Source organism: Rhinatrema bivittatum, chromosome 7 (assembly GCF_901001135.1).
Source record: "Rhinatrema bivittatum chromosome 7, aRhiBiv1.1, whole genome shotgun sequence".
NCBI classification, from domain to species: Eukaryota; Metazoa; Chordata; class Amphibia; order Gymnophiona; family Rhinatrematidae; genus Rhinatrema; species Rhinatrema bivittatum.
In genome coordinates, this window is record NC_042621.1 from 151,845,512 (window position 1) to 151,917,600 (window position 72,089).

Genomic DNA, 72,089 nt, shown 5'->3' on the forward strand with positions numbered 1-72,089 from the left:
TTGCCAAACTGTTTTAAGAAATATATTTTTATTTTTCTTAGTGAAATAAAACTGTTAAACTGTTACTACAAAAACTGCTGATTGCAGGGTGTTTGTTGATCAATCCCCTCCCCACTTCACAGAATGTTTTCTTAATTTTTATCCTAGCTTTCCTTCCCCACCTGTAGGAGACAGACTGGGTAGGTCACATTGGCCACAAAAGCCCTGCAAGGAAGAGGGTTTTTCCAAGATGCCCCTTCAAGGGAACATCGTGAGCCCCACCTTCACCCCCACCCTCAGCTTAGGTCATCCAAGTTCATGGGGCTCCACCCTGAAGTGGTTTACATTAAAAATGCCATGAATATGAAAATAACTAAAAACTTTAGGCATTTTTTTAGGAGGCTATTTTCAGTTTGCTCCATTCAGAATGAACTGAAAATAGCCTCTTATTTGTTACATTTTTGGTATTCATTACAAACAACAAATGCATATTCCTGCTGATTACATGAGGAGGAGAATCCGTAATGTGTGGTATGGGAGATATCCTTCTGTTCCACGTGGCATACGGATTTTGTGGAGAGAGATTGGAATGCCCTTTCTGTGCTAAAGAGGGATATTAAATATTGTGGAATATCCCCTGAAGACTTCTTTTTGAAACACGCTTTCAAGATATTGTTACAAAATGGTCATTTGGCAGGAAGTTGAGACTTCACTATAAAGAGTACCAACACTCAGCTAGAGGAAGGAAATGTTATGGTTCCATCATAGCAGCTTAGCAACAGCAGGAGCTCTGGGCCAGATTTTAGTAGGACATCACCGCAATCCGGGCTGAACAAAATCTCCAATATAAGGTATAGGGGAGGAGTGGAAGTGAAGGAATTGGGGTGGATGGTAGGAGGGTGCCTGGAGAGAACCATATGAAATGGGAACAAGGAGTGGGGGAAGGAAGAGACTGATACCGATTCCAGGCCCCAAGACATTTTTTTACATTGAGATGGCGTGCTTTGGGGAGAGACTGAGCCTTTGGAATAAGGTGGGAGACTGGTTTGGGTCTAAAGTTATCCTGCTAACCTAGGGGGTTATTTTCTAACTCGTCTTATGGTCTTTTCAGGTGCGAAAAACACCTTAATGAATGGCATGATGCTAATTTGGAAAAGGAGTTAGGGGCAGAATGTCTGTCAAAGTGGGCTGGCTTCACAGTTTGCAAAGCCATATCACACACTTTTAACACATTTTTTGTTGGTACTAAGCTGTGTGTTATAGCTAGATCACACTTTGCAAAGGGGGAGAGAAAGAGAAAGAGAGAGAGAGAGAAACTAGCTATAAAGCCTTTCTAGTAGTTAGGTATTTATATCTCTATAGGAGGCCCACCTAGTAACTCGAGGTGAGGTTTAGGTAGTAGTGTAGGGGTTAGAGGCCTCTTTGACATGCAGAGTGAGATGTACGAACAGAACAGTACACTCTTGTGAAGATTTGATGTCCTTCGGAATGAGGAAACTCACACAAAGATTTATTTTATTTATTTAACATATTTCTATACCGGTCTTCATGAAGGGATTCATATCAGGCCGTTTACATGGAACTTAGGGGATTAACTAATTAACCAAACAAGAGAGCCGAAACAAAGTTACATATAACAAGGAAATTGAACTTGAGGGCTAGAGTAGCCAGGAAGTACAAAATTAACTAGAGGTAAAATACATATGAATAGTACTGAGACTCGTGCGAACATCCCATCAGTTGGGCTGAGTCTGGATTGAACACTTTATAAATTAGGGGAAGGCTTGGAGGAAAAGCCAAGTCTTAAACTTTCGTCGGAAGGTAAGAAGGCAGGGTTCCAGTCTTAGGTCAGTCGGCAATTTGTTCCAAAGGACTGGGCCCGCTGTGGAGAATGCACGCTCTTTGGTGGAAGTTAGGCGGGCGGATTTATTTGGTGGGACTAGTAGAGTTCCTTTATATGCTTCTCTGATGGGTCTTGCGGATGAGTAGAGTTTGAAAGGGATTTGAAGGTCTAGTGTCAGCTGATTGTGGATGGTTTTGTGGATTATAGTGAGTGCTTTATGTAGGATTCTGTACTTTATTGGCAGCCAGTGCAGGTTTCGGAGAATAGGGGAGATATGAGCTCGCCGGTTGGTGTTGGTTAAAATTCTGGCTGCTGCATTCTGGAGCATCTGTAATGATTTGGTGGCGGAGATGGGGAGCCCCAGGAGTAAAGCATTACAGTAGTCCGTTTTGGAGAATAATGTTGACTGAAGGACGGTTCTGTAGTCCTGGAAGTGAAGAAGGGGTTTGAGTCTTTTCAGAACTTGAAGCTTATAGAAACAGTCCTTTGTGATATTGTTGATCGATTTCTTTAAGTTCAGATGGTTATCTAGGATAACTCCTAAATCTCTTGCTTGAGATATCTGTGTGACAGGGACCGTTTGATCGGTGTTGGCAGAGTGGTCAGGGGAGATAAGAAGGATTTCTGTCTTGGCTGCATTGAGAACCAGGTTCATACTGGTGAGGAGGCTGTTGATGGACTTAAGGCAATTTTCCCAGTAGGTAAGTGTTTTTGGAAGAGATTCTTTTATGGGGATCAAGATCTGCACGTCATCTGCATAGAGGTAGTGTATTAAATTTAGGTTTGTGAGTAGTTGACAGAGGGGCAGTAAGTAGATATTGAAGAGGGTGGGAGATAAAGAAGAGCCTTGGGGGATGCCTAGCGTTGACTTGAAACTTGGGGATTCTTTGTTATTAATTCTGACCTTGCAGCTTCTGTTGTTGAGGAAGGAGTCAAACCATCTGAGGGCAAGTCCAGATAATCCGATGTCTGAAAGGCGGTTTAGAAGGATGGCATGATTCACGGTATCGAAAGCCACTGAAATATCTAGGAGGACAAGTAAGTAAGAAAGCCCTTTGTCTAGGCCCATAAGGAGGTGGTCTGATAGGGAGATGAGAAGGGTTTCTGTATTGGACGATTTACGGAAGCCATACTGGGAAGGGTATAGTATTTTATGTTCCTCCAGACAGTCTGAGAGTTGTGTGTTCAATACTTTCTCTGTGAGCTTCACTAGAAAAGGGAGGTTGGATATAGGTCTGAAGTTGACGAGTTCTTTTGTGTCGAGGTTGAAGATGAAATTTGTGTCGAGGTTGAAGATGAAATTTGTACAATGTTCTCTCAACCTAGCTTGATGTTACCCAGGTTGAGACTCTAGCCCTTAGCCTGTTTTAGTTGAAAATCGGCTAGGTTAGCTGGTTAACTTTGTCACACCCTGAAATGCCCCCTTTTTATCCTGACAAATTATTGCCAGAGAATAATGTATCTGGCTATAACTTAGCCGGATAACTGTCTGAAGAAACCAAAACCTGCCATTTAAACAGATAACTTTAAGTTAAACAACTAAATGGCTTTTGAATATTGACCTCAATACCTCTTGATCTTAGTTTCAGCATGCATCATTCCTTGATCATACTTCAAGTGGTTCCCACCCTGTTCAAGATGTTACTGGCCTCAGCAGAATAACTACATATATCTGAAAAGGTAAAATGTGATTAATACATACTGTACTGAAGATGTTAACGTATTATCCACTTAAGAATGGGGAGTAGCCTAAAAGCTTATGAAATAGATATTATTCAGCATCTCCAATACACCCAGAGGCTCTGTGCTCTCATTTTCAGAAATAGGTTACACATATTTTCATTCACTTGACCCAGCAAATAATTTTTTACAAGATTTTTTTTCAAAGTCTTGACTGGTCAAATAAGCCTTTAGAGATTGTTTAAACTAGCAGAGGATCTTTTTCTAGAAAACACCTGCTGTTGGAAATTTATTAGCACAGTTGACACATGCTGCCACCAGGTCTTACTCTCAAAAAATAAGTGTCTTAATAAGAGATCTGTAATTTCCAAGCATGAAAAAAACCTTACACTAAATTCAGACAAAATAGATCACAGAAAATGTGCAAAGCATCATCAGGACAACACAGATTATTATTATATATAATTATGTTGTGAAATGTACATATGAACTGCAGAGGCTCTGAGGTAGATGCCATAAATGGTTAGCTTCTGTTACATTATTTATAAAGTAGGTACTTTTTGTTATTTTCTTGTGGTTTCCAATATATGCCAAAAAAAACTTTATTGGAATAATACGAGCAATAAACCTTATTAAAGAGACTGAAGATGCTAACATCGAGGGCAATTTTTCAAAGCAATTTAATTGCATTATAACAAATGAATATACCTACATTTTCTGGTTTCCTTAAGTATTTGCACTATTTTACCTTGCTTGGTTCCCATCATTTGTTAGTTGTACAAATTAGTGACATTAGTGTATTCAGCGCTGCACTAGTTATTGCACATGGTTAAAATGAACTTGCCCAATAAAAGATTGAATGAAAGGATGTTAAGTGACCTGCTCAAAGTCACACAATGAAAGCATTGGTACAAAAGGATTTGCAGCCTTTTGTACCAATGCTTAAGAAAAAATATACAGTAATAAACTGCAACTATGTTGCATTTAAAGTTATATCTTCCCACTGTTTCTACATACACATTACTATGTTTATTCTCATGCCATAGTTTCATTGTGTATCTTCTAATTATATACTCCCAAGGTAGTAAACTAGGATATCACAACAACAACAGGGTACAGGACTTTGCACGAGTCAGATTTACACTAAAATGTGTCTGATCACTCTATATGATGAGCCAGTGAAAGAAAGGAATAAAGTTTGCAGCTGTAACCCTGGCCTTAGAGTTCTAGTTCTGTCTTACCCTCCATGCTCTGATTTTGCCTGCTTTTAGAAAAGAAAATACTAATCCACAATCTGGAAAATGATTAATTCCAAAAAAAGTTACAAGGTACAATTTATATATTTAATATGATACCTTGTCATTTTAAATCATCAGAACAAGAAATTCCACTGGGTGATAACCTCCTTACCTTCGGGACAGAAAATTATTAGAGAATGACCTCTAATTATATGGGTGATGCTAAATTCCTATGTCTTTGTCAAGAGCTCCACCGAGGCACACGTGATGCCCATTTGACACAGGGAGGAACAATTCTTGAATATATAAATGACATCTTCATGCAGCAAGACTAAAGCCTCACAGAATCACCCTTCTTATTCTGTACTGCTCAACACAAACAGAAACAATCATGTCTGCCAAAGGTGGAGGAAACTGGAATCAGAAGAAAAAAAGCCAACAGGACCAAGGCAATGACCCACAGCAAGTGAAAGTCTTTGATCGTAAGTTCTATTTCATTATAATGCAAGAAATGTTGATGCCAGTTTTGATGCTGTGATTTTAATTATTTTTCCTTATAATAAGGAGATTGTGTTTTATATCTAAGGATATCCTTTCTGTCCTGGGGTTGGCCCAATTACCCAGTAGTAGGCTGGGAGACTCTGATTCAGTTTGCAAATCCATCTTCAGCTCCTTGGGCATTCTGAATAGGGAATACTGCAGAGGAAGAATTTACTGTCCCTGGAAGGGAGTCCCAACCATATGGGTTATCGCAAGAGTGGTCAACTCTGGTCCTCAAGAGCCACAAACAGGCCAGGTTTCCAGGATATTCACAATGAATATGCATGTGATAGATTTAAATGCACTGTCTCCACTGTATGTAAATCTATCTTATGCATATGCTTTGTGGATAGCCTAGCCTGTTTGTGGCTGTCAAGGACTAGAGTAGCCACTCCTAGGCTATCAAATCTTCTGAACCACACCAACTACTCAGCTCTACAATCCCTACAACTCCCTCAGAGATCCCTAGTGCTTGTCCCTTGTTATCTTGAATTCACATACAGTTCTTGTCTCCACCAGGTCTACTGGAAGATTGTTCCATGAATCCACCACCCTCTATGCAAAGAAACATTTTCTTAGATTTTTTCCGAGTCCATTTCCTTTCACCCAAATCCCAAAATCCCTCATTACAGAGTTTTCTTTCCATTTAAAGATATCCGCCTCCTGAACATTAAGAGCATAAAATATGCCATGCTGGGTCAGACCAAGAGTCCATCAAGCCCAGTATCCTGTGTCCAACTAAGTCACAAGTACCTGGCAAGTACCCAAACATTAAATGAATAGATTCCAGGCTATTAATCCTTATTGTTATTGATCAATTGCAGTTTATGGACTTCTGCTCTAGGAACTTATCCAAACCTTTTTTAACCCCAGCTATACTAACTGCCATAATCACATCCTCTGTCAATGAATTCCAGAGCTTACTTATGCATTGAGTGAAAAATAATTTTCTCTGATTTGTTTTAAATGAGCTACTTGCTAACTTCATGGACTGCTCCCTAGTCCTTGTATTATCCGAAAGAGTAAATAAACAATTCATATTAACCCATTCAAGTCCATTCATGATTTTGTAGATATCGTGTATGTATTTAAATGCCTTTATCGTATCTCCCCTATCATGCCTTTCCTTTAGGGTATACAGTATATGTTTAGATCTTCGTATGCTTTAGAATGAAGACCATTCACTCTTTTCATAGCCATCCTCTGGACCAACTCCAGCTGGTACTAGAGAATTATAAACAGTATTTGAAAAGAGATTTCATTATGGAATTATTGAGGTGCTCTCCTGTGCACCAAAGCATCTTTAAGCTTTTGCCATTGCCTTATCCACCTATTTGACCACCTTAAGATCATTAGATACAATCACATCCAGATCCTGCTATTTTCATGCTTAGAAGAATTTCACGCCCTAGATTCTTCCATTATCTTGTATCTTTGCAACCCAAATGCACTACTCTTCATAGCATTAAATTGTAGTAGCCATTGTAGACTATTCCTCAAGCTTTGCTAGTTCCCTCCTCATGTTTTACACACATCTGTGTGTAAACAGATTTTTATATATATCGTAAAAAGACAAACCATTCCTGATAGTCCTTTCACAATATTGCTTGTAAAAATGTTTATAAGAATTGATCCAAGCACCGACTCCTGCGGCATACCACTAATGTTTCTCACCTCAGTGTGAATTGCATTTAGTAGTATCCTTTTTCTCCTCCCTTCAATCAGTTTCTAACCCAGTCATTCACTTTAGGACCCATACCAAGGGTGCTCAGTTTCTTTATGAGTCATTTGTGTGGAACTATGTCAAAGGACTTACTGAAATCTAAGAACATTACATAAGAACATAAGAACATAAGAAAATGCCATACTGGGTCAGACCAAGGGTCCATCAAGCCCAGCATCCTGTTTCCAAAAGTGGCCAATCCAGGCCATAAGAACCTGGCAAGTACCCAAAAACTAAGTCTATTCCATTTACCATTGCTAATGGCAGTGGCTATTCTCTAAGTGAACTTAATAGCAGGTAATGGACTTCTCCTCCAAGAACTTATCCAATCCTTTTTTAAACACAGCTATACTAACTGCACTAACCACATCCTCTGGCAACAAATTCCAGAGTTTAATTGTGCGTTGAGTAAAAAAGAACTTTCTCCGATTAGTTTTAAATGTGCCCCATGCTAACTTCATGGAGTGCCCCCTAGTCTTTCTACTATCCGAAAGAGTAAATAACTGACTCACATCTACTCGTTCTAGACCTCTCATGATTTTAAACACCTCTATCATATCCCCCCTCAGTCGTCTCTTCTCCAAGCTGAAAAGTCCTAACCTCTTTAGTCTTTCCTCATAGGGGAGTTGTTCCATTCCCCTTATCATTTTGGTAGCCCTTCTCTGTACCTTCTCCATCGCAATTATATCTTTTTTGAGATGCGGCGACCAGAATTGTATACAGTATTCAAGGTGCGGTCTCACCATGGAGCGATACACAGGCATTATGACATTTTCTGTTTATTCACCATTCCCTTTCTAATAATTCCCAACATTCTGTTTGCTTTTTTGACTGCCGCAGCACACTGAACCAATGATTTCAATGTGTTATCCACTATGACACCTAGATCTCTTTCTTGGGTTGAAGCACCTAATATGGAACCCAACATTGTGTAATTATAGCATGGGTTATTTTTCCCTATATGCATCACCTTGCACTTATCCACATTAAATTTCATCTGCCATTTGGATGCCCAATTTTCCAGTCTCAAAAGGTCTTCCTGCAATTTATCACAATCTGCTTGTGATTTAACTACTCGGAACAATTTTGTGTCATCTGCAAATTTGATTATCTCACTCATCGTATTTCTTTCCAGATCATTTATAAATATATTGAAAAGTAAAGGTCCCAATACAGATCCCTGAGGCACTCCACTGTCCACTCCCTTCCACTGAGAAAATTGTCCATTTAATCCTACTCTCTGTTTCCTGTCTTTTAGCCAGTTTGCAATCCACGAAAGGACATCGCCACCTATCCCATGACTTTTTACTTTTCCTAGAAGCCTCTCATGAGGAACTTTGTCAAACACCTTCTGAAAATCCAAGTATACTAAATCTACCGGTTCACCTTTATCCACATGTTTATTAACTCCTTCAAAAAAGTGAAGCAGATTTGTGAGGCAAGACTTGCCCTGAGTAAAGCCATGCTGACTTCGTTCCATTAAACCATGTCTCTCTATATGTTCTGTGATTTTGATGCTTAGAACACTTTCCACTATTTTTCCTGGCACTGAAGTCAGGCTAACCGATCTGCAGTTTCCCGGATCACCCCTGAAGCCTTTTTAAATATTGGGGTTACATTTGCTATCCTCCAGTCTTCAGGTACAATGGATGATTTTAATGATAAGTTACAAATTTTTACTAATAGGTCTGAAATATCATTTTTTAGTTCCTTCAGAACTCTGGGGTGTATACCATCCGGTCCGGGTGATTTACTACTCTTCAGTTTGTCAATCAGGCCTACCACATCTTCTAGGTTCACCGTGATTTGATTCAGTCCATCTGAATCATTACCCATGAAAACCTTCTCCGGTATGGGTACCTCCCTAACATCCTCTTCAGTAAACACCGAAGCAAAGAAATCATTTAATCTTTCCACGATGGCCTTATCTTCTCTAAGTGCCCCTTTAACCTCTTGATCATCCAATGGTCGAACTGACTCCCTCACAGGCTTTCTGCTTCGGATATATTTTAAAAAGTTTTTACTGTGAGTTTTTGCCTCTACAGCCAACTTCTTTTCAAATTCTCTCTTAGCCTGTCTTATCAATGTCTTACATTTAACTTGCCAATGTTTATGCTTTATCCTATTTTGTTCTGTTGGATCCTTCTTCCAATTTTTGAATGAAGATCTTTTGGCTAAAATAGCTTCTTTCACCTCCCCTTTTAACCATGCCGGTAATCGTTTTGCCTTCTTTCCACCTTTCTTAATGTGTGGAATACATCTGGACTGTGCTTCTAGAATGGTATTTTTTAACAATGACAACGCCTCTTGGACATTTTTTACTTTTGTAGCTGCTCCTTTCAGTTTTTTTTCTAACAATTTTTCTCATTTTATCAAAGTTTCCCTTTTGAAAGTTTAGCACGAGAGCCTTGGATTTGCACACTGTTCCTCTTCCAGTCATTAAATCCAATTTGATCATATTATGATCACTATTGCCAAGCGGCCCCACCACCGTTACCTCTCTCACCAAGTCCTGTGCTCCACTGAGAATTACATCTAAAATTGCTTCCTCTCTTGTCGGTTCCTGAACCAACTGCTCCATAAAGCTATCATTTATTCCATCCAGGAACGTTATCTCTCTAGCGTGACCCGTTGATACATTTACCCAGTCAATATTGGGTTAATTGAAGTCTCCCATTACTACCGCACTACCAATTTGGTTAGCTTCCCTAATTTCTCTTAGCATTTCACTGTCCATCTCACCATCTTGACCAGGTGGACGGTAGTATACCGCTATCACTATAGTTTTCCCCGACACACAAAGGATTTCTACCCATAACGATTCAATTTTGTATTTAGTCTCATGCAGGATGTTTATCCTGTTGGACTCTATGCCATCCCGGACATAAAGTGCCACATTACATCTAGTGCTCTCCTCTGATCCAACCCTCTGGTCACCCAGTCAGAGAAAGACCTATCTGTGGTAAAATCATGCTTTCTTTGATCTTGTAATCCACTGGATTCCAGAAACTTTACTATCCTCTGTTTTAGCTGTGATTTCATTAATTGCCTCACCACAGACTAACCAGACCTTGCTTCCCAGCCTCCTTCTTACGTCCACATTTGTGACGAGAAATCACATCTCCCTGCTTCCAGTCCTCCTGAACTACTCCTGACTCTAAAGAAGCAAGGTAAATGTCAGCCAGCAGACCTCTAGTACTTCTCCAAATTCCCTTAATACTTTTAAATGTATCTTATTTGGTCTCATCATTTTATATACTTTTAATTTAGCTAACTTTTCTCAGTTTTCAGAAAATCATTTGAAGTATACCTTGCTTCCAATTCTATTTGTGTCCATTTTCTGTGGTCCTAGTCCAGACCCTTACTCAGTGAACACCAAACAGAAATATTTGTTAAGGAATTTCACTTTCTCCTTATCAGTCTCTACATCTTTTCTTTATTACAATTTATGAATAGCCTGGTGCACGAGGCTCTAAGTGATTTACAAGCATACATACATAATAAAATCAAAACATACACTAAAACAATTACAAATTCAACATAGCACAAACATTGTAAAAACTCATTATGCAAACCTGTAAAAGTTAAACTGAACTTATGCATCATTGCAGAACATAAAAACATCATCTAAATCAATCATAAGCAAGCCTGAACAGATATATTTTCAGCATTGATTTGAAGGATTTTGGACATAAAGTAAGCCATAACTTAAGGGATAATGAATTCCAGAGTTCAAGTACTGCTACAGAGTATGCCCTTTGCCTTGTTTCAACCAAACATGCCATTTTAAGTGAAGAAACATCTAACAAACCCCTCTCAACTGACTGCAGTGCACAAGTCCACTTACGAATTCACAGCAGAGCAGAAGTCCAAGGAAAAGAATTGAGTTGTAAAAAGTTGAATACCACCATAGCTATTTTATACTGGACTCACGAGTAAATAGATAATCAATGTAGATTATATAATATAGGAGTAATGTATCCATGCATACTTTTTCCAGTATAATCAGGCATGCTGCACAGTTCTGTAGCAGCCAAAGCACTCTTACGGAAGAGGTTGGAAGGCCTAAAAAAACAGTATTGCAGAAGTCCAAGAGAGGAAGAATGAGTGCTTGCATAACTGATCGGAAATATGAGTCTCACAATAACACTTTTACACTTTTTCCTATCACTAACATTTCTAAAAAAAAATGTCTTGTCATTCAATTTGACCGTATTTGCTATTTTTAATTCCCTTTGCATCATTGTTCTCCTAACTACTTTCCTAGCTTCTCTTAGCTTTTCTAGATATAATTGCTTATTTTATTTCTGAGATTTCTTATAGTTTATGTCTACTAATCATTTTAGCCTTAGCTTTCTAGGTACTTTAGAAAACCATAGCATCTCTTATTCCTCTTACAAAAAGGTTAATTGCCCTTACAAGATCTAATTTTAGTTTTTCCTACTGCCCTTCTACTTCCCCTAGATTTTCCCATCCTTGAGGTATCTCCCATTTTAATACAATTTTCATGAAGTCTTAGACCTTCACCTTTGAATGAACCTTCTCCACCTGCATGCTAATAATGAACCACAGCATCCAGTGATTACTTGATCAACGAGATCAGGAACATCAAGTGTTATCTGACTTTTAGAATGCATGTCAAAGCTTTCTTTTTTAAGCAAACTTTTAGGGGGTAATTTTCAAAGGAGTTACGCATGTAAATGTGACATACTATCGTAGCAATTTTCAAAAGCTATTTACTCGAGTAAAGTGCACTTACTTGAGTAAATCCTATGGACAATTCAATGGCATATATTGTAGCAATTTTGAAAAGCCCACTTACTCGAGTAAAGTGTATTTATTCGAGCAAAAACCAGTTTTGCTCGAGTAAATGCTTTTGAAAATCTGGCCCTTAATGTGGATATGTATTTTTTTATTTTAGTTTTTTAGATCAGTTTTCTTATTTTTTTTAAAGTTCATTGTTTTATTAATTGCTGCTTAATATGTTTATTTATTGTTTAAAATGTTTATTTTTTCCTTTTATTTTCCTTTTATGATTTATATGTTATCTGTATTAATTATGTATGTATTTATGTTATCTACCTAGAACTATGGATAGAACAGAATATAAATTATGAAAATCAATAAGTAAAATAAATAGGAACATAAGACTTGTCTTACTGGGTCAGACCAAAAGGTCCATCAAGCCCAGTATCCTGTTTCCAACAGTGAGCAATCCAAATACCTAGTAGGATCCCAGGGAATAGATAGATTCCATGCTACTATTCCAAAGAATAAGCAGTGGGATTTCTGCAACTCTATCTTAATAATGGTTAATGGACTTTTCCTGCAGGATCTGGTCCAAATTCAGATGATCATTCACTATGACCACAAAAACAGTCTTTCCATTCTTAAGCATCAAGTCTAGTATCACTCTCTCCCTTGTGGATACTGTTACCAGTTGATGAAACAGTTTTACATGAAGAGAATCTGGGATCTCCCTGCTTCTAGATGATAACTGAGATAGTCCTATAAACATCTGGCAGATCAAAGTCACCGCTAGCACCTTTCATAGTAATTTTGAGAATACCCGCTATTCAATCTCTATACATTCCTTCTGTGATAAGTCTATAAATCAAATGCCTCAGATGCCATTTATTTATTTTCCGTATTCATTGGGTTCCCGGTTGTGTTGGTCTATAAATCAGACCAGTATCAATAGACGTTCCATTCCTCTCTTTCCAGATTAATCTACAGTGCTTCCTTCTTACCTTATAAGTCCTGCACTTATGTTGCTCTTATATTATTTTTATATATAGTGCCATTTATCATGCCTTTCTTCCTCTGTCCGTTCTGAAAATATGGTATCCTGGTATAACTATATCTCAGTCATGGTTTTCTTTGTATAAAATTTCCATGACAGCTACTACATTCAAGTAGGCCTCTCCTATGGCTGCATTTAAATCTGTGTCTTAATATTCATATATTACCCTTGAGAGAAACATGGGGGTATCCTGTATAGAGTGGCAGATATTAGCATAAGAAGCTTGCTAGGCAGCCTGGATAGGTATTCTCATACTTTTCAACCATAATTGAAAAAGTTTCAATTTTTTTTTTAATGAGCATTAGTGTACATACTTTTCCAGATATTACCCTTTTTAACCCAGTTCTCAAGTGTTCAAAGAACCACTAATCTGGGTACTTGTACTTATTTTATGGCTTTATTCACCCAACCCTGATAATCCTAGTTTAAAACTCCTTAGTAGGTTTCTCAATTTATTCTGGCACTTGCCCTTTGTTAGACTGGTGAACCTATTTTCTGCTCAGAAGTCCTGGAAACATCATCCTATGGCCCAGGAAGGTAACACTCATGTTGAAACAATCTATGCAGTCATTGATTCACCTCAAGAATAGAAACTTCCCTTCCTGTGACTCTATTCTTCACTGGGAGGATACTAGGGTTACCTAATGTCCAGATTCACAGTGTATGTGACCAGATTCCTGAAGGACTTGACATCTGAAGCTTCAAGCAAAGGGTTAAAGCTATAATAGCTGAACAACATGAGATTAAATTCAAATGGAGCAAAAATCTCTCTGTAGGTGTGAACAAAGGTTCTTGGCATATTTCAGTAAATCATAGCAAAGTTACATAGAATCACATTTCCAATTCTGTTCTATTCTATGACATCAGAAACATCCACAAGTGGCAAAGGCACTTGTGGATGTTTCTATTCTATGACATCAGAAACATTCACAAGTGGCAAAGGCACTTCAAATGCTCCAGAATGCAGTAGCGAGGGTCATCACAAACGCCCGGAAATCAGCCCACATCACCCCCATCCCTAAAGACCTCCATTGGCTCCCCATCCCCTCACGTATCCTCTATAAAACACTCTCCATCATTCATAAATCCATCTACTGTCACAACTCCAACTGGCTAGACAATCCCTTCCGCCTCACACGCTCTATCCGACCCACCAGGGCAAACTATAAAGGAACCCTTCAGGTACCCTCTCTTAAAAAGGCACATCTCTCCTCCACAAGGGATTGCGCCATCTCCATTGCGGTCCCATGCGATGGAACTTTCTTCCCACCTTTCTTCGACTTGAGCCCAGTACCACTAAATTAAAAAAGAAATTAAAGACATGGCTCTTTAAACAGGCTTACCCTGACTAGACACTGACCTCCCTTGTGCCTACGCTAATACCCACTTTGACCTGATCCTTGTATATAGGTTTTGCTACTATGCCATGTTACTTGCAGTATATTACCTGTTATTTGCATTAAATTTCTTTTGCTCTGCTTCCAGCTTCTCCTCTGCCTCGTTCGGTCCTTTGCCCTCCCTGTCCCTGTTTTATGTACTTTTCTCAAGTCAGTTCGGATGTAAACCGGTATGATGTTACACACTAATGTCAGTATATAAACGTGTTAAATAAAAATAAAATAAGGCAGTGATTGTGGAGGACAATGGAATCAGAACACAGGGGGCTCACAGGTTGGAGTTGATTCATGCCAACAGAAAGGTCAAAGCTACGGTCATAAGTTTGAATTAATTATGATAATTTTCCCTTAGAAACTTTTTAAAAAGTTATGTGATCACTGGAGATGTTTGCTTTCATAAGCACTAACAATGTATTTATGCAATGATAGCAGGATCTGTTATTGAAAGTGGGATTTTATTAAATTTCATTCAATAAAAAAAATGAAATAATTTATGAACCTGGGTTGGCTCAGCGAGCCAGGGACAGGGTGCCCCATGGCTATGCTGGAGACAGGGGCCCTATGGCCAGTCTCAGCTCCTCAGGACAATTTGAACTAGGAAAGCTCAGAGGCAGCATTTTCAGTACCTGGAAGAAAGGGAATCTCAACCATTACTCAAACGGTAAGAGCTATTGTCCAGATTCACAGTGATTGCATATCAGTTTAGAAAGATAACTATGGTTTATGGCTTCTAGCCAAGGATCTGATAGCTTGGCTACACAGGAACAAGTTAAAGAGAGAGGAAAAATTCCAGGTAGTTTTCAATGAAATTTCAAGGCATGTTTAAGCAAACTTCACAGACTCACACTTCCTATTCTGTTCTTTTCTATAACATTAGAAACATCCACAAGTGGCAAGAGCAGTGGTTGTGGAGGACAATTGAGTCAGAGCACTGGGGGCTCACAAAGTAGTGGAGATTCATACCAACAGAAAGATCAAAGCTATGGCCGTAAGTTTAAATTAATTTCAATAAATTTTCCTTAGAAGTTTTTTAAAAACTGATGTTTGATTTTTTTTCGAGAGGTTACAGACAGAAAAGATGAAAATATTTTAATTAGATGAAAGTTGATTTTGATTTTGTCACTTTGCTTTTATTACATTTTTCCTCAAGCTGTATGATTCTTATTTTATAGTGAAGAAAATCCTTAATTACTCAGAATTGGCCTGATGAAAAGGTTTGGAAGAAAACTCAATCTAAACAATTAACAATTGTTTTCTGTAACACACACACTGTATATGCAGAAATTGATTTAAAAATGGATGCAGAGCAGAGCTAGCATCTTTCCCCTTACAACTCACCATAGAATAATATTCATCTAGGTCTTTGTGGCACCAGACTGAATTTAACAAATACATGGATCCTGATGCCTTCAGGCAATGGAGCTTCCAGGCATAGAGAAGATGTTCTGTTTACTCCCAGCCCAGCACCACCATTCAGCATCAACATTGGAGTTTTGGGTAGCAAGATGGTTATAATTTGGAGGGGTGTTGCTACTCTTTGTTCCCCAAAAGCATCACAATTGCCCACGGCTGGCCTCATGAACCAGTTACACCCAGCTGTGTGGGACACAACTTCAAGTCCCAAACTTAGCTTCAACTCTTCAAAGCAATCAGGGCTGGATTAACATGAAAGCCTCATTTTCAGCAAGGGAGTCTCAGCCACTACTGAAACAGTGACATCTACTGGCCAGATTCAGAGTGAGTGTATACTGGGATATGGAAGGAATCATGCTCTATGTGCTGTGGCCAAAGATGTTTGCTATGATGTCTGTACAACATGGAAACAGGCTAAAATGCAGGGAAAACTCCAGGTAGTTGCAAATGAAAGTCAATGATAAGTTGAAGCAGACAAGACTAAACTATCACAAAATCACTCTTCCTCTTCAGTTTTGCTCTGAATTACAAAAGGCAAACATACCTTCCAAGTGATAGTTTTGAATGACGTTTCATGATATGTTGAAGAAAAGAGTACCAAAGCTTCCCAGACTCGCACTTCCTATTCTGTTCTTTCTATCGTATCAGAAACATCCACAAGTGGCAAAGGCAGTAATTGTGAAGTACATTGGAAACAGAGCACAGGGGGCTCACAATGTGGTGTTGATTCAAACCAACAGAAAGTTCAAAGCTATGGTCATAGGTTTCAATTAATTATGATAATTTTCCTTTAGCAACTTTTTAAAAATGTGTTCTTTGGAGATGTTTGCTTTTATAATCACTGACAATGTTTTTCTGCAATGAAAGTTGGATCTGTTATTGAAAGTGGGTTTTATTAAATTTCATTCAATATGAAAATGAAATACTTTCTGAACCTGGTTTGGTTCAGTGAGCCAGGGACAGGGTGCCACATGGCTACGCTGGAGACCTGAGTCACAAGCCCTATGGCCAGTCTCAGCTCTTCAGGACAGTTTGAAACAGGAAAGCTCAGAGGCAGAAAGGGAATCTCAACCATTACTCAAACAGAAAGAGCTATTGCCAGATTCACAGTGATTGTATATCAGTTTGCAAAGAGAACTGTAGTTTAATGCTTCTAGCCAAGGATCTGATAGCTTGGCTACACAGGAACAAGTTAAAAAGAGAGGAAAAAATATCCAGGTAGTCTTCAATGAAGTTTAAAGGCATGTTCTAGCAAACCTCGCAGACTCACACTTCCTATTCTGTTCTATTCTACAACATCAGAAACATCCACAAGTGGCAAGAGCAGTGGTTGTGGAGGACAATTGAGTCAGAGCACTGGGAGCTCACAAGGTGGTGGTGATTCATACCAACAGAAAGATCAAAGCTATGGCCGTAAGTTTAAATTAATTTCAATACATTTTCTTTAGAAGCTTTTTAAAAACTGATGTTTGATTTTTTTTAGAGGTTACATTCAGAAAAGTTGAAAATAATTTAATTAGATGAAAATTGATTTTGTTTTTGTCACTTTGATTTTATTACATTTTTCCTCAAGCTGTATGATTCTTATTTTATATTGAAGAAAATTCTTAAATACTCAGGATTGGCCTGATGAACCAGTGGCAGTATTTTGCAAAAGGGGATTATAAAGGTTTGGAAGAAAACTCCATCTAAAAAATTAGCAAATGTGTTCTGTAAAACACGCTCTGCATATTCAGAAATTGTCTTCAAAATGGATGCAGAGCAGAACTAGTATCTTACAACTCGCCATAGAATAATATTCTACTTGGTCTTTGCGGCACCAGCCTCAATTTAACAAATACTTGGATCCTGATGCCTTCAGGCAATGGAGCCTCCTGTAACTTTGGGCATAGAGCATATTTTCTGTTTACTCCCTGCCCAGCATTACCATGCAATATCAAGACTGGAGGTTCGAGTAGCAAGCAAGGATTAAGTCATAATTTGGAGGGGTATTGCTACCCCTTGATCGCCAAAAGCATCACAATTGCCCAAGGTTGTTCTCATAAACCAGTAGTTTCAACTCTTCAAAGCAATCAGGGGTGGATTAACATGGAAGCCTCATTTTCAGCAAGGGAGTCTCAGCTATTACTAAAACAGTGACATCTGTTGACCAGATTCATAGTGAGCGTATACTGGGAAATGGAGGGAATCATGCTCTATGTGCTGTTGCCAAAGATGTTTGCTGTGATGTCTGTACAACATGGAAGCAGGCTAAAATGCAGGGAAAACTCCAGGTAGTTGCAAATGAAGGTCAATGATATGTTGAAGCAATAAAGACTAAACTATCACAAAATCACTCTTCTTCAGTTTTGCTCTGAATTGCGAAAGACAAACATATCTTTCAAGGGATAGTTTTGAATGAAGTTTCAGTATATTCTGAATGAAAGAATATCAAAGCTTCACAGACTCGCACTTCCTATTCTGTTGTCCTCTATGACATCAGAAACATCCACAAGTGGCAAAGGCAATGATTGTCAAGGAGAATGGAAACAGGGCATGGGGCCTTGCAAGTTGGTGTTGATTCATACCAACAGAAAGTTAAAAGTTATGGTCCTGAATTTAATTTCATTATGATAATTTTCCTTTAGAAACATTTTAGAAATGCTATGTGTTCTTTGGAGATGTTTGCTTTTATAAACACTGACAATATTTTTATGCAATGAAAGCTAGATCTGTTATTGAAAGTGGGTTTTATTAAATTTCATTCAATATGGAAATGAAATATTTTCTGAAGCTGGATTTTCTCAGTGAGCCAGGGACAGGGTGTCACATGGCTATGCTGGAGACCTGCGTTCAGCTGAAATGCCACCACTGCTCCTCAGGACAATTTGAACCGGGAAAGCTCAGAGGCAGAAAGAGAATCTCAACCAATACTCAAGCAGTAAGAGCTAATGTCCAGATTCACAGTGATTGGAAATCAGTTTGCAAAGAGACCTGTGGTTTGTGGCTTATAGCCAAGGATTTGTTAGTTTGGCTACACAGGAACAAGTTAAAAAGTGAGGAAAAAAATCCATGTAGTTTTTATGAAGTTTCAGGATATGTTCAAGCATAGATTACCGAAACTTCACAGACTCACACTTCTTATTCTGTTCTTTTCTATGACATCAGAAACATCCACTAGTGGCAAGAACAGTGGTTGTGGAGGACAAGTGAGTCAGAGCACTGGGGGCTCACAAGGTGGTCGTGATTCATACCAACAGAAAGATCAAAGCTATGGCCGTAAGTTTAAATTAATTTTAATACATTTTCATTAGAAACTGATATTTGATTATTTGGAGTGGGTATGTTCAGAAAAGTTGAAAATATTTTACTTAGATGAAAGTTGATTGTGTTTTTGTCACTTTGATTTTACTACATTTTCCTCAAGCTGTATGATTCTTATTTTATATTGAAAAATAACATTCCAGACTCAGGACTAACAGCCTGATGACCCAGTGACAGTATCTTGCCCAGGGGTTTATATGGGTTTCAATAGAAATCTAAACAATAAACAACTGTGTTCTGTAATACACTCTCTGCATATACAGATATTCTCTTATAAATGGATGCAGAGCAGAGCGAGAATCTTTCCTCTTACAACTCAGCATAGAATAATATTCAATTAGGCATTTGTGGCTCCAGCCAGAATTTAACAAATACTTGGATCCCAATGCCTTCAGGCAATGGAGCCTCCTGTAACTTCGGGCATAGAGCAGATGTTCTGTTTTTTTCCCAGCCCAGCACCACCATGCAATATCAACACTGGAGGTTCGGATGGCAAGAGAAGATCAAGACATAATTTAGAGGGACATTTGCTAACCCTTGTTCCCCAAAAGTATCACAGTTGCCCAAAGCTGGCCTCATGAACCAGTAGCTGGGTTACACATGGCTGTTTGGCACACAACTTCAAAATCCAAACTTGGCTTCAACTCTTCAAAGCAATCAGGGCTGGATTAACATGGAAGCCTCATTTTCAGCAAGGGAGTCTCAGCTATTACTAAAACAGTGACATCTGTTGACAGGATTCATAGTGAGCGTATACTGGGAAATGGAGGGAATCATGCTCCATGTTCTGTGGACAAAGATGTTTGCTGTGATGTCTGTACAACATGGAAGCAGGCTAAAATGTAGGGAAAACTCCAGGTAGTTTCAAATGAAGGTCAATGATATGTTGAAGCAGTAAAGACTAAACTATCACAAAATCACTCTTCCTCTTCAGTTTTGCTCTGAATTGCAAAAGACAAACATATCTTCCAAGGGACAGTTTTGATTGAAGCTTCAGTATATGCTGAAGAAAAGAATACCAAAGCTTCACAGACTCACACTTCCTATTCTGTTCTACTCTATGACATCAGAATCAGCAACAAGTGGCAAAGGCAGTGATTGTGAAGGAGAATGGAAACAGGGCATAGGGTCTCACAAGTTAGTGTTGATTCATACCAACAAAAGTTCAAAGCTAGGGTCAATTCATTATGATAATTTTCCATTAAAGAAACATTTTAGAAATGCTATGTGTTCTTTGGAGATGTTTGCTTTTACAATCAATCACTGACTATGTTTTTATACAATGAAAGCTGGATCTATTATTGACAGTGGGATTTTATTAAATTTCATTCAATATGGAAGTGAAATACTTTCTGAAGCTGGATTTTCTCAGTGAGCCAGGGACAGTGTGCCACATGGCTATGCTGGAGACCTGCGTTTAGCTGAAATGCCAGTCTCTGCTCCTCAGGACAGTTTAAACCAGGAAAGCTCAGAGGCAGAAAGAGAATCTCAACCATTACTCAAGCAGTAAGAGCTAATGTCCAGATTCACAGTGATTGCATATCAGTTTGCAAAGAGAACTATGGTTTGTGGCTTCTAGCCAAGGAACTGTTAGCTTGTCTACACAAGAACAAGTTAAAAATGGAGGAAAAAATCTATGTAGTTTTCATGAAGATTCAGGATATGTTCAAGCATAGATTACCGAAACTTCACAGACTCACACTTCTTATTCTGTTCTTTTCTATGACATCAGAAACATCCACTAGTGGCAAGAGCAGTGGTTGTGGAGGACAAGTGAGTCAGAGCACTGGGGGCTCACAAGGTGGTCGTGATTCATACCAACAGAAAGATCAAAGCTATAGCGCGATCCGAGGCGCCTTTTCGTCGGCAGTAATCGCAGCTGAAACAGACGTAGGAGCTGGGAGAGGGGCCCGCGCGATCGGCGCTTGAGCCCACCGGGGTAAGGCCTTCCTCTCGCCCTACCAACGCTGAGCCCCCGCGCCGACCACGTGGGAGCCCCAGCTCACTCGGCGACCCGCCCACCGCCTACCGGAGTCCAATCGCAGTCGCCCAGCAGCAGAAGTTTAAACCCCAGGCGCGATCCGAGGCGCCTTTTCGTCGGCAGTAATCGCAGCTGAAACAGACGTAGGAGCTGGGAGAGGGGCCCGCGCGATCGGCGCTTGAGCCCACCGGGGTAAGGCCTTCCTCTCGCCCTACCAACGCTGAGCCCCCGCGCCGACCACGTGGGAGCCCCAGCTCACTCGGCGACCCGCCCACCGCCTACCGGAGTCCAATCGCAGTCGCCCAGCAGCAGAAGTTTAAACCCCAGGCGCGATCCGAGGCGCCTTTTCGTCGGCAGTAATCGCAGCTGAAACAGACGTAGGAGCTGGGAGAGGGGCCCGCGCGATCGGCGCTTGAGCCCACCGGGGTAAGGCCTTCCTCTCGCCCTACCAACGCTGACCCCCCGCGCCGACCACGTGGGAGCCCCAGCTCACTCGGCGACCCGCCCACCGCCTACCGGAGTCCAATCGCAGTCGCCCAGCAGCAGAAGTTTAAACCCCAGGCGCGATCCGAGGCGCCTTTTCGTCGGCAGTAATCGCAGCTGAAACAGACGTAGGAGCTGGGAGAGGGGCCCGCGCGATCGGCGCTTGAGCCCACCGGGGTAAGGCCTTCCTCTCGCCCTACCAACGCTGAGCCCCCGCGCCGACCACGTGGGAGCCCCAGCTCACTCTGCGACCCGCCCACCGCCTACCGGAGTCCAATCGCAGTCGCCCAGCAGCAGAAGTTTAAACCCCAGGCGCGATCCGAGGCGCCTTTTCGTCGGCAGTAATCGCAGCTGAAACAGACGTAGGAGCTGGGAGAGGGGGCCCGCGCGATCGGCGCTTGAGCCCACCGGGGTAAGGCCTTCCTCTCGCCCTACCAACGCTGAGCCCCCGCGCCGACCACGTGGGAGCCCCAGCTCACTCGGCGACCCGCCCACCGCCTACCGGAGTCCAATCGCAGTCGCCCAGCAGCAGAAGTTTAAACCCCAGGCGCGATCCGAGGCGCCTTTTTCGTCGGCAGTAATCGCAGCTGAAACAGACGTAGGAGCTGGGAGAGGGGCCCGCGCGATCGGCGCTTGAGCCCACCGGGGTAAGGCCTTCCTCTCGCCCTACCAACGCTGAGCCCCCGCGCCGACCACGTGGGAGCCCCAGCTCACTCGGCGACCCGCCCACCGCCTACCGGAGTCCAATCGCAGTCGCCCAGCAGCAGAAGTTTAAACCCCAGGCGCGATCCGAGGCGCCTTTTCGTCGGCAGTAATCGCAGCTGAAACAGACGTAGGAGCTGGGAGAGGGGCCCGCGCGATCGGCGCTTGAGCCCACCGGGGTAAGGCCTTCCTCTCGCCCTACCAACGCTGAGCCCCCGCGCCGACCACGTGGGAGCCCCAGCTCACTCGGCGACCCGCCCACCGCCTACCGGAGTCCAATCGCAGTCGCCCAGCAGCAGAAGTTTAAACCCCAGGCGCGATCCGAGGCGCCTTTTCGTCGGCAGTAATCGCAGCTGAAACAGACGTAGGAGCTGGGAGAGGGGCCCGCGCGATCGGCGCTTGAGCCCACCGGGGTAAGGCCTTCCTCTCGCCCTACCAACGCTGAGCCCCCGCGCCGACCACGTGGGAGCCCCAGCTCACTCGGCGACCCGCCCACCGCCTACCGGAGTCCAATCGCAGTCGCCCAGCAGCAGAAGTTTAAAACCCCAGGCGCGATCCGAGGCGCCTTTTCGTCGGCAGTAATCGCAGCTGAAACAGACGTAGGAGCTGGGAGAGGGGCCCGCGCGATCGGCGCTTGAGCCCACCGGGGTAAGGCCTTCCTCTCGCCCTACCAACGCTGAGCCCCCGCGCCGACCACGTGGGAGCCCCAGCTCACTCGGCGACCCGCCCACCGCCTACCGGAGTCCAATCGCAGTCGCCCAGCAGCAGAAGTTTAAACCCCAGGCGCGATCCGAGGCGCCTTTTCGTCGGCAGTAATCGCAGCTGAAACAGACGTAGGAGCTGGGAGAGGGGCCCGCGCGATCGGCGCTTGAGCCCACCGGGGTAAGGCCTTCCTCTCGCCCTACCAACGCTGAGCCCCCGCGCCGACCACGTGGGAGCCCCAGCTCACTCGGCGACCCGCCCACCGCCTACCGGAGTCCAATCGCAGTCGCCCAGCAGCAGAAGTTTAAACCCCAGGCGCGATCCGAGGCGCCTTTTCGTCGGCAGTAATCGCAGCTGAAACAGACGTAGGAGCTGGGAGAGGGGCCCGCGCGATCGGCGCTTGAGCCCACCGGGGTAAGGCCTTCCTCTCGCCCTACCAACGCTGAGCCCCCGCGCCGACCACGTGGGAGCCCCAGCTCACTCGGCGACCCGCCCACCGCCTACCGGAGTCCAATCGCAGTCGCCCAGCAGCAGAAGTTTAAACCCCAGGCGCGATCCGAGGCGCCTTTTCGTCGGCAGTAATCGCAGCTGAAACAGACGTAGGAGCTGGGAGAGGGGCCCGCGCGATCGGCGCTTGAGCCCACCGGGGTAAGGCCTTCCTCTCGCCCTACCAACGCTGAGCCCCCGCGCCGACCACGTGGGAGCCCCAGCTCACTCGGCGACCCGCCCACCGCCTACCGGAGTCCAATCGCAGTCGCCCAGCAGCAGAAGTTTAAACCCCAGGCGCGATCCGAGGCGCCTTTTCGTCGGCAGTAATCGCAGCTGAAACAGACGTAGGAGCTGGGAGAGGGGCCCGCGCGATCGGCGCTTGAGCCCACCGGGGTAAGGCCTTCCTCTCGCCCTACCAACGCTGAGCCCCCGCGCCGACCACGTGGGAGCCCCAGCTCACTCGGCGACCCGCCCACCGCCTACCGGAGTCCAATCGCAGTCGCCCAGCAGCAGAAGTTTAAACCCCAGGCACGTCCTCGGCGTCTCGCGCCGAGCGTCTCGCGCCTAAGGAGCGCGACAAAGGGGCCTGCCCCTTTGAGCGCCCCTTAGAGCAGCCCCATCTGGCAGCCCAGTAGGATATATGACAGTTTACAGGCAGTGCCAACCCCTTTGCAACTGTCTTCGTGCTTGCATTACATCAGTCCCGGAACTATCAGCCTATCTACCAGATGACCAGCCCAAACGAAAGCTGGACAACAACATGAATACCGGTAAAGTTGTCAAGCAGGCTGAATGTAAGAAATATTGAAGGAGATAGCCGTGTAGCCAATACCGTCCCACTTGGCTAAATTTGTACACCACTTTAGCCCTCCGAACCACTCCCTTCCTCCCTTCCTCCCTCCCCACACATTATTTAGGATAACAACGTATATTTCAAATCACAAGACTGGCATTGCTAAACTGGATAAGTTTCTTAGCTAGATTGATTTGTTTTCTGCATTATTCTGCATTGTCTTGGTGCCTTATTGGTGTCTTTGCTTTCATACCGGTACTCTTACCGGATTTACAACTGTGTTGGACCTCATTTGCTTTTCTGTATTTGCTCCCATCCCTGTACTCCTCTATCCCTGCTACTAGTCTTACGCTATTGTGCCACAATGCCTCCTTTCATTGGACACTGTGCCATAACATATCAAACAGTAATACACCCTCATAGCCCCCCTTTATCCATGCAAACCACACACCACACAACCCCTCACAAAAACAGAAGACTCATACCTATACGCACCTTCACTCACACTCAAGCTATCAGTCTATCACTCATCTCGATCATCCTTTTTAATGCACAATCTCTCCAAAAGAAAACCCATTTGCTTCAAGACATTCTCGCTGATTACAATCCTGAATTATGCGCGATCACCGAAACCTGGTTCAAACAACATGACACTCCCCTTATCAACCAGTTACCCATTGATATATATGATATTTTCTCTATCCCAAGGAAGAAGAAGAGAGGAGGCGGCTTACTCCTGGCTGTAAAAAAGGACCTCCGACTTTTGTCCCATAAATGTGACATCCCCCATCAATATGAAATTGGCTTATTCAAATCTAAATTACTCCAACTCTGTCTTATATATACACCCCCTGGGCTACTAGAGAAAGATTCTTCACCCCTTATTGAATTCTTTGCAAACTCACTTTCACCAGACCTACCCACAATCCTCCTAGGAGATTTCAACTTACACGTCGATGCCTCACCTCAAACACCTGCCTGTGAAGCGTTCCTGGCCTCACTTGAAGCTATGGGCTTCCAACAGATAGTAAACTCCCCCACACACAAGGCTGGCCACACCCTTGACTTGATTTTTATCAACTCCCCCTTCAGCGTGAACAGTCCCCCTCTATGTACAACTGTACCCTGGTCTGATCATTCCTTGATCGAGACCAAGCTTTCACTCCCCCAAAGCCCCTTGTCCACACCCCAGCAGCCCATTTCCTTCAATTTTCGCAAATCCTGTGATGTAGAAACCATCACGTTAGCTTGTTCAGACTTAGACAAACAAATTGATCTATCATCCACAGATAATGCATTCTCCTCCTGGGTTAACTGCACACGCAGCATTGCCAATGAGCACTGCCCCCTGATAACAAAATCCATCAACCCATACAGAAAATATAAGAAACCCTGGTACACTCCTTTCCTCAGAAATCTCAAAATCCAACTCAGAGCCACGGAAAGATCGTGGCGTAAACACCAATCCCCCGCAACCAAAACCCGCTACTACCAACGCATGCATGATTACAGAAATTCTATCCAACTTTCCAAACGTGAATACTACGCCAATAAAATAAATGGTCTGCAATACAACCCCAAGGCTTTGTTCACCATGGTTGCTAACCTTACTTCTCCCATACACACACAACAATCGACTATATCCTCCACAAATCGTTGCAATGAATTAGCGCAATTTTTTAAAAACAAAGTATCTTCCATCACAGCACAGTTCTCACACAACAACCTCAATATCTTTCTTCCCATTATCAACTCCCCTAGCTCCCTCTCTTCATTTGAGTCCTCATCCTCCCTGGAAGTAGAGAACATACTTAAGAAAATGAAACCCTCCACACATCCCTCCGAAACGATCCCCTCTAAACTCCTACTTTCTATTCACAATGTGATCGCCAAACCCCTCTCGAATATCCTTAACTGCTCCCTAGAACATGGCATTGTCCCGGACTTTCTGAAACAAGCCATAGTAAAACCCCTACTCAAAAAAGCCAACCTTGACCCCACCATCCTCTCTAATTACAGACCAGTGTCCAACCTACCCCTCCTAGCTAAAGTTATTGAAAAGCTAGTGAACTCACGCCTTTCCGATCATCTTGAGCAGAATAACATCCTCCCTCCTACCCAATATGGTTTCAGGAAGCACTTAAGTACTGAAACACTTCTCCTCTCCCTACACGATACCCTTATCAAAGGAACCGACTCAGGGTCATCCTACCTTATTGCGTTACTTGACATATCAGCTGCGTTTGACACTGTTAATCATGATGTCCTACTCAACATACTTAGAAATATTGGGATTACTGGCAAAGCCATTGATTGGATTCAATCATATCTTCAAAATCGTACTTACACTGTCACTATGGACAATAACCAATCTGATCCCATCAGTCTCCCCCAAGGTGTTCCCCAGGGGTCCTCTCTCTCTGCTACTCTTTTTAATATATACATGCTTCCCCTCACTACGCTTCTTACTAATCTACACATTAAACATTTTATTTATGCTGATGATGTACAAATCATCTTCCCTTTCTCAGACTCCATCCAAACCGCTCTACACAGCTGGGAATCCTGTCTTTCCTCTATCAACCAACTCCTAAAGGACATGCATCTAGCTCTTAATTCAAACAAAACTGAGCTTTTAATCATATCCAATAAGCAACCGCTCCCAGACATCCCTCCTGCCTACTCTGCCACCAACTTCCCATCACACACTCGCAACCTAGGAGTCATTATTGATACTCACCTCTCATTCAAACCATTCATCAAATCCATCTTAAAGGATTGCTACTTTAAACTGCAAACAATAAAGAAACTCAGACCCTTACTTCATTTCAATGATTTCCGCACTGTCCTCCAAGCTATTATTTTATCTAAGATTGACTATTGTAATGCGCTCTTACTTGGCATTCCTGCAACACACACTAGACCCCTCCAACTCTTACAGAATGCCGCCGCTCGGATATTGACAAACACAAAGAAAAGAGATCACATCACCCCCACACTTATTCAATTACACTGGCTCCCTATACAGTCACGAATTCTTTATAAAACTCTCTCGATCATACACAAGAGTCTAATTAACTCCAACCTCAACTGGATTAACCCCCCCTTCTTACCCCGTACCTCCAAGAGACCCACCCGTCTTGCACTCCAAGGAACACTCCATGCACAATCTATCAAACCTTTTAAACTCTCCTCCACCATGAACAGAGCTTTTTCCCTTGCCGGCCCAACCATATGGAACTCACTGCCACATGATATTCGCATTGAGACCTATACCCCAGCCTTCAAAAAGAAACTTAAAACATGGCTCTTCCAGCAAGCTTACTCCATCTCACCCCCCATTACTTAACTGCCCCTTACTAATTGTTTATCTGATATCCTGGTATGAACGCCTTTTTGCCTGATGATTTTGTACTGTGCAATAATCTGTATATAGGTTCTGTTAGAGCTCAATCCCTTAGCATATACCCTTAGCATTTCCTCTTTGATGTTTGTATTTAATGTAAGAGCTCCTTCCAAAAATTTTTTTTTTTTTCTTTTATATATGTTACCTAGCTACTATATTATCTGTTTTTTGTAAGGGCTCCGCCCAATGGTTTTTTGTTCACTGTAAACCGATGCGATGTGCGAACGGACATCGGTATATAAGAAATGTTAAATAAATAAATAAATAAATAAATTAATTTTAATACATTTTCATTAGAAACTGATATTTGATTATTTGGAGTGGGTACGTTCAGAAAGTTGAAAATATTTTACTTAGATGAAAGATGATTGTGTTTTTGTCATTTTGATTTTACTACATTTTCCTCAAGCTGTATGATTCTTATTTTATATTGAAAAATAACATTCCAGACTCAGGACTGGCATAATGACCCAGTGGCAGTATCTTGCCCAGGGGTATATATGGGTTTCAATAGAAATCTAAACAATAAACAACTGTGTTCTGTAACACACTCTCTGCATATACAGATATTCACTTATAAATGGATGCAGAGCAGAGCTAGAATCTTTCCTCTTACAACTCAGCATAGAATAATATTCAACTAGGTCCTTGTGGCACCAGCCAGAATTTAAAAAATACTTGGATCCCGATGCCTTCAAGCAAAGGAGCATCCTGTAACTTCGGGCATAGAACAGATGTTCTGTTTTCTCCCAGCCCAGCTCCACCATGCAATATCAAACATTGGAGGTTCGAGTGGCAAGAGAAGATCAAAACATAATTTAGAGGGACATTTGCTAACCCTTGTTCCCCAAAAGCATCACAATTGCCCAAAGCCGGCCTCATAAACCAGTAGCTGGGTTACACACGGCTGTGTGGGACACAACTTCAAAACCCAAACTTGGCTTCAACTCTTCAAAGCAATCAGGGCTGGATTAAATGGTAGCCTTATTTTCAGCAAGGGAGTCTCAGCTACTACTGAAACAGTGACATCTACTGGCCAGATTCAGAATGACCGTATACTGGGATATGGAAGGAATTATGCTCTATGTGCTGTGGCCAAAGATGTTTGCTGTGATGTCTGTACAAAATGGAGCAGGCTAAAATGCAGGGGAAACTCCAGGTAGTTTCAAATGAAGGTCAATGATATGTTGAAGCAGACAAGACTAAACTATCACAAAATCACTCTTCAGTTTAGCTCTGAATTGCAAAAGACAAACATATTATCTACCAAGGGATAGCTTTGAATGAAGTTTCATGATATGTTGAAGAAAAGAATACCAAAGTTTTACAGACTCACACTTCTTATTCTGTTGTATTTTTCTGACATCAGAAACATCCACAAGTGGCAAGAGCAGTGGTTGTGGAGGACAATTGAGTCAGAGCACTGGGGGCTCACAAGGTGGTGGTGATTCATACCAACAAAAAGATCAAAGCTATGGCCGTAAGTTTAAATTCATTTCAATAAATTTTCCGTAGAAGCTTTTTAAAACCTGATGATTGATTTTTTGGAGAAGTTACATTCAGAAAAGTTGAAAAGATTTTAATTAGATGAAAGTTGATTTTGTTTTTGTCACTTTGATTTTATTAGATTTTTCCTCAAGCTGTATGATTCTTATTTTATATTGAATAAAATTCTTGAATACTCAGGATTGGCCTGATGAACCAGTGGCAGTATTTTGCAGAAAGGGATTATATAGGTTTGGAAGAAAACTCAATATAAACAATTAACAATTTTGTTCTGTAACACACTCTGCATATACAGAAATTATCTTAAAAATGGATGCATAGCAGAACTAGTATCTTTCCTCTTACAACTCGCCACAGAATAATATTCAATTAGGTCTTTGTGGCATAATCCTGAATTTAGCAAATACTTGGATCCTGATACATTCAGGCAATGGAGCCTCCTGTAACTTCGGGCAAAGAGCAGATGATCTGTTTACTCCCAGCCCAGCATTACCATGCAATATCAACACTGGAGGTTCGGGTAGCAAGAGAGGGTTAAGTCATAATTTGCAGGGTTATTGCTACCCCTTGATCGCCAAAAGCATCACAATACCCAATGTTGTTCTCAAGAACCTGGAGCTTCAACTCTTCAAAACAATCAGGGCTGGATTATCATAGAAGCCTCATTTTCAGCAAGGGAGTCTCAGCCACTACTGAAACAGTGACATCTACTGGCCAGATTCAGAGTGAATGTATACTGGGGATATGGAGGGAATCATACTGTATGTGCTGTGGCCAAAGATGTTTGCTGTGATGTCTGTACAACATGGAAGCAGACTAAAACGCAGGGAAAACACCAGGTAATTGCAAATGAAGGTCAATGATATGTTGAAGCAGTAAAGACTAAACTATCACAAAACGACTCTTCCTCTTCAGTTTATCTCTGAATTGCAAAAGACAAACATATCTTCGAAGGGATAGTTTTGAATGAAGTTTCATGATATGTTGAAGAAAAGAATACCAAACCTTCACAGACTCACACTTCCTATTCTGTTCTTTTCTTTGACATCAGAAACATCCACAAGTGGCAAAGGCAGTGATTTTGGAGGACAATGGAAACAGAGCACAGGGGGCTCACAAGGTGGTGGTGATTCATACCAACAAAAAGTTCAAAGCTCTGGTCGTAAGTTAATTATGATAATTTTCCTTTAGACACTTTTTAAAAATGCTATATGTTCTATGGAGATGTTTGCTTTCATAAGCACTGGCAATTATTGGACACAATGATCATTGGATCTGTTATTCAAAGTGAGCCAGGGACAGGGTGCCACATGGCTACGCTGGAGACCTGAGTCACAAGCCCTATCGCCAGTCTCAGCTCTTCAGGACAGTTTGAAACACGAAAGCTCAAAGGCAGAAAGGGAATCGCAACCCTTACTCAAACAGTAAGAGGTATTGCCAGATTCACAGTGATTGTATATCAGTTTAGAAAGATAACTATGGTTTGTGGCTTCATGCCAATGATCTGATAGCTTGGCTACACAGGCACAAGTTAAAAACAGAGGAAAATATCCAGGTAGTCTTCAAAGAAGTTTCAAGGCATTTTCATGCAAACTTCACAGACTCACACTTCCTATTCTTTTCTATTCTATGACGTAAGAAACATCCACAAGTGGCAAGAGCAGTGGTTGTGGAGGACAATTGAACCAGAGCACTGGGGGCTCACAAAGTAGTGGTGATTCATACCAACAGAAAGATCAAAGCTATGGCCGTAAGTTTAAATTAATTTCAATAAATTTTCCTTAGAAAGTTTTTTAAAGCTGATGTTTGATTCTTTGGAGAGGTTACAGTCCGAAAAGTTGAAAATATTTTACTTAGATGAAAGTTGATATTGTTTTTGTCATTTTGATTTTACTACATTTTCCTCAAGCTGTATGATTCTTATTTTATATTGAAAAATACCATTCCAGACTCAGGACTGGCAGTATTTTGCCCAGGGGTTTATATGGGTTTCAACAGAAACTCAATCTAAACAATAAACAACTCTGTTCTGTAACACACTCTCTGCATGTATAGAAATTCACCGATAAATGGAACAGAGCAGAGCTAGAATCTTTCCTCTTACATCTTAGCATAGCATAATATTCAACTAGGTCTTTTTGGCACCAGCCAGAATTTAACAAATACTTGGATCCCGATGCATTCAGGTAATGGAGCCTCCTGTAATTTCAGGCATAGAACAGATGTTCTGTTTCTCCCAGCCCAGCACCACCATGCAACATGAACGCTGGAGGCTCCGGTAGCAAGAGAGAGCTAAGTCAAAATTTAGGGTACAATTGCTGCCCCTTGCTCCCCTAAAGCATTACAATTACCCAAAGCTCGCCTCATGAACCAGTAGCTGTGTTACACATGGCTGTGTGGGACACAACTTCAGTTCCCAAACTTGGCTTCAACTCTTCAAAGCAATCAGGGCTGGATTAACATGGAAGCCTCATTTTCAGCAAGGGAGTCTCAGCTACCATTGCAACAGTGACATCTACTGGCCAGATTCAGAATGACTGTATACTGGGATATGGAGGGAATCATGCAGTATATGCTGTAGCCAAAGATGTTTGCTGTGACGTCTGTACAACATGGAAGCAGGCTAAAACACAGAGAAAACTCCAGTTAGTTTCAAATGAAGGTCAATGATATTTATTTATTTATTTATTTACTTATTTATTTATTTTGAGTTTTTCTATACCGGCATTTGCGATCAGAATCGCATCATGCCGGTTTACAATTAACAAGAGGTGCAGGAAGATAACAAACAATAAGAAACTTATGTTTCTTATTATTTGTTGAATATGATATGTTGAAGCAGTAAAGCAGTTGAAGCAGTAAAGAATAGGATATGTTGAAGCAGTAAAGCAGTAAAGCAGTTGAATTATGATATGTTGAAGCAGTAAAGACTAAACTATCACAAAATCACTCTTCCTCTTCAGTTTTGCTCTGAATTACGAAAGACAAACATATCTTCCAAGGGATAGTTTTGAATGAAGTTTCAGTATATTCTAAAGGAAAGAATATCAAAGCTTCACAGACTCGCACTTCCTATTCTGTTGTCCTCTATGACATTAGAAACATCCACAAGTGGCAAAGGCAATGATTGTGAAGGAGAATGGAAACAGGGCATGGGGCCTTGCAAGTTGGTGTTCATTCATACCAACAGAAAGTTAAAAGTTATGGTCCTGAGTTTAATTTCATTATGATGATTTTCCTTTAGAAAATTTTTAGAAATGCTATGTGTTTTTTGGAGATGTTTGCTTTTATAAACACTAACAATATTTTTATGCAATGAAAGCTGGATCTGTTATTGAAAGTGGGTTTTATTAAATTTCATTCAATATGGAATTGAAATACTTTCTGAAGCTGGATTTTCTCAGTGAGCCAGGGACAGGGTGCCACATGGCAATGCTGAAGACCTGCGTTCAGCTGAAACGCCACCTCTACTCCTCAGGACAATTTGAACCGGGAAAGCTCAGAGGCAGAAAGAGAATCTCAACCATTACTCAAGCAGTAAGAGCTAATGTCCAGATTCACAGTGATTAGAAATCAGTTTGCAAAGAGACCTGAGGTTTGTGGCTTATAGCCAAGGATTTGTTAGTTTGGCTACACAGGAACAAGTTAAAAAGGGAAAAAAAAATCCATGTAGTTTTCATGAAGTTTCAGGATATGTTCAAGCATAGATTACCGAAACTTCACAGACTCACACTTCTTATTCTGTTCTTTTCAATGACATCAGAAACATCCACGAGTGGCAAGAGCAGTGGTTGTGGAGGACAAATGAGTCAGAGCACTGGGGGCTCACAAGGTGGTCGTGATTCATACCAACAGAAAGATCAAAGCTATGTCCGTAAGTTTAAATTAATTTCAATACATTTTCATTGGAAGCTTTTTAAAAACTGATATTTGATTATTTGGAGTGGGTACATTCAGAAAAGTTGAAAATATTTTACTTAGATGAAATTTGATTGTGTTTTTGTCACTTTGATTTTACTACATTTTCCTCAAGCTGTATGATTCTTATTTTATATTGAAAAATAACATTCCAGACTCAGGACTGGCCTGATGACCCAGTGGCAGTTTCTTGCCCAGGGGTTTATATGGGTTTCAATAGAAATCTAAACAATAAACAACTGTGTTCTATAACACACTCTATGCATATACAGACATTCACTTATAAATGGATGCAGAGCAGAGCGAGAATCTTTCCTCTTACAACTCAGCATAGAGTAATATTCAATTAGGCATTTGTGGCTCCAGCCAGATTTTAACAAATACTTGGATCCCAATGCCTTCAGGCAATGGAGCCTCCTGTAACTTCGGGCATAGAGCAGATGTTCTCTTTTTTTCCCAGCCCACCACCACCATGTGAGGTTCGGATGGCAAGAGAAGATCAAGACATATTTTAGAGGGACATTTGCTAACCCTTGTTCCCCAAAAGCATCACAGTTGCCCAAAGCCGGCCTCATGAACCAGTAGCTGGGTTACACATGGCTGTGTGGCACACAACTTCAAAACCCAAACTTGGCTTCAACTCTTCAAAGCAATCAGGGTTGGATTAACATGGAAGCCTCATCTTCAGCAACTACTGAAACAGTGACATCTGTTGACCAGATTCATAGTGAGCGTATACTGGGAAATGGAGGGAATCATGTTGTATGTGCTGTGGCCAAAGATGTTTGCTGTGATGTCTGTACAACATGGAAGCAGGCCAAAACACAGGGAAAACTCCAGGTAGTTTCAAATGAAGGTCAATGATATGTTGAAGTAGTAAAGACTAAACTTTCACAAAATCACTCTTCCTCTTCAGTTTTGCTCTGAATTGCGAAAGACAAACATATCTTCCAAGGGATAGTTTTGAATGAAGTTTCAGTATATCTTCAAGAAAAGAATACCAAAGCTTCAGACTCGCACTTCCTATTCTGTTCTACTCTATGACATCAGAAACATCCACAAGTGGCAAAAGCAGTGATTGTGAAGGAGAATGGAAACAGGGCATAGGGTCTTGCAAGTTGGTGTTGATTCATGCCAACAGAAAGTTCAAAGCTACGGTCATTTCATTATGATAATTTTCCGTTAAAGAAACATTTTAGAAATGCTATGTGTTCTTTGGAGATGTTTGCTTTTATAATCACTGACTATGTTTTTATACAATGAAAGCTGGATCTATTATTGACAGTGGGATTTTATTAAATTGCATTCAATATGGAAATGAAATACTTTCTGAAGCTGGATTTTCTCAGCGAGCCAGGGACAGGGTGCCACATGGCTATGCTGGAGAACTGCGTTTAGCTGAAATGCCAGTCTCTGCTCATCAAGACAGTTTAAACCGGGAAAGCTCAGAGGCAGAAAGGGAATCTCAACCATTAGTCAAGCAGTAACAACTAATGTCCGGATTCACAGTGATTGGATATCAGTTTGCAAAGAGAACTATAGTTTGTGGCTTCTAGCCTTGTCTACACAAGAACAAGTTAAAAATGGAGGAAAAAATCCATGTAGTTTTCATGAAGTTTCAGGATATGTTCAAGCATAGATTACCGAAACTTCACAGACTCACACTTCCTATTCTATTCTATTCTATTCTATGACATCAGAAACATCAACGAGTGGCAAGAGCAGTGGTTGTGGTGGACAAGTGAGTCAGAGCACTGGGGGCTCACAAGGTGGTGGTGATTCATACCAACAGAAAGATCAAAGCTATGTCCGTAAGTTTAAATTAATTTCAATAAATTTTCATTGGAAGCTTTTTAAAAACTGATGTATGATTATTTGGAGTGGGTACTTTCAGAAAAGTTGAAAATATTTTACTTAGATGAAAGATGATTGTGTTTTTGTCATTTTGATTTTACTACATTTTCCTCAAGCTGTATGATTCTTATTTTATATTGAAAAATAACATTCCAGACTCAGGACTGGCCTGATGACCCAGTGGCAGTTTCTTGCCCAGGGGTTTATATGGGTTTCAATAGAAATCTAAACAATAAACAACTGTGTTCTGTAACACAATCTATGCATATACAGACATTCACTTATAAATGGATGCAGAGCAGAGCGAGAATTTTTCCTCTTACAACTCAGCATAGAGTAATATTCAATTAGGCATTTGTGGCTCCAGCCAGATTTTAACAAATACTTGGATCCCGATGCATTCAGGCAATGGAGCCTCCAGTAACTTCGGGCATAGAACAGATGTTCTGTTTTTTCCCAGCCCAGCACCACCATGCAATATCAACACTGGAGTTTCAAGTGGCAAGAGAATATCAAGACATAATTTAGAGGGACATTTGCTACCCTTGTTCCCCAAAAGCATCACAGTTGCCCAAAGTCGGCCTCATAAACCAGTAGATGGGTTACACATGGCTGTGTGGGACACAACTTCAAAACCCAAACTTAGCTTCAACTCTTCAAAGCAATCAGGGCTGGATTAAATGGTAGCCTTATTTTCAGCAAGGGAGTCTCAGCTACTACTGAAACAGTGACATCTACTGGCCAGATTCAGAATGACTGTATACTGGGATATGGAAGGAATCATGCTCTATGTGCTGTGGCCAAAGATGTTTGCTGTGATGTCTGTACAAAATGGAAGCAGGCTAAAATGCAGGGGAAACTCCAGGTAGTTTCAAATGAAGGTCAATGATATGTTGAAGCAGACAAGACTAAACTATCACAAAATCACTCTTCAGTTTAGCTCTGAATTGCAAAAGACAAACATATTATCTACCAAGGGATAGCTTTGAATGAAGTTTCATGATATGTTGAAGAAAAGAATACAAAGTTTTACAGACTCACACTTCTTATTCTGTTCTATTTTTCTGAAATCAGAAACATCCACAAGTGGCAAGAGCAGTAGTTGTGGAGGACAATGGAATCAGAGCACTGGGGGCTCACAAGGTGGTGGTGATTCATACCAACAGAAAGATCAAAGCTATGGCCGTAAGTTTAAATTAATTTTAATAAATTTTCCTTAGAATCTTTTTAAAACCTGATGATTGATTTTTTTGGAGAAGTTACATTCAGAAAAGTTGAAAAGATTTTAATTAGATGAAAGTTGATTTTGTTTTTGTCACTTTGATTTTATTAGATTTTTCCTCAAGCTCTATGATTCTTATTTTATATTGAATAAAATTCTTGAATATTCAGGATTGGCCCAATGAACCAGTGGCAGTATTTTGCAGAAAGGGATTATATAGGTTTGGAAGAAAACTCAATATAAACAATTAACAATTTTGTTCTGTAACACACACTCTGCATATACAGAAATTATCTTAAAAATGGATGCAGAGCAGAACTAGTATCTTTCCTCTTACAACTCGCCACAGAATAATATTCAATTAGGTCTTTGTGGCATAATCCTGAATTTAGCAAATACTTGGATCCTGATACATTCAGGCAATGGAGCCTCCTGTAACTTCGGGCAAAAAGCAGATGTTCTGTTTACTCCCAGCCCAGCATTACCATTCAATATCAACACTGGAGGTACGGGTAGCAAGAGAGGGTTAAGTCGTAATTTGGAGGGTTATAGCTACCCCTTGATCGCCAAAAGCATCACAATACCCAAGGTTGTTCTCATGAACCAGGAGCTTCAACTCTTCAAAACAATCAGGGCTGGATTATCATGGAAGCCTCATTTTCAGCAAGGGAGTCTCAGCCACTACTGAAACAGTGACATCTACTGGCCAGATTCAGAGTGAGTGTATACTGGGATATGGAGGGAATCATGCTGTATGTGCTGTGGCAAAAGATGTTTGCTGTGATGTCTGCACAACATGGAAGCAGGCTAAAACCCAGGGAAAACACCAGGTAGTTGCAAATGAAGGTCAATGATAGGTTGAAGCAGTAAAGACTAAACTATCACAAAATGACTCTTCCTCTTCAGTTTATCTCTGAATTGCAAAAGTCAAACATATCTTCCAAGGGATAGTTTTGAATGAAGTTTCATGATATGTTGAAGAAAAGAATACCAAACCTTCACAGACTCACACTTCCTATTCTGTTCTTTTCTTTGACATCAGAAACATCCACAAGTGGCAAAGGCAGTGATTTTGGAGGACAATGGAAACAGAGCACAGGGGGCTCACAAGGTGGTGGTGATTCATACCAACAAAAAGTTCAAAGCTCTGGTCGTAAGTTAATTATGATAATTTTCCTTTAGACACTTTTTAAAAATGCTATATGTTCTATGGAGATGTTTGCTTTCATAAGCACTGACAATTATTGTACACAATGATCATTGGATCTGTTATTGAAAGTGAGCCAGGGACAGGGTGCCACATGGCTACGCTGGAGACCTGAGTCACAGGCCCTATGGCCAGTCTCAGCTCTTCAGGACAGTTTGAAACACGAAAGCTCAGAGGCAGAAAGGGAATCTCAACCCTTACTCAAACAGTAAGAGCTATTGCCAGATTCACAGTGATTGTATATCAGTTTAGAAAGATAACTATGGTTTGTGGCTTCATGCCAATGATCTGATAGCTTGGCTACACAGGCACAAGTTAAAAACAGAGGAAAATTTCCAGGTAGTCTTTAAAGAAGTTTCAAGGCATTTTCATGCAAACTTCACAGACTCATCCTTCCTATTCTCTTCTATTCTATGACATCAGAAACATCCACAAGTGGCAAGAGCAGTGGAGGACAATTGAACCAGAGCACTGGGGGCTCACAAAGTAGTGGTGATTCATACCAACAGAAAGATCAAAGCTATGGCCGTAAGTTTAAATTAATTTCAATAAATTTTCCTTAGAAAGTTTTTTAAAGCTGATGTTTGATTCTTTGGAGAGGTTACAGTCCGAAAAGTTGAAAATATTTTACTTAGATGAAAGTTGATATTGTTTTTGTCATTTTGATTTTACTACATTTTCCTCAAGCTGTATGATTCTTATTTTATATTGAAAAATACCATTCCAGACTCAGGACTGGCAGTATTTTGCCCAGGGGTTTATATGGGTTTCAACAGAAACTCAATCTAAACAATAAACAACTCTGTTCTGTAACACACTCTCTGCATGTATAGAAATTCACCTATAAATGGAACAGAGCAGTGCTAAAATCTTTCCTCTTACATCTTAGCATAGCATAATATTCAACTAGGTCTTTTTGGCACCAGCCAGAATTTAACAAATACTTGGATCCCGATGCATTCAGGCAATGGAGCCTCCTGTAATTTCAGGCACAGAACAGATGTTCTGTTTCTCCCAGCCCAGCACCACCATGCAACATGAACGCTGGAGGCTCCGGTAGCAAGAGAGGGCTAAGTCAAAATTTAGGGTACATTTGCTACCCCTTGCTCCCCTAAAGCATTACAATTTCCCAAAGCTCTCCTCATGAACCAGTAGCTGTGTTACACATGGCTGTGTGGGACACAACTTCAGTTCCCAAACTTGGCTTCAACTCTTCAAAGCAATCAGGGCTGGATTATCATGGAAGCCTCATTTTCAGCAAGGGAGTCTCAGCTACCACTGAAACAGTGACATCTACTGGCCAGATTCAAAGTGACTGTATACTTGGATATGGAGGGAATCATGCTGTATGTGCTGTGGCCAAAGATATTTGCTGTGATGTCAGTACAACATGGAAACAGGCTAAAATTCAGGGGAAACTCCAGGAATTTGCAAATGAAAGTCAATGATATGTTGAAGCAGACAAGACTAAACTATCACAAAATCACTCTTCCTCTTCAGTTTTGCTCTGAATTGGAAAAGACAAACATATCCTCCAAGGGATAGTATTCAATGAAGTTTCATGATATGTTGAAGAAAAGAATACCAAAGCTTCACAGACTCACACTTCCTATTCTGTTTTATTTTTTGACATCAGAAACATCCACGAGTGGCAAGAGCACTGGTTGTGGAGGACAATGGAACCAGAGCACTGGGGGCTCACAAGGTGGTGGTGATTCATACCAACAGAAAGATAAAAGCTATGGCCGTAAGTTTAAATTAATTTTAATACATTTTCCTTGGAATCTTTTTAAAAGCTGATGTTTGATTCTTTGGAGCGGTTACAGTCAGAAAAGTTGAAAATATTTTAATTAGAGGACAGTTGATTTTGTTTTTGTCTCTTTCATTTTATTATATTTTTCCTCAAGCTGTATGATTCCTATTTTATATTAAATAATATCCTTCCATTCTCAGTATTTGCCTGATGAAACCAGTAGCAGTATTTTGTAGAAGGGGTTTATGTAGGTTTGGAAGAAAACTCAGTCTTAACAATTAATTATTGTGTTCTGTAAACCATACTCTGCATATTCAGAAATTAATTTAAAAATGGATGCAGAGCAGAGCTAGTATCTTTCCTCTTACAACTCACCATAGAATAATATTCTGTTAGGTATTTGTGGCACCAGCCTGAATTTACCAAATACTTGGATCCCGATGCCTACAGGCAATGGAGCCTCCTTTTACTTCGGGCATAGAGCATATTTTCTATTTACTCCCAGCCCAGCAACACTATGCAATATCAGCACTGGAGGTTCGGGTAGCAAGTGAGGGTTAAGTCATAATTTGGAGGGGTATTGCTACCCCTTGATCTAGAAGAATATCACAATTGCTCAAGGTTGGCCTAATGAACAAATAGCTTCAACTCTTCAAAGCAATCAGGTCTGGATTAACATGGAAGCCTCATTTTCCGCAAGGGAGTCTCAGCTATTACTGAAACAGTGATATCTACTGGCCAGGTTCAGAGTGAGTGTACACTGGGATATGGAGGGAATCATGCTGTATGTGCTGTGGCCAATGATCTTTGCTGTGATGTCTGTACAACGTGGAAGCAGGCTAAAATACAGGGAAAATTCCAGGTAGTTGCAAATGAAGGTCAATGAAATGTTGAAGCAGACAAGACTAAACTATAACAAAATACTCTTCCTCTTCAGTTTTGCCTTGAATTGCAAAAGATAAACATATCTTCCACGGGATAGTTTTGAATGAAGTTTCAGTATATTTTGAAGAAAAGAATATCAAAGTTTCAGACTCGCACTTCCTATTCTGTTCTACTCTATGACATCAGAAACAGCCACAAGTGGCAAAGGCAGTGATTTTGAAGGACAATGGAAACGGCATAGGGGGCTCGCAAGGTGGTGTTGATTCATGCCAACAGAAAGTTCAAAGCTATGGTCATAAATTTCAATTAATTATGATAATTTTTCTTTAGAAACTTTTTAAAAATGCTATATGTTCTATGGAGATGTTTGCTTTCTTAAGCACTGACAATTAATTTATACAATGATCATTGGATCTGTAATTGAAAGTGGGATTTTATTAAATTTCATTCAATATGAAAAAGAAATACTTTTTGAACCTGGGTTGGTTCAGTGAGCCAGGGACAGGGTGCCACATGGCTATGCTGGAGACATGAGTCACAGGCCCTGTGCCCAGTCTCAGCTCCTCAGGATAGTTTGAAACAGGAAAGCTCAGAGGCAGAAAGGGAATCTCAACCATTACTGAAACAGTAAGAGCTATTGCCAGATTCACAGTGATTGTATATCAGTTTGGAAAGTTAACTATGGTTTATGACTTCTAGCCAAGGATCTGATAGCTTGGCTACACTGGAACAAGTTAAAAAGAGAGGAAAAAAAATCCAGTAGTCTTCAATGAAGTTTCAAGGCATGTTCTAGCAAACCTCGCAGACTCACACTTCCTATTCTGTTCTTTTCTATAACATCAGAAACATCCACAAGTGGCAAGAGCAGTGGTTGTGGAGGACAATTGAGTCAGAGCACTGGGGGCTCACAAGGTGGTGGTGATTCATACCAACAGAAAGATCAAAGCTATGGCCGTAAGTTTAAATTAATTAATGCTACACCAATACCTTTTAAGTCAGATGTAACCTCAGCTTTGAAGTCTACAAACCTTGAAGATGTAACCGTTAGTTCTTGTAGATTTAAACATTATTCTGAAGATGTAAACTTAGATTTTGAAGACTGTAATCTGTAAGCATTTGTATTTATTGAAAGAATTTGTATTTATTATTTAGCTATTTACATTGATCTGTTACCACTTGGTCCTGTTCTCTCCTTTACCTCAAGTTCTAAGTTCCTACAAAGTTAGCCTTGTTGTTTTATACCCACTTGTTTGATGTAATTTTCCAATATTGGTTCTGTGTAAACCGAAGTGGTATGTACTAGTACATGAACTCCGGTATATAAAAGCCTTTAAATAAAATAAATAAAATAAATAAATTTTTCTTAGACGTTTTTTAAAATTGTTTGATTTTTTGGAGAGGTTACATTCAGAAAAGTGGGAAATATTTTACTTAGAAGAAAGTTGTTTGTGTTTTTGTCACTTTGATTTTACCACATTTTCCTCAAGCTGTATGATTCTTATTTTATATTCAAAAATATCATTCCAGACTCAGGACTGACCAAATGACACAGTGGCAGTATTTTGTCCAGGGGTTTATACGGGTTTGAACAGAAAAGTAATCCAAACAATTAATAATTGTGTTCTGTAACATACCCTCTGCATATACAGAAATTGACTTTAAAATGGATGCAGAGCAGAGGTAGTATCTTTCAAAATACAACTCACCATAGAATAATATTCAACTAGGTCTTTGTGGCACCAGACTGAATTTAACGAATACTTGGATCTCGATGCCTTTAGGCAAAGGAGGTACCTGTAATTTCGGGCATAGAGCAGTTGTTCTGTTTACTCCCAGCCCAGCACAACTATGCAATATCAGCACTGGAGGTTCGGGTACCAAGAGAGGGTTAAGTCAAAATTTGGAGGGGTATTGCTTCCCCTTCATCCCCAAAAGCATCACAATTGCCCAAGACTGGCCTCATGAACCAGTTGCTGTGTTACACATGGCTGTCTGGGACACAACGTCAAATCCCAAACTTGGCTTCAACTCTTTAAAGCAATCAAGACTGGAATAAATGAAAGCCTCATTTTCAGCAAGGGAGCCTAAGCTATTATTGAAACAGTGACATCTACTGGCCAGATTCAGAGTGACTGTATACTGGGATATGGAGGGAATCATGCTATATGTGCTGTGGCCAAAGATGTTTGTTATGATGTCTGTGCAGCATGGAAGCAGGCTAAAATGATGGGAAAGCTCTAAGTAGTTGCAAATGAAGGTTTATGATATGTTGAAAAAGAGAAGAATAAACTATAACAAAATCACTCTTCCTCATCAGGTTTGTTTTGATTTGCAAAGACAAACACATTTTCCAAGGATAGTTTTGAATGAAGTTTCATGATATGTTGAAGAAAAGAATATCAAACCTTCACAAACTCGCACTTCCTATTCTGTTCTTTTCTTTGACATCAGAAACATCAACAAGTGGCAAAGGCAGTGATTTTGGAGGACAATGGAAACAGAGCACAGGGGGCTCGCAAGGTGGTGGTGATTCATACCAACAGAAAGTTCAAAGCTCTGGTCGTAAGTTTCAATTAATTATGATAATTTTCCTTTAAAATCCTTTCAAAAATGCTATATATTCATTGGAGATGTTTGCTTTCATAAACACTGACAATGTTTTTATGCAATGATCGTTGATCTGTTATTGAAAGTGGGAGTTTATTACATTTCCTTCAATATGAAAATGAAATACTTTCTGATCCTGGGTTGGTTCAGTGAGCCAGGGACAGGGTGCCACATGGCTACGCTGGAGATCTGAGTCAAATGGCCCTATGGCCAGTCTCAGCTCCTCAGGACAGTTTGAACAGCATTTTCAGTACCTGGAAGAAAGAGAATTTCCACCATTACTCAAGCAGTAAGAGCTATTGTCCAAACTCACAGTGATTGTATATCAGTTTGCAAAGAGAACTATGGTTTGTGCCTTCTAGCCAAGGATCTGATAGCTTGGCTACACAGGAACAAGTTAAAAAGAGAGGAAAAACTCCAGATAGTCTTCAATGAAGTTTCAAGGCATGTTCAAGCAAACCTCACAGACTCACACTTCCTATTCTGTTCATTTCTCTGACATCAGAAACATCCACGAGTGGCAAGAGCAGTGGTTGTGGAGGACAATTAAGTCAGAGCACTGGGAGCTCACAAGGTGGTGGTGATTCATACCAACAGAAAGATCAAAGCTATGCCCGTAAGTTTAAATTAATTTCAATACAATTTCCTTGGAAGCTTTTTAAAAACTGATGTATGATTATTTGGAATGGGTACATTCAGAAAAGTTGAAAATATTTTACTTAGATGAAAGTTGATTTTGTGTTTGTCATTTTGATTTTACTACATTTTCCTCAAGCTGTATGATTCTTATTTTATATTGATAAATATCATTCTAGACTCAGGACTGGCATAATGACGCAGTGGCAGTATTTTGCCCACGGGTTTATATGGGTTTGAAAGGAACTCAAACAAAACAATAAACAACTGTCTTCTGTAACACACTCTCTGCATATACAGATATTCACCTATAAATGGAGGCAAAGCAGAGCTAGTATATTTCCTCTTACAACTCAGCATAGCATAATATTCAACTAGGTCCTTGTGGCACAAGCCATAATTTAACAAATACTTGGATCCCGATGCATTCAGGCAATGGAGCCTCCTGTAACTTGGGGCATAGAACAGATGTTCTGTTTTCTCTCAGCCCAGCACCACCATTCAACATCAACACTGGAGGTTCGGGTAGCAAGAGAGGGTTAAGTCAAAATTTAGAGGGGCATTTGCTACCCCTTCCTCCCCAAAAGCATCACAATTGCCCAAGGTTGGCCTCATGAACCAGTAGCTGTGTTACACATGGCTGTGTGGGACACAACTTCAGTTCCCAAACTTGGTTTCAACTCTTCACAGCAATCAGGGCTGGATTAAATGGAAGCCTCATTTTCAGCAAGGGAGTCTCAGCTACTACTGAAACAGTGACATCTACTGGCCAGATTCAGAATGAGTGTATACTGGGATATGGAAGGAATCATGCTCTATGTGCTGTGGCCAAAGATGTTTGCTGTGATGTCTGTAGAAAATGGAAGCAGGCTAAAATGCAGGGGAAACACCAGGTAGTTTCAAATGACAGTCAATGATATGTTGAAGCAGACAAGACTAAACTATCACAAAATCGCTCTTCAGTTTAGCTCCGAATTGCAAAAGAGAAACATATTATCTACCAAGGGATAGTTTTAAATGACGTTTCATGATATGTTGAAGAAAAGAATACCAAGGTTTTACAGTCTCACACTTCTTATTCTGTTCTATTTTTTTGACATCAGAAACATCCACAAGTGGCAAGAGCAGTGGTTGTGGAGGACAATTGAACCAGAGCACTGGGGGCTCACAAGGTGGTGGTGATTCATACCAACAGAAAGATCAAAGCTATGGCCGTAAGTTTAAATTAATTTTAATAAATTTTTCTTAGACTTTTTTAAAATTGTTTGATTTTTTGGAGAGTTTACATTCAGAAAAGTGGGAAATATTTTACTTAAAAGAAGTTGTTTTTGTTTTTGTCACTTTGATTTTACTACATTTTCCTAAGCAGTATCACACTTATTTTATATTGAAAAATATCATTTGAGATTCAGGACTGACCTGATGACCGAGTGGCAGTATTTTGCCCAGGGGTTTATATGGGTTTGAACAGAAAAGTAATCCAATTAACAATTGTGTTCTATAACAAACACTCTGCATATACAGAAATTGACTTTAAAATGGATGCAGAGCAGAGCTAGTATCTTTCAACTTACAACTCACCATAGAATAATATTCAAGTCGGTCTTTGTGGCACCCGATGCCTTCAGGCAATGGAGCCTCCTGTAACTTCAGGCATAGATTAGATGTTCTATTTACTCCCATCCCAGCCCCACCATGCAATATCAGCACTGGAGGTTCTGGTAGCAAGCGAGGGTTGTCATAATTTGGAGGGGTATTGCTACCCCTTGATCCCCAAAAGCATCACAATTGCCCAAGGCTGGCCTCATGAACCAGTAGCTGTGTTAACATGGCCGTGTGGGACACAATGTCAAATCCCAAACTTGGCTTCAATTCTTTAAAGCAGTCAGGGCTGGATTAAATGGAAGCCTCATTTTCAGCAAGGGAGTCTCAGCTGCTACTGAAACAGTGGCATCTGCTGGCCAGATTCAGCGTGACCGTATTCTGGGATATGGAAGGAATCATGCAGTATGTGCTGTGGCCAAAGATGTTTGTTATGATGTCTGTACAGCATGGAAGCAGGCTAAAAAGCAGGGAAAGCTCCAAGTAGTCGCAAATGAAGGTTCATGATATGTTGAAAAAGAGAAGACTAAACCATCACAAAATCTCTCTTCCTCAACAGTTTTGTTTTGATTTGCAAAGACAAACAGATTTTGAAAGGGATAGTTTTGAATGAAGTTTCATGATATGTTGAAGAAAAGAATACCAAAGCTTCACAGGCTAACACTTGCTATTCTGTTTTATTCTTTGACATCAGAAACATCCACAAGTGGCAAAAGCAGTGATTTTGGAGGACAATGGAAACAGAGCACAGGGGGCTCGCAAGTTGTTGTTGATTCATACCAACAGAAAGTTCAAAGCTCTGGTCGTAAGTTTCAATTAATTATGATAATTTTCCCTTAGAAACTTTTTAAAAATGCTGTGTTCTTTGGAGATGTTTGATTTTATAAGCTAAGTTCTAATTACCTTTATGCTAGGTTACTGAAGTTATTTTGATCACTCTAATAGTTATTTGCAACTTATCTTGATTACTCTTCTTGTTAATTGTAACTTTCCCAGGTTAAGTTTGATGTAAGCCGGTGTGATAAGACTTTTTGTCCTGAACATCGGTATATTAAAAAGATTTAAATAAATGAGCACTGACAAGGTTTTTATACAATTATCACTGGATCTGTTATTGAAAGTGGGATTTTATTAAATTTCATTCAATATGAAAATGAAATACTTTCTGAACCTGGGTTGGTTCAGTGAGCCAGGGACAGGGTGCCATATGGCTACGCTGGAGACCTGAGTCACAGGCCCTATGGCCAGTCTCAGATCCTCAGGACAATTTGAAACAGGAAAGCTCAGAGGCAGAAAGGGAATCTCAACCATTACTCAAACAGTAAGAGCTATTGCCAGATTCACAGTGATTGTATATCAGTTTGCAAAGAGAACTGTGGTTTGTGGCTTTTAGCCAAGGATCTGATAGACTGGCTACACAGGAACAAGTTAAAAATAGAGGAAAATATCCAGTAGTCTTCAATGAAGTTTCAAGGCATGTTCTCGCAAACGTCACAGACTCACACTTTCTATTCTGTTCTATTCTACAACATCAGAAACATCCACAAGTGGCAAGAGCAGTGGTTGTGGTGGACAATTGAGCCAGAGCACTGGGAGCTCACAAGGTGGTGGTGATTCATACCAACAGAAAGATCAAAGCTATGGCCGTAAGTTTACATTAATTTCAATAAATTTTCCTTAGAAGCTTTTTAAAAACTGATGTTTGATTTTTTGAAGAGGTTACATTCGGAAAGATTGAAAATATTTAAATTTGATAAAATTTGATTTTGTTTTGGTCACTTTGATTTTATTATATTTTTCCTCAAGCTGTATGATTCTTATTTTATATTGAATAACATCCTTCCAATCTCAGGATTGGCTTGATGAACCAGTGCCTGTATTTTGCAGAAGGGGATTTTATAGGTTTGGAAGAAAACTCAATCTAAACAATTAACAATTGTGTTCTGTAACACACACACTGTATATATAGAAATTGATTTAAAAATGGATGCAGAGCTAGTATCTTTCCCATTACAACTCACCATAGAATAATATTCAACTCGGTCTTTGTGGCACCAGCCAGAATTTAGCAAATACTTGGATACCGATGCCTTCAGGCAATGGAGCTTCCTGTAATTTCAGGCATAGAGCAGATGTTCTGTTTACTCCCATCCCAGCACCACCATGCAATATCAACCCAGGATGTTCGGGTAGCAAGAGAGGGTTAAGTCATAATTTGGAGGGGTATTGCTTCCCCTTTTTCCCCAAAAGCATCAAAATTGTCCAAGGTTGGCCTCATGAACCAGTAGCTGTGTTACACAGGGCTGTCTGGGACAGAACTTCAAATCCCACACTTGGCTTCAACTCTTTAAAGCAATCAGGGCAGGATTAACATGGAAGCCCCATTTTCAGCAAGGGAGTCTGAGCTACTACTGAAACAGTGGCATCTACTTGCCATATTCAGAGTGAGTGTATACTGGGATATGGAAGGAATCATGTGCTTCGGCCAAAGATGTTTGCTGTGATGTCTGTACAGTATGGAAACAGGCTAAAATGCAGGGAAAACTCCAAATAACTACAAATGAAGGTTCATGATATGATGAAAAAGAGAAGACAAAACCATCACAAAAAACTCTTTTCCTCTTCAGTTTTGTTTTGATTCGCAAAGGGAAACATATCTTCCAAGGGATAGTTTTGAATGATGTTTCATGATATGTTGAAGAAAAGAATACCAAATCTTCACAGACTCACACTTCCTATTCTGTTCTGCTTTGTGTCATCAGAAACATTCGCGAGTAGCAAAGGCAGTGGTGTTCAGATTTAATTACTCACCTTTTCCAAACCTTAATTCAAAATAAGTAATATACTCTGTTCAGAAGAAACCTTTTTTTATTGGCATTAACATTCAAGATATTTCCCTGCCATCAAGTTGAGAAATCACTGGTTTAAATGCAATTAGAAATTATAATTTTTCACATTTAGATATAAAAGAGTTATATTAATAATACAAAATTGTCATTCATAAGTGGTTTCTGTTTTCTTAATTTCAGCATGTGCCCCTGTTCTGACATCTCATAGATGTAAGGGCCTTGTTCACTAAGCAAATTTTCCAGATACAAAATGTGGAAAACCTTTAATACATAGTCTCCTAAGTCAGCTATGAGCAAGGCTTATGGTGGATGTCATAACACTGATAGTAGATTTAACTCATTTATCATATAAAATGATAAAATAAAATACAATATGTAAGAAAATATCCAGATAAAAATCAACCTCAAAGAAGGAAGGAAGCATGAAGGAATCCTGAAGGGAAGCCAGAAAAATGTTTTTTGCTATGTTTACACTAATTCTATGCTTCTCATTCTAGGTGGAGGTCAATACACAGACCAACAGAAACAAGGCCAATATGGATCAAAGAAGCAGTATTGAAAAACTACTTCAGACAATCAAGATCATCCATATTATTAAATTGTCCATCATTCTGATTTTAAAGGTCAATCTTATAATAATGTTAACTCCAAAGTTTATTTTGTCATCCAAATTCATAAATTGATTAGATAAAATTATCCTGCAATATTAAAGCATAACATATGTGTCTGCTAATTTCTTAATACAAAATGTATAATGGTATAATACACAAAGTAAACTATTAGGATGAATTACTCACTATGCAGGGCGGATGACTAGGGATGTGCAGAAGGGACGGATTTGTCCGATTCAGTATTCGTATTCATCGGGACCCAAATATGTTGCATTCGTTCAATGGGGGAAAATCCCGATCCGTTGATAAGTTTTATTTGTTTTCCGATTCCCATTAAAGTCAATGGGGGAAGTATTTGCAGCCTATTTTTGGCTGCAGAATTGGGATTTTCTTATCAATTCTGATGAAACTTCTGGGGAGCAATCATCAGAACAAGAAAAGAGCTCCAAGGTACTTAGACTGTGGCAAAGTGGCACCAAAGTGGCATAAATACCCTAAGGCACTGTAAAGGGGCAAAGGTGTACCAGAAGTGGCAAGAGTGCTTTAACAGAGGCACAAACCAGCAGCGAGAGTATCAAAAACACACCACAGCTTCAAAAGAGAGCACTGATAACAGATGTATGAACCCTCAAAGGCAGCACTATAGGCAAAGTGGCAAGACAAGTGGCATCAACATCCTACCGCACAATGAAGGGGGAACACAGCAAACAGAAAGACTAGCACCAACACAGTGAGGAACCATGATAGTGGCAAGAACACCACAAGGAGTTGAGTGAGTCATCTGGTGTATGGCAGCAAGAGTGGCAGAAAGCTGATAGGAGCAAGACAGTCTGGCAGAGCAGAGGTAGTCAGGTCCCTGTGGTTTTGATAGGGGCAAGACAGGCTGGCCCCGGGGAGAGTTCCATTTCCTTTGCACAGGAAAGGGCTCCCTAGAATGGGTTGGCCCCTAAGGTGGAGCACGAGCTTTCAAACCATGGCGATGTGGAGGAGGTCTCACTGTGAACAGCGGTTTAACATGGGTCAACAGGTACTAAGAGATAGGCTGGCCGGCTACCCCAGGGAGAGTTCCCTTTCCTTTGATCAGGAAAGGGCTCATGGATGGTCAGGCACAGCGTTAGAGCAGCATTAGAGACTTTTAGGGACATAAGGCCTGGACGGACAGGCACGGCATTAGAGGTCAAACCCTTGTAGAGATGTAAAGCTTGGACGGACAGGCACAGCATTCATGGATAGAGGTCAAGCCCTCATAAGAGCATAAATCCTGGACAGACAGGCACAGCATTAGAGATCAAATACTTTTAGGGACATAAGGCTGGACGGACAGGCACAGCATTTGAGGATAGAGGTCAAACCCTTGTAGAGATGTAAAGCTTGGACGGACAGGCACAGCATTCATGGATAGAGGTCAAGCCCTCATAAGGGCATAAATCCTGGACAGGCAGGCACAGCATTAGAGATCAAACACTTTTAGGGACATAAGGCTGGACGGACAGGCAAAGCATTTGAGGATAGAGATCAAGCCCTCATAGGGGCATAAAACCTGCATGGACAGGCACAGCATTCGAGGATAGAGGTCAAGCTCTCATAGAGCTGTAAATCCTGGACAGACAGGCACAGCATAAGAGGTCAAACCTTTGTAGAGATGTAAAGCCTGGACGGACAGGCACAGCATTAGAGGTCAAGCTCTCATAGGGACTTAAGGTCTGGATGGACAGGCACAGCATTAGAGATCAAGCCCACATAGGTATGTAAGGTCTGGACGGACAGGCACAGCATTAGAGGTCAAACACTTTTAGGAACATAAGGCTGGATGGAAAGGCACAACATTCGAGGATAGAGGTCAAGCCCTCATAGGGGCATAAAGCCTGGACGGACAGGCACAGCATTAGAGGATTTCCTTTGTGCAGGTATGTTGTGGTTTGATCTGTCACTTCTTCCTGAACTGGTTCACTGCATATTTTTCATTTCTGAAAGATAATTCAACGGAGGATGCTTTTAGAGCAATAGAGACTGCCATTTGTGAAGCAAGAACTGAGCTGGAGATTATTTGTAAATACCCAGAAGCTATTAACTGTACTTATGCACTTCAGCTGATGACAAAGGAACATGAGGAGCTCTCAGAAATAAGAAAACCACTACTCAAGTCTAAATCTACAATATCAAGCTATGTTGACTTTGCGGTTTACACAGTGCCTCTGTAAACAATGGGAACACAGAACATAAGAACATAAGAAATTGCCATGGCTGGGTCAGACCAAGGGTTCATCAAGCCCAGCATCCTGTTTCCAACAGAGGCCAAACCAGGCCACAAGAACCTGGCAATTACCCAAACACTAAGAAGATCCAATGCCACTGATGCAATTAATAGCAGTGGATATTCCCTAAGTAAACTTGATTAATAGCCTTTAATGGACTTCTCCTCCAAGAACTTATCCAAACCTTTTTTGAACCCAGCTACACTAACTGCACTAACCACATCCTCTAGCAACAAATTCCAGAGCTTTATTGTGCATTGAGTGAAAAAGAATTTTCTCCGATTAGTCTTAAATGTGCTACTTGCTAACTTCATGGAATGCCCCCTAGTCCTTCTATTATTTGAAAGTGTAAATAACCGAGTCACATCTACTCATTCAAGATCTCTCATGATCTTAAAGACCTCTATCATATCCCCCCTCATCCATCTTTTCTCCAAACTGAACAGCCCTAACTAGATGAACTAGAGTGCAACTACCACCAGTTTTTGATAGTACTAGAAACATTACTGTTAGCACCTAAGAAAGATTTAGGGAACATGGCCCATATTATAAAGGTCATGAAAACTATTGAGCATATGAAATATGCAAGCTCCAAACATCTTAAGACAGCTTTTTATGTTCTTAAATTCCAAATGTGGACGGACAGACACAGCAGTAGAGGTCAGGCCCTTGTAGGGATGTATGGCCTGGACAGTGGATGGACAGGCACAGTATTTCAGGTCAGGCCCTTGTAGGGACGTACGGCTTGGACAGTGGATGGACAGGCACAGCTTTTCAGGTCAGGCTCTTGTAGGGACGTATGACCGGGGCAGTGGATGGACAGGCACAGCGTTTCAGGTCAGGCCCTTGAAGGGACATACAGCCTGGACAGTGGACGGACAGGCACAGCATTTCAGGTCAGGTAGATGTGCTGCAGTGCTTATATTATTTGGAGCATAGGAGGCAGTTGAAGCTGCTGCAAGGCTTTACATTGCTTTTATTCATCTTGCCATTCACAGGGCAACATGCCTTTGGAGTACTGAAGTGGAGGAGGAGGAGGAGGAGGTACTAGTTGTTGCTGACAGAGTGCTGCTCCTGCTTGAGATGGCACAACTCTCTGAAGTGCCCGCTGTTTCCTCCTCTGCTTCACGCCAAATCTGTCTCTGCCTATGGCGCTCCTGTTCACTGACTTTAGTAACAGCAGGTCCTTCACAAATGAGAGACAATTGGACTATAGGGCGATTTTGCCTTTTACACGGGGATCACAGACTGTGGCGAGCATGTATGTGTGCTCTTCTGTTAAAGGCCTTAATCTCTCTTGCACCTGCTGCTGCAAAACATCCAGACAATGCAGCACCTCAGCTGTCATTCCCTCTTCCTGTTTAAAGACCTCCAAATTTTCATCCAGGAAATTAACTATAGGGATGATATCAGCCAAGGTGGCATTTCTGGAACTCAGCTCCTCCATGACATCCTTGAAGGGCTGCAGGATTTTTACCAACTGACTCATGACTAACCAATCACGATGCCCTAGGTGATTCTGCACACCTATGTCCATTGAATCAGAAAGTTCATGAAGGGGTGTCTGCAGCTCCACTAACCTCTGCAGCATCATATAGGTGGAATTCCACCGGGTGGCAATGTCTTAAATGAGACGCTTGTGAGGCATCTCCAAATCAGTCTGCTTTTGAAGTACGATCATCAGAAAATGCTTGAAACCCACATTCTCCACTATCTGCAAGGGCTGGTCTTCAAGGGCAATCATTTCCCCAATGCTCCTGGTTACAACTTTTGAGGCTGCCTGCCTCCTACCCTGGGATAGCGTTACCACACTCCACCCCATTTCCTCCATGATGGGTTTTCAATTCTGCCACATGTAAGGGGGTTGCTGGCCTGCCACCTGACTGCTAGAAGGGGCTGAGAGTGTAGGGTGACTCTGCTTCATTTCAATCACTTTACGCTGCCTGGAAAAAGGGGTCCCCTGACTGTACTGCCACCATCCCCAGATGACAGTACTGTTCTTGGATGTTGCCTCTTAATATCATGCGTCATGCCAAAATTAGATAGATGTCCCATTTGCTTGCCTCTGCTAATAGCCCTGCCACAGTAATTACACTGAGCAAAATGCGGGTCCTCCTTCACTTTAAAGTGGCTCCAGATCGCAGGTGTCTTTCGTGATCCTCCCTTCTGTATAGCCTTGGAGGTGGATGCTGGCACTGGAGCTGAAGTAGTGGGTGCACCCTGAGAAGCAATCCCAGGGGTATAAGTCACACTCTGTGCCTACGCTGACTGCTCTTCCTCCTCATCATCATCAGTTTCATCTCTCCCCTGCTGCACTGAAGTGGAGGCTAAGACAGGACTAACAAATCCTCCTAAAACTTCGTCAGCTATTACTTCTTCCGTTTCTGATGAGAATCCCACACAAGATGATTATGTTGCGTCCGTCGGTCCTCGACGGCTTCACCCAGATTGCCTCACTTTATTCACAGCTCCTCCTGCTTACCTGGGCAAGATGGCTACCACCGCATCTACAAGCCGACCACTCTGGTGTCCCCGGAATAGCTATGGTGCAGCCTCCCACCATTGCTCCTCCCAGGTACCTACTAGGGTGCGCGTGTGTGCACAACCCATGTCTTTGTACCACCCTTGGCACGAACCTCGAGGGTGTTCCCTCATGCTGACGTCACGCTATCTGGGCATATAACCTTCACTCATTTGCTAGCTCCCTGAGTTAGCAAGGACTCGAATCCATTCTTGTCTACGCTACTCTGCCGCTTCCGTGCTGCCGTAAGAAGCTCTCTCTCTCTGCCCTTCGGGGTATATGCTAACCCGCTCCTCGGGGGCCCCCTGCTTTATTTCATGTGCCTTACAGGGAAGAAGTACTCATTCCTCGAGGGCCTGCTCTCCCTGCCTCTGTGCCTGTACCTTCTTCAACAGACCTGGTGGAATTGCATATCAACAGCAAACACCTAGTGAGTACTCTAACTCTCAGTCTATGTCATCCACAGTATCTCCTCACTGGGAGACCTGCTGCGGAACCTCCTGATGTCATCAAGGAGAGAAGGGCTCCCTCTGCCAAGGTCCCTGAGACTGCAACTACGAGACTGCCTCACTACTGCCACCTCTGGTGGTTCTCTTCAAGCTGTGTAATAAAAGAACTCTTGTATTTTGTAGTACGAGTCTAGTCAGGTGCTGAGGCTCCTCACGGGGCTCCTCCCCATGGGCGTGGTCAGCTCCACAGCACCCAAGGATCCACAAACACACATAGTTACAACAGATTGCTAACTTCTTGGATCCAGCTCAGCTCACTGCGTTGCAGGCCATTCCAGGCCTGGCCCAGGGGATCTCCAAATAGCAGACTGCACTGGAGGGACTGACCACTGCATTTAATCTACTGCACACACAGATGAATTCGCCTTTCACCTCAGGTAAAGAAGCTAAACCATCTGAGGTGATGGTCAAGACTACTGTGCCTCTTGCAGCTCCCACCTGCTTCTCAGGAGAAGTCTGGAGATGCCTAGACTTCATTAATCAGTGCTGCATGGATTTTGCACTACAACCTGGCCACTTTACCACAGCCTATGCCAAGACCACCTATATCTTGTCAAATCTAGATGGACAAGCATTGTCTTGGGCCTCTTCACTGTGGGAGCGCGAGGATCCAATTCTTCATGACCTTGAAAGATTTCTTGAACTCTTTAAGTCTGTTTTCGATGATCCTGCCCAGTATACCATTGCAGGATCTTCTTCGGTTCACCTGAAGCAAGGGAAAAAACCACTAGGTGACTTCACTATAGAATTCAAGACACTGGTGTCTGAATTATCCTGGGACCCGAGATGCCTGAAGACCCTCTTCTTTGAAGGACTGAACTCCCGTCTGAAAGATGAACTCGCCGCTCGTGAAATGCCTGAGTCCTTGGCTGAACTAGTGAAATTGGCAACAAGGATCGATTGCCGACTTTGCGATAAGGTTCAAGAGACCAAGCATTCCAGGAGACACTTTCTGGGTGAAGTTCGAGTAAAGTCCACACCCAGGCCTGTTCCTTTGGTCTCAGCAGTGAGCGAAGAAGAACTTATGCAGTTAGGCCGCAGCCACCTGACATCAAAAGAGAGAAGAACGCGGAAGAAATTAGGGCTATGTATGTACTAAAGACAAGCTTGTCATGCTGTCCAAACTTGCCCTATATGTCTGGGAAACTGGCAGACCTAAGTCCTGCAGGAGAACTATTCTTAGGTCTCACCACTCCTTCTCCTCCGCTCTCTCTTCCTGTATCTTTGATCTGCAGACCCTTAGAGTACCAGACTCTTGCCCTAGTGGACTCTGGGGCAGGAGGCGATTTCCTTCTACAACGATTAGTGGAGCACCTACGGATCCCCACTTCCACTATGAAGCCTCCACTACTTCTTTCATCCATCCATGGAGAGCCTTTACCGGGTGAAGTAACACTACGCACCGAACCAGTGTGTCTACGGACCGGTGCCCTCCATTCTGAGACCATCTCCTTCTTTGTTTTAGAGAAGGCCATGCACCCTATAGTACTGGGATTAACTTGGCTGCAGCAGCATATGCCTCAATTCAATTGGGCTACTTGGGAATTGTCAAGATGGGGTCCAGACTGCCATGATAAATGCCTGATGGAGGTAGCTCCATTACCCTGTATGCCTACCACCCCAGTAATGCCGGGGTTGCCGCCTCAGTATGCATCTTTCCAAGATGTCTTTTCAAAGAAGCTTCAGATGTACTTCTGCCTCACAGACATTATGACTGCGCTATTAATCTGAAGCCTAATACGGAGTCACCCAAGGGTAGAGTGTACCCCCTGTCCATGGCAGAAAATAAAGCCATGTCCGAATATATTCAGGAAAACCTCCAAAAAGACTTCATAAGACCATCCAAGTCCCCTGCTGGTGCAGGCTTTTTCTTTGTGGGCAAAAAGGACGGTACACTATGTCCATGTATAGATTACATAGGCCTCAACGAAATAACAATAAAGGATCACTACCCTCTGCCTCTGATAGCAGAGCTATTTGACAGACTACAAGGAGCTCAAATCTTTTCCAAACTGGATCTGAAAGGAGCCTACAATTTACTTCACATTTGAGCTTCCAATGAGTGGAAGACAGCCTTCAACACTCAGGACGGCCACTTTGAATATCTAGTGATGCCCTTCAGCCTGTGCAATGCCCCAGCTGTCTTTCAAAATTTAATGAATGACATTTTCCGGGATATCCTCTATAAGTGTGTTGTTATCTACTTGGACGACATCTTGATTTTCTCTCAAGACATGACCACTCATCTGGAGGATGTTAAGAGAGTACTGCAAAGGCTCCGTGAGAGCCTTCTCTATGCCAAGCTATCCAAATGTGAATTTCACAAATAGTCAGTGCCTTTCTTAGGCTACATCGTCTCCAATCAAGGCTTTCAAATGGATCCTCAGAAGCTAGAGAATATCCAGAAAATGGGTGCAACCAACCAGGTTAAAAGCTCTCAGATGCTTCTTAGGTTTCACCAAATATTACAGGACCTTCATCAAGAATTACTCTTCACTTACAGTGCAGCTTACAGTAGGGATGTGAATCGTTTTAGGACGATTAAAATTATCGTCCGATAATTTTAATATCGTCTTAAACCGTTATGGAACACAATACAATAGAGATTCTAACGATTTATCGTTATAAATCGTTAGAATCGTGAGCCGGCACACTAAAACCCCCTAAAACCCACCCCCGACCCTTTAAATTAAATCCCCCACCCTCCCGAACCCCCCCCAAATGAGTTAAATAACCTGCGGGTCCAGCGGCGGTCCGGAACGGCAGCGGTCCGGAACGGGCTCCTGCTCCTGAATCTTGTTGTCTTCAGCCGGCGCCATTTTCCAAAATGGCGCCGAAAAATGGCGGCGGCCATAGACGAACACGATTGGACGGCAGGAGGTCCTTCCGGACCCCCGCTGGACTTTTGGCAAGTCTCGTGGGGGTCAGGAGGCCCCCCACAAGCTGGCCAAAAGTTCCTGGAGGTCCAGCGGGGGTCAGGGAGCGATTTCCCGCCGCGAATCGTTTTCGTACGGAAAATGGCGCCGGCCATACGCATATGGCCGGCGCCATTTTCCGTATGGAAAATGGCGCCGGCAGGAGATCGACTGCAGGAGGTCATTCAGCGAGGGTTCCGGCGCCTCGCTGAACGACCTCCTGCAGTCGATCTCCTGCCGGCGCCATTTTCCGTATGAAAACGATTCGCGGCGGGAAATCGCTCCCTGACCCCCGCTGGACCTCCAGGAACTTTTGGCCAGCTTGTGGGGGGCCTCCTGACCCCCACGAGACTTGCCAAAAGTCCAGCGGGGGTCCAGAAGGACCTCCTGCCATCCAATCGTGTTCGTCTATGGCCGCCGCCATTTTTCGGCGCCATTTTGGAAAATGGCGCCGGCTGAAGACAACAAGATTCAGGAGCAGGAGCCCGTCCCGGACCGCTGCCGTTCCGGACCGCCGCTGGACCCGCAGGTTATTTAACTCATTTGGGGGGGGTTCGGGAGGGTGGGGGATTTAATTTAAAGGGTCGGGGGTGGGTTTTAGGGGGTTTTAATGTGCCGGTTTTGCGATTTTTAGATTTTTAGATTTTTCACGATTTTTCACGATTTTTCACGATATTTTACCCCCCCAAACGGCAACAATACGATTCCCTCCCCCTCCCAGCCGAAATCGATCGTTAAGACGATCGAGGACACGATTCACATCCCTAGCTTACAGCTATGACAAAGAAAGGTGCCAATGTTGCTAATTGGTCTCCAGAGGCTATAGCCGCATTCCAGAAACTAAAAGATGCGTTTTCAAGCTAGCCGTGTCTTCAACACCCAGATCCCTCCAAGCCTTTCATTGTGGAGGTCAATGCCTCAGACGCTGGTGTAGGGGCTGTATTAAGCCAGGCTGGTGATTCAAAAGTTCCACAACCATTCTCATTCTTCTCCCGTCTCTTCTCTCCTGCAGAGAAAAATTACGGAATAGGAGATAAGGAGTTTCTGGCTCTTAAGATGGCATTCAAAGAATGGTGCCCTTGGCTCGAAGGAGCGCAACATCAAGTAACGGTCTACACAGACCATAAGAATCTGAAGTACCTCTGCCACGCACAGCTCCTGAACCATAGATAATCGAGATGGTCTCTGTTTTTCAACAGATTCAGCTTTGTGCTCAAGTGTCGTCCTGGAGATAAGAATATCAGAGCTGACGCTCTATCTCGCTCATTCCTCTCTGAAGACATTCCAGAGGAACCGCAACACATCATGGACCCAGAGAAGGTCATATTAGCAGCTACCACTCAGTACCTGCAGGAAAGACCATTATATCCAAGAACCTCAGAAAGAAGTTATTGGCTTGGGCCCACAACTCTAAACTTTCAGGACACCATGGCCAATGTAGAACCCTGTCTAAACTTCATACCTATTACTGGTGGCCCACCATGAAGGAAGACACATTCTCCTACGTTGCTTCCTGCGCAAACTGCGCTAAACAGAAGATGCCACCGGGTTGTCCATGGGGTCTACTCCAACCCTTGCCAGTGCCAGAAGAACCATGGACACATATTGCCACAGACTTCGTGGTCAATTTACCATCTTCAGGAGGAAATAACACCATTTGGGTAACCATAGATCGGTTCTCGAAGATGGCTCATTTTGTGGCTCTCCCAGGCTTACCCACCACCATGGAGCTCGCCAAGCTGTTCATTATGCACATCTTCCACCTGCATGGCCTGCCTAAGCACATAGTCTCTGATTGAGGAGCCCAATTCATGGCTAACTTCTGGAAGGCACTATGTAAGACGTTCGATATTTCCCTCGCCTTCACATTGGCATATCATCCTCAATCCAACGGGCAACAGAGAGGATGAGCAGGACACTCAAGCAATTCATTTGTGCCTACATGAACACTCGCCAGATTGATTGGAGTGAACTGTTGCCCTGGGCATAATTTGCCATTAATTCTCATCCAGCAACATCCACTGGATTAACACCATTCGAAATGGTCTACAGACGACTACCACTGCCACCACTGCCACTTCTGTTATCAGTGTCGTCCCCGGCAGCTCAATCTACTGCCGAAGATATCCCACAACTTTGGACTCAGACAAAAGAGATGCTTGTTAAAGCAGGACTTCGAGCAAAGAAAGGATACAATGCTTATTAGGGATGTGAATCGTGTCCTCGATCGTCTTAACGATCGATTTCGGCTGGGAGGGGGAGGGAATCGTATTGTTGCCGTTTGGGGGGGTAAAATATCGTGAAAAATCGTTAAAAATCGTTAAAAATCGAAAAATCGAAAAATTGAAAAACCGGCACATTAAAACCCCCTAAAACCCACCCCCGACCCTTTAAATTAAATCCCCCACCCTCCCGAACCCCCCCCCAAATAACTTAAATAACCTGCGGGTCCAGCGGCGGTCCGGAACGGCAGCGGTCCGGAACGGGCTCCTGCTCCTGAATCTTGTCGTCTTCAGCCGGCGCCATTTTCCAAAATGGCGCCGAAAAATGGCGGCAGCCATAGACGAAAAAGATTGGACGGCAGGAGGTCCTTCCGGACCCCCGCTGGACTTTTGGCAAGTCTCGTGGGGGTCAGGAGGCCCCCCACAAGCTGGCCAAAAGTTCCTGGAGGTCCAGCGGGGGTCAGGGAGCGATTTCCCGCCGCGAATTGTTTTCGTACGGAAAATGGCGCCGGCCGGAGATCGACTGCAGGAGGTCATTCAGCGAGGCGCCGGAACCCTCGCTGAATGACCTCCTGCAGTCGATCTCCTGCCGGCGCCATTTTCCGTACGAAAACGATTTGCGGCGGGAAATTGCTCCCTGACCCCCGCTGGACCTCCAGGAACTTTTGGCCAGCTTGTGGGGGGCCTCCTGACCCCCACGAGACTTGCCAAAAGTCCAGCGGGGGTCCGGAAGGACCTCCTGCCGTCCAATCTTTTTCGTCTATGGCCGCCGCCATTTTTCGGCGCCATTTTGGAAAATGGCGCCGGCTGAAGACGACAAGATTCAGGAGCAGGAGCCCGTTCCGGACCGCTGCCGTTCCGGACCGCCGCTGGACCCGCAGGTTATTTAAGTTATTGGGGGGGGGGTTCGGGAGGGTGGGGGATTTAATTTAAAGGGTCGGGGGTGGGTTTTAGGGGGTTTTAGTGTGCCGGCTCACGATTCTAACGATTTATAACGATAAATCGTTAGAATCTGTATTGTATTGTGTTCCATAACGGTTTAAGACGATATTAAAATTATCGGACGATAATTTTAATCGTCCTAAAACGATTCACATCCCTAATGCTTATCACTGTAAGGCTCCAGACTTCAAGCCTGGTGATAAAGTCTGGCTTTCCATGAAGCACTTAAGACTTGAACTTCCTTCAGCTTGCTTTGCTCCGCGTTTCATTGGACCATTTCCCATTCTCTGACGACTGTGCAATCTCACCTACAGTCTGAAGCTACCATCTACTTTAAAGATCCACAATGCAATCCACGTCTCACTATTGAAGCCATTGATCCTTAGTGAGTTCTCCAACAAGATACCTGATGTTACACCTATAGATGCAGAAGAAGACATCGAATATAAAGTAGATGCAGTTCTCGATGTGAGAAGACGAGGCAGAGTATGGGAATACCTCCTGTCATGGGATGGGTATGGCCCTGAAGAAAACTCTTGGACACCAATGTCTAATATCCTGGATAAAGAGATGCTACAGAATTTTCATCAATTGCATCCTCAAAAACCAAGACCTGGTAGGAAACAGCGTGGGCGCCCTTTGAAGGGGGTTGCTATTGCGTCCGTCGGTCCTCGATGGCTTCACTCCATTTGCCTCACCTTATTCACAGCTCCTTCCGCTTACCTGGGCAAGATGGCTACCACCGCGTCTACAAGCCAACCTCTCTGGCATCCCCAGAACGGCTATGGTGCAGCCTCCCGCCATTGCTCCTCCCAGGTATCTATTAGGGTGTGCGCGCACACATAACCCACGTCTTTGTACCACCCTTGGCGTGAACCTCGAGGGCATTCCCTCATGCTGACGTCACGCTATCAAGGTATATTAACTTCACTCATTTGCTAGCTCCCCGAGTTAGCAAGGACTCGAATCCGTTCTTGTCTATGCTACTCTGCCACTTCCGTGCTTCTGCAGGAAGCTCTCTTTCTCTGTCCTTCGGGATATATGCTAACCTGGGTACCCGCTCCTCAGGGGGCCCTCTGCTTTATTTCAGGTGCCTTACAGGGAACAGGTACTCGCTCCTCGAGGGTCTGCTCTCCCTGCCTCGGTGCCTGTACCTTCTACAACAGACCTGGCGGAATCGCATATCAACAGCAAACACCTAGTGAGTATTCTAACTCTCAGTCTATCTCATCCACAGTATCTCCTCGCTGGGAGACCTGCTGCGGAACCTCCTGATGTCATCAAGGAGAGAAGGTCCCTGAGACTGCAACTACGAGACTGCCTCACTACTGCCACTTCTGGTGGTTCTCTTCAAGCTGTTTAATAAAAGAAATCTTGTGTTTGTATAGTACGAGTCTAGCCCAGTGCTGAGGCTCCTCATGGGGTTCCTCCCTGTGGGCATGGTCACCTCCACAGCACCCAAGGATCCACAGACACACATAATTACTAGGGATGTGAATTGTGCTTTTGACGATTGAAAATATCGTATGATATTTTCAAAATCGTCAAAAATCAGGGGCTCCCCGAAGGCGATAGGAAAACCCCACGAAATTGTGGGGTTCTCTTATCGTTTGGGGGCAGGGCATGAAAAATGGCACACCAAAACAATCCCTAAACGCACCCCGACCCTTTAAAACGGATCCCTTTTTACAAGTACCTGGTGGTCCAGTGGGAGTCCCGGGAGCGATCTCCCGCTCTCGGACCATCGGCTGCCACTAATCAAAATGGCGCCGATGGCCCTTTTCCTTTACCATGTGACAGGGTACCCATGCCATTGGCCGGCCCCTGTCACATGGTAGGAGCACTGGATGGCCCGTGCCATTTTTTAAAAATGGTGCCAGCTGTCCATTACTCCTACCATGTGACAGGGGCCGGCCAATGGCACAAATACCCTGTCACATGGTAAGGGCAAAGGGCCATCTGCGCCATTTTGATTAGTGGCAGCCAATGGTCCGAGAGCGGGAGATCGCTCGCGGGACTCCCACTGGACCACCAGGTACTTATAAAAAGTTTTGGGGGGGTTTGGGAGGGTGGGCGAAGCTAAGGGATCAGTTTTAAAGGGTCGGGTGAGTTTTTTTGTTTATCGGCTCGGGCACAGTCGATAAACAAAACTGCATTTGGGCCGCACCAAAAAAAATGAACAATGTGAATCGGAACTGGAATTGGAACCGATTCCGGTTCCGATTCACAGCTCTAATAATTACAAAAGACATTTTGTCTTGAATGACTCAGCCTCCCCTTCCCTCACCTCCAAAACTACAGAGTCAGAAACAGGTGGTGGTGATGCATCATGTTTAGATTTCATTTTTTTCTGGATGGGACTGCCTGGCCCTCCAAAGATTTTAGAATGCAACAGCTCCCTTTTTAACTTTAATGGGGGACTGGCACTCCCTTTTGAGGTGTCTCCTCTCCCAGTCCCAATCACACAACCATGTCTAGCTTTCCCTGACATAATGGATTTAATGTCATTGCCTACTAAGGATGTGAATCATGTGCCCGATCGTCTTAACGATCGGGTTCGGCTAGACGTGGAAAAAAATCTGATCGGTGGTGATGTGAATCGGAATAGGTTCTGATTCACATAGTTATTTATTTTTTTTAGTAAGGCCCGACCCTTTAAAATTGACCCCTTACCTTCCCCCACCCTCCCGAACCCCCCCAAAACTTTTTACGATTCCCTGGTGGTCCAGTGGGGGCGCAGGGACTGATCTCCTGCTCTTGGGCCATCGGCGCCATTTTGGCTGCCACTCAAAAATGGCACCGATGGCCCGATAAAAAAAAAACCCACCCGACCCTTTAAAAATGACCCCTTGGCTTCCCCCACCATCCCGAGCCCCCCAAAACATTTTAAAATTACCTGGTGGTCTAGTGGTGGTCCTGGGAGCGATCTCCCGTTCTCGGGCCATCGGCTGCCACTCATAAAGAAGGTGCCGATGGCCCTTTGCCCTTACCATGTGACAGGGTATCCGTGCCATTGGCCGGCTCCTGTCACATGGTAGGAGCACTGGATGGCTGGTGCCATCTTTAAAGATGGCGGTGGCCATCTTTATGATGGCGATGGCCATCTTTAAATACGGCGGCAGCCATCTTTACGATGGCGGTGGCCATCTTTAAAGATGGCGCCGGCCAGCCAGTGCTCCTACCATGTGACAGGAGCCGGCCAATGGCACGGATACCCTGTCATATGGTAAGGGCAAAGGGCCATCGGCGCCATCTTTATGAGTGGCAGCCGATGGCCCAATAATGGGAGATTGCTCCCGGGACCACCACTAGACCACCAGGTAATTTTAAAATGTTTTGGGGGGCTCGGGAGGGTGGGGGAAGCCAAGGGGTCATTTTTAAAGGGTCGGGTGGGTTTGTTTTATATCGGGCCATCGGCGCCATTTTTGAGTGGCAGCCAAAATGGCGCCGATGGACTCGGGAAGGGTTTGGGAGGGTGGGGGAAGGTAAGGGATTCATTTTATAGGGTCGGGGTGGGTTTAGGGATTGTTTTGGTGTGCCAGTTTTCCCCGCCCTCCCCTCCCCCGATTTACGATTTTTCACGATAAATCGGGGGAATTTCTATTGTATCGCGACTCTTAACGATTTTTGATGATTTAAAAAATATCTGACGATTTTTTTAAATTGTCAAAAAACGATTCACATCCCTACTGCCTACTAAGGATTTCAATTAAAAGAATTATTTCCAAAAGATGCCCACTGGGGATTTGACTTCACAGAGCACCGCTGTCCCAATATACGTGAGTCTGCAAAACTGCCTGCCCACAGGCACAGTGCCTTGATGTGCACTAATGTAATGTATGTGCACACACCAAGCTTGTAACTACAAAAGAGACCCACTGGGGATTTGGCTTCACAGAGCACTGCTGTCCCAATATACATGTCTGCAAAACTGGCTGCCCACAGGCACAGTGCTTTGATGTGCACTAATGTAATGTATGTGCACACACCAAGCTTGGAACTACAAAAGAGGCCCACTGGGGATTTGGCTTTACAGAGCACCACTGTCCCAATATATGTGAGTCTGCAAAACTGCCCAGTTTCCACTGTCACTGATGCCCAGTGCACTGCCTTAGAGCACAGAGAGACAATGAGTTCAATAAAAAAAAACTGCAGTTAACAAAAAACCCTTGCTTGGCACAACAACAAAATCGATGAAATATCTTTTCCAATAGCAATTCTGTCAAACTAGCTAGAAATTGAATATATCTCCCATCCACAATACCCAAATGCTGCTTGCAACCAACTCCAGGGAGTAATATAAGCAGCAAAATGCCACTGCTAGTGCTAGCAGCTTCTCTCAGTGGCACAGAGAAACTGTCTCAGATCAATAAGAAAATTTGCAGTAAAAAAAAACAGGGCTAGTAGCTGGCACTGCAGCCAAATGCAGCCAAATGCAGAACAAATATGTTTTTCTATTGAAGTAGGTAGCCTAGCTAGCAATTGAATACAGATTTGAGAACTCAGGCTAGCTCTGAGTGCAGCCATCTTCCGCAGACCACCTCCCCAGACCACTCCTGCAAAGAAAGTGCATGGCACGCCGTGTACTTAAGTATATATAGTGCTGGGTCATCAGCAAAAGTGTCACCGACCACCGAGTGAAAGCCCGATTGGCTGCATTGCCAAAATTATTTCCGCTGATACGTTGCATCCTGGTCTCCTTGCCAACCTGTCCGACCCACTCTATAACAGGGCTGTGAGGTCACTGATGACTCACAGGAAAGGGCTGGTTTTTGGTTATGGATACACCCAAAAAGACATTCTCCTATTTCAAACGGCCGCTTAGAAATCACTGCGAGAGCACCAAAAGAATAAAACATATGATATGTTTTATTCGTGGGTGATCGCGATACATTTCGCGAACCCACAAATACAACAAATATGGACCTATACATTGCGGATTGCCAATACGTTGCAAACGAATACACACCCATACTGATCAGGTCCATCTGTGGATAGTATCAGTGGTTTCCTTCAAAACATACTTTTCCTTCTACTGCTGATGAGCCATGCCCAAGGAAGAAGACAGCAGACATAAGAAAATATGTGTGGATCCAACTATGGTCTATTTATTTACAGCAGCAAAATATTTATAGGATGTAATCTGAAGTTCATCTACAGTCAATGGCTGTTCCTTCAAACATTTGACACAGTAGCATATTTATTGATTTTAAATTTTAAATTTAATTAATTTAAATTTTTTAATAAAATTTTTTAATAAAATTTAAAAAATTTTTAATAAAATTAATTTAAATTTAATTAATTAAGTAAATAAGAACCGCCAGTTCTTATTTACTTGACCCTATTCTGTAGACGTAAACTTTTCATGAAGACTGTAATCTGTAAACACCTGTATTTATTATAAGAACTTGTATTTACTATTTATATTTATTATTTAGCTATTAACATTGTTCTATTACCACTTGGTACTATTTCTCTCCTTCACCTCTAACTCTAAGTTCCTACTAAGTTAGCCATGTTATTTATACCCAATTGTTGGATGTAATTGTATATTTGTTTAATTGTTCAATCTGTTTGATGTAATTTTCTGTTCCTTGTTCCGTGTAAACCGAAGTGGTATGCACTAGTGCATGAACTCCGGTATATAAAAGCCTTTAAATAAATAAATAAATAAATTCCACCTTTCAGCCCATCAAAGCAGATTTCATTTAGGTATTGTAGGTATTTCCCTATTCCCAGAGGGTTTATAATCTTAGGGCCCTATTTATTAAGATCTTTTCCCTTAGACATTAAATTGGGAAAAAAAAAAAAACTTTAGTAAATAGACCCGTACATTTGTACCTGAGGTAAAAGAGGGTAAGTGACTTGCCCAAGGTCACAAGGAGCAGCAGCCGGATTTGAATGCTGAGTTCTCTGGTTCAAGGCATGCTGCTCTAACGCACCTTTCCAAAGTTGAATTCAAGGTGAGTTACAATCTTATGTTCTTATGTCCTCCTTTCCCCAGTGGGGATCTGTTTTGGCCAGCTAGTGCCATTTTTGAAACAGAGCAATGCTGGGTGTGGAGGCTTGGAGGAAACTTTGTGGCCCCACTGGCTCACATGGGGTGTGCAAGTAAGGGCAAGATGTGTCAAGGTCCGGGGAGAACTTTTTGACCAAGGGGAAGGGTTAAGAGGGAAGGGATGAGGCTAGTCACATCTTTACTATGCTTAAAAGTTTACATTTACTGACTTTGGCCACCTCAGGAGGCAATGTTGTGGGTCAGGGGTTCTTGAGAGCCCCCCACCATGGAATGTCAAAATGAGGTGGGATACTTTGGGTTGCTCTGGCACTTTAAACCATGTCAGCCCAACAGCTAGACACCTCCACCACATGCTATATAAGGGTGGCTACTATCCCATGATATTTTTTCCCCATGATATTTTGCTGCCAAGAAAAATACTGTGGGGTTTACTAGGCTGTGGAACTAGGAACTGGAGCTTCGTAAATGCAACAGTATTTTCCACCCCTTGAGTTTGTATATGAGGCAATGGAGTGTTTAAGTGACTTTCCCAAGGTCACATGGAACATTAGTGGGAAAAGCAGGATATGAATCCTTGCTCCTCTGATTTTCAGTCCGCTGCTCAAACTACTAGTTTATGCCTCCAAAAATGATAGTTTTGGATGAATCATTATAAATTCAATACTCAGTCTAACAGACTATGTGAGTTGAGGTTGCTACCACCATAAGCTAATGGATTTTTCCTCCTTGGGCATTATTAAATTCCCCTGAAATCTCAGATATCCCATTCTTGAGTTGGAACCTCTCCCTGTTCACCAAATATCAGGTCAATAGTCACAGTTCTCTTATGTGAATTTTCCAGCACCAACTCCTGAAAGGAGTCGAACTCACAGGTTGTCCAGAATAGTCCTCCTATAATCTATAGAAGCAGAGCCAGGCTAGGAGGTAGGTGTAGTCTGGAATATTCCATGATGTTATCAGGAGCTGGTATCTGTTGTTTCTCTGCATTTTCCTGCCAAACTGGCACCAGATCTCTAAAAGAGAGACTTCTAGTGGGCTTACATGATACACAGAAGTGGTTTCTTAAGCTTATTGGCAAGACCTTCACTACATATGCTGTTATTAAACAATGCTCAAAAATGTATGGGACCACCTGTTCACACTACAATTTATTTACTGAATTCATGGAAATTTCTTGGTGGTTATTATCATGATTTGCCATCAAGATGGAATAAACCCCATCAACTGGCAAGCACATTTACTATGGAACAGGGTGTGCTATTGCAATTATGGGTTATAATATTTTAACTCATTTTTACTGCATTCAAGTTGACTATCACCCCCTCAACTAGTAGTCTACTATGACCCAAATGACTGGTATCTGGAAAGTAGAATTTACCACTAGCAAGATGATACTCCTGAGGAAATTCTATTTTTATTTGTTGGGTGGAATAATGCTTTTCAGTTGGAGTTAAGAAGTGTGGAGAACCAATGTTCTCCATTAGATGGTCCTAAATCCCTACCTTTTAGTTAACCAGTTAGGAGGGAAAAACCTTTCCCATCAGCACATCCCTTAGAGGATTGCTGTGGTAATTTAGTCTCAGTCCAGAAGGGAAAGCAAGGGTAGAAGTAAGTATGGTCTTTTGGTTTACCTTTTGAGGAATGAGGATCCCTTTTTGGTTTACCTATCTGAGATAGGGCCTACCTGTTAAGCCCCTCACCTCTGATCCAAAGCAACTCCAGCATAGCCTCCAGCAGCATGCTATTCCATAGACCTGGGATAAAACTTCCTCCACATCTGGACTGCCTTTATAGGTCCCTTACCAATGACTTATGTTGGCACTAGCTGATGATGGTACATCCTCCTGGAATATATAAGGAAGTCACTCCCAACCAGCCAGCATCTCAGCAACAGGTCTCCTGGTGCCCTTGTGTTCCAGTGTGGTGCTATCCTTGTACCTTGTTCTGTGTTTTTGCTTTGATTCTTTGTGTTGTCCTTCCTTCCTTGTGCTCTGTTCCTTGCCTGTCTACTCTTGCACCTGGCCCTGCTTGTTTCCCTTCCTTTCTTGTTTCGTTGGCCTTGTCTGTCTTGCCTCTCTTGTTTGTCTTGGACTGACTACCTGGATCCTGACTCTGGTCTGGCCCCGACCTTCCACTGTCTGCTACCTGGCCTAACATCTGGCCTGTTATTCATTCTTCTGTCTGCGCCTGCCATGACCCTTGCTCAGATTGGACTCTCACTCAACTTAGCCCCAGGGATCCACTTAAGTCCTGTTGGCCAACAGAACCCAAGGGCTCAACCTGTGGAGGAGGTGACGGTATAGGTGAAACTCCAGCTGATCCAGCCTATAGGATTCTCCACCAGCTGCTAGCATGAACCTAGTGAATTTGTTTACTATATGGAACCAACCATGCTGAAGCCACAAGGGTCCACTTCTTGAACAGTGTCACTCTACCAAACTAACTTGGCATTTTTTAAATAAAGAGTAGATCCCGTTCAGTGTACTACCTGCCTGCGAAGATCTGACTCTCATTTTGAAGAAGAGACTTTTTGCAGAAGTTGAGGATTTTATTGGAATTTTCCAGTGGTGATACCCTGGCCCTTTTGGAGAGAGATAAGCCCCAGTCCTGGAGGCTACAGATGAGAAGATCTGGGTGCTTCTCTCCCATCCAGTGAAGGGGCTGCAGTGACTCATCACCTTAGAGGAAGTCTTTTATTTGGACTTTGAAAGTATTTTTTCTCTTTTGTTGGTGAGGAGGTTTCATACCACTCCTCCTCACACTGGAGCTGGGCTGTTATAGCCTGGTTTCTTTTCAACATTAGACCTTTCCCTTTGAAAGGTCACTTCAGGAGGAGTTCGGAGAGCAGAGAGAAGAAACAAGACCTTAGGAGCTCAAACCCTGAGATCTCTACCTCTTTGGGACAAATACCATAGGCTGGGGAGAAAAGACTGGACTGTTGGACCTCAGACAGGATTTTTCCAGGACTAGGGGGATCCCCTCACTATTAGGATTTCCCTGGCCATCTGGGACAGTTCATTCTCTCAAGTCAGAAGTGATAAGGCTCATCCTAGGATTCCGAGACTAAGGATGCAACATTGCTTTCATTTTGGAAGTTGGGAAGATTGAGGGATTGCCCTGGTCACCTTTTATTTTGTAATTTTATTTTTAACCAGCAATATGCTAAACACAGCCAGTTTAGGTTCACAGTAATCTGGGTAAATGTACCAATACATTTTTAAACCAAACTCACTGTAATCAAAATATAGCTTGTTAGGTATAAAGTTATCAAGGTACAGTTACCTGAATAATATTAGCTGAGTATATTTAGCGTGAGAAGGGCTAGATTAAGGTGGTGTGTGCCCATATGCAATGGGAAGAGGGAGATTTATCCCATCTTCTCCCTCCAGGGGGAGACCACCCTCCCTCCTACCTAAACCTGCCTCCCAGGACATCCCCCCAACTTCCAGTTCATAATGCTGCTTCTCTCCTGTAGTACCTCCAGCTCCAGGCCAGCAGCAGCAATAACTGAAAATTAAGAAAGTTCAGTACAGGGCCACCTGCAGCCCTCACATAATAGCTGGCTCTGTGGTGACACACTCCTTCCTCCCGAATGCTTCCTATTACCATGGAAACCCTTGTGAGGGTTGCCATAGGGTCCAAAAGCTCGCCAGGGCTGCAAGAGGCCTAGTGCTGATTTTTCTTAATCTTCATTTGCTGCTGCTGCTGACCTGGAACTGGCTCTGCTAGAGGAGAGAAGAGGTGTCAAGCTGGGATTTAGGCATGGCTGCGACAGCAATGCTCCAGTGCCTATAAAAATTTAGCCCAGGAGGCCATTGCCTAAACTTAAATCTGGGCCTGATGAGAGATGTGAATTTAACAGATAAATTTATCCAATTAACTAACAGAGTTACTCGAAACTCACCAGATTATTGAATATGTGTCCCTTAAACTCACTTAATCTCTTCTGCCCACTCTTACCATTATTTTCTGTGATTAGGTGGTTATGCAGCACAGACTGTCTATATCTTTAAGTATCTGGAGAGGAATAACATATAGAGAAGATATGGGTCTGGAGATACAAGACAGTTTCTGAGTGTGAGGGGAATATGTATCTTTTTTTAGGATAGGGAAAATATATTTCAGAAACTAGATATCAGACATTGTTACATATTGATAACAACCTGCAAGAGAACATCAACCAACTGAATCAAACCTTCACTTCTCACAACATTTTCAGCTTGAAGAAGAGATGGCTGAGGGGGATATGATAGAGGTGTTTAAAATTATGAGAAGTCTAGAATGGGTAAATGTGAATAGGTTATTTAGTCTTTCAGATAATAGAAGGACTAGAGGGCACTCCATGAAGTTAGCATGTAGCACATTTAAAACTAATCGGAGAAAGTTCTTTTTCACTCAATGCACAATTAAACTCTGGAATTTGTTGCCAGAGGATGTGTTTAGTGCAGTTAGTGTAGCTGTGTTTAAAAAAGGATTGGATAAGTTCTTGGAGGAGAAGTCCATTACCTGCTATTAATTAAGTTGACTTAGAAAAAGCCATTGCTATTACTAGCAACAGTAACATGGAATAGACTTAGTTTTTGGGTACTTGCCAGGTTCTTATGGCCTGGATTGGCCACTGTTGGAAACAGGATGCTGGGCTTGATAGACCCTTGGTCTGACGCAGTATGGCATGTTCTTATGTTCTTAAGCATCTCTTGATCCCTTCTCATGTTTTCCACACCTTCTTGGATGTCTACCCTGTTGCAGATTTTAGCATCATCTACAAAACAGACAAATCCATAAATTATGGCCCACAGTCTAAATGGGTATATTTTTCATAAACATTCAACTTTGACCAAAAAAAGTCCTTATTGGTATACGGTTGAATTTTATTGTACTGGAAATGTCATACAAATATTAGTCAGAAAAAGAATGCTCATTTGCTGACTGAGTAAGGGGGTTATTTTTCAAAGCATTATCACGTGAGTTAGGCCCTTATTGCATGCGATAAGACCATTTTACATGCGAAAAGGACCGTTTTGCATGCGATATAATGCAAATTAGGGGGAGGGAAGGGGAGGAGTTGGCTGCGGCACCACTGCCGGTGATAACGTGAGGAACATTATTGCCAGCAGTAGCGAGACGAATAGCGACACTTTACGGTGTTGCTATTCGCTGCGAAAGGCTGAAACTGGCCCCACTGTGGCCGGCAAAATCGCACCGCCACGGTGCGAATGGCTGCAGCCTTTGCAGGTCTGCCTCCCCCCCTTCGCCACGCCATCCCCTTTTTCGTGGGATTCATCATTCCTGCCTTAAGGTTCAAAGCCTTACTGGTATCAAGGGAAGAAATATGGTAAAAGCACACAGCTAAAGAGATTAATAATACTATCTTAGAATTCCATTCGCAGAAAAGTTTTTTAATAAAGTTGAGGGTCTCCCAACAAGTACACAGATAAGAGAACAGCAGGATTTCCTCTAGAATTCATTTCTGCTGGTACAAGTACAGTTATTTATGGATTACGTCCATTATACTGCCTAGAGCTGAAACATTCCTCCACAACTCTTCCAGCTTCTCCTGGGCAAAGTAATGGAAAACCTCTGCAAGCCTTGGAGATACCAAAGTGCCCTACCAGGTTCCAGATCTACCTTGTATGTAAACTTAATTGAACTATTCAGGTGATGCATTATCTTCTCATACTGAGGATGAGACTCTAAGGGCTAGTGCCCAAGAGGGAAGAGTTAGGTCGGCCGTCATAGTTGGTGATTCGATTATTAGGAATATTGATAGCTGGGTGACTGGTGAAAATGAAGATCGCTTGGAAACTTGCCTGCCTGGTGAAAAGGTGGTGGATCTCACTCATCACACAGATAGCATTTTACTTAGTGCTGCGGGAGCCAGCTGTCATGTGTTATTATTTGTGATAATTGTGGGTGGATCCTTGGGCCGGTGGCAGATGACCACGCCCATGGGGGAAGATCCCGAGAGGGGCCACCAGTCAGGCTCAGAGTTGGGAGACAGACACACACAAGATCTTTTATTAAACTGTATAGTGAACCACCAGAGGTGGCAGTAGTGAGCTGGAAGAACCCGGCTGGGCTGTAGTCCCTCAGGCACTGGAACAGCGATCCCAGGATGGCTGAGCTGGAGAGAAACTGAATATAGTGAGTAGGCAGAGTATGCAGAGTTCAGGAACAGAACCTTGATGATAACACTCACACAATAGTCTCTTGAAGCAACCCAGGGGCTGTAATGAGGTAGGCCCTCGAGGAGCGAGTACCTGGTTCCAGGGGAAGCTCTGAGTGAGAGATGGTAACTCACTGGTGTTGTAGGCAGCGGTGACTTCCTGGCAGAAGTTGTATTCGGTAGCAGGTCCGGGAACGTGGGCCCTCGAGGAGTGAGTACCGGTTCCAGACTGCGACCTGAAAAGCAAGAGAGAGAGCGAGGCCCCCGAGGAGTGGGTACCCCTGGTAAAGTCCGAGGAGGCAGAGTAGCAAGGTATGTGGAGAGTGAATCCCATCTACAGTGATACCTGTAGGAAGCTAGGTAAACGTAAGAAACATAACCTTAACCTTTGCTAACTCGAATAGCTAGCAAAACG

General features: G+C 42.6%; 1 protein-coding gene across 31 annotated transcripts; it reads left to right on the plus strand.

Moving 5' to 3' along the window:
• The first annotated feature begins 5,079 nt into the window (after positions 1–5,079).
• Positions 5,080–48,241, plus strand: LOC115095534 (loricrin-like). Of its 31 annotated transcripts, XM_029609385.1 has the most exons (20): positions 5,080–5,222; positions 15,081–15,191; positions 16,919–17,029; positions 18,764–18,874; positions 28,845–28,955; positions 30,033–30,143; positions 30,621–30,731; positions 32,745–32,855; positions 34,600–34,710; positions 35,828–35,938; positions 37,018–37,128; positions 37,606–37,710; positions 38,819–38,929; positions 40,664–40,774; positions 42,272–42,382; positions 42,933–43,043; positions 44,167–44,277; positions 45,360–45,470; positions 46,201–46,311; positions 48,012–48,241. In XM_029609385.1, the coding sequence occupies exons 1-20, from the start codon at positions 5,132–5,134 to the stop codon at positions 48,071–48,073; spliced, it is 2,145 nt and encodes a 714-aa protein (XP_029465245.1). In that variant the 5' UTR covers positions 5,080–5,131; the 3' UTR covers positions 48,074–48,241. The 31 variants fall into 31 exon arrangements, with proteins under 31 accessions (XP_029465245.1, XP_029465258.1, XP_029465257.1 ...); XM_029609398.1 differs by lacking the exon at positions 45,360–45,470; XM_029609397.1 differs by lacking the exon at positions 42,933–43,043.
• Positions 48,242–72,089: the final 23,848 nt, after the last annotated feature.

What these genes read in the sequence shown, in the direction of transcription:
- LOC115095534 (XM_029609385.1), top strand. Translation starts at nt 5,132, where the DNA reads ATGTCTGCCAAAGGTGGAGGAAACTGGAATCAGAAGAAAAAAAGCCAA. An exon ending in GAAAGATCAAAGCTATGGCC is followed by an intron (nt 18,875 to 28,844) that starts GTAAGTTTAAAT and finishes TTCTGACATCAG; the next exon opens with AAACATCCACAAGTGGCAAG. An exon ending in AAAAGTTCAAAGCTCTGGTC is followed by an intron (nt 37,129 to 37,605) that starts GTAAGTTAATTA and finishes CTATGACATCAG; the next exon opens with AAACATCCACAAGTGGCAAG.